General features: G+C 31.8%; 3 protein-coding genes across 3 annotated transcripts; 1 reads left to right on the top strand and 2 right to left on the bottom strand.

Moving 5' to 3' along the window:
• Window positions 1–24,071: 24,071 nt before the first annotated feature.
• LOC134692002 (uncharacterized) lies at window positions 24,072–40,669 on the bottom strand. Its single transcript, XM_063552340.1, has 9 exons — window positions 39,784–40,669; window positions 39,089–39,162; window positions 36,337–37,854; window positions 34,391–34,514; window positions 33,893–34,016; window positions 32,518–32,636; window positions 27,455–27,650; window positions 25,642–25,806; window positions 24,072–25,116 (listed from the first exon to the last, which is right to left on the bottom strand). Exons 1-9 carry the CDS (start codon window positions 40,039–40,041, stop codon window positions 24,872–24,874), a joined length of 2,823 nt encoding a protein of 940 aa, XP_063408410.1. The 5' UTR covers window positions 40,042–40,669; the 3' UTR covers window positions 24,072–24,871.
• Window positions 40,097–46,524, bottom strand: LOC134692419 (repetin-like). Its single transcript, XM_063552871.1, has 4 exons — window positions 46,367–46,524; window positions 44,696–44,766; window positions 40,171–42,524; window positions 40,097–40,120 (listed from the first exon to the last, which is right to left on the bottom strand). Exons 1-4 carry the CDS (start codon window positions 46,522–46,524, stop codon window positions 40,097–40,099), a joined length of 2,607 nt encoding a protein of 868 aa, XP_063408941.1.
• A 13,267-nt stretch (window positions 46,525–59,791) lies between these two features.
• Window positions 59,792–61,642, top strand: LOC134692418 (uncharacterized). Its single transcript, XM_063552870.1, has one exon. The coding sequence runs from the start codon at window positions 59,792–59,794 to the stop codon at window positions 61,640–61,642; it is 1,851 nt and encodes a 616-aa protein (XP_063408940.1).
• Window positions 61,643–72,089: the final 10,447 nt, after the last annotated feature.

Below are 72,089 nucleotides of genomic sequence, written 5' to 3'. Positions count from 1 at the left end.
TCAAAACCTTTAATTTGCTTTGTTGTTCTCTTGTGGTTTAAAAATGAATTTAGGTTTTCATTATCCTGTTTTGTATATCTCGTCTGCTATAATATGTATAATGGTACTACAAATTTGATATGCATTTTCATGTCGTGTGAATCATATGCTGTTTACCACAAAAACTAGATAATGAAATTTTTCTTTAATATGTAAAAATTCACGACAAATGGATCAAGTTCTTGACATTTTATATGCATGCGGCTTAAATGTATTTATATAACCGTTTATTACTAGAATGAATAGTCTAAATGCACAAATGGACGCCAAAATGTTAAAGCCATACTTGGATATTTAATGACTTGATATGTAGCTGAAGACAAATCATTCTCTTTAATCTTGTGAATATCAAGTACCATAATCTGGTTTAAGAACTAGAAAAATATTCAGGTTCTTAATTGTGGTGTTAATTTTAAATAATAAGACTTGCGTTATTGTTTGACACCATGTAAATACCTCAAACGGGGCAACAATAAGGGGGCGATACAAATATTGATACACTGGAAATAATATCTACAACGTATGGACATTTTAAAAATCCCCAAGCTGTCATCAATCAGATCAATATATTACAATGTTATTCTTGAATTAGATAATTCACAAACTGACCATGCACTTCTTTATTTTCAATAAAGCATTCGATATATTACAAAAGTACATTAGATACTTAAATAAACTTTTATATTTCAGTAATTTTAACGCCTGGTTGCCCTTTTAATCTAGTTTTGATATCATCAATGATTAGGCATATATATCAAAAAATTTTCACAGAACAGAAACATTAACAACTGAAATTCCCACTGTATAAAATACTTTCTGTCGATATACTCACTAGTGACATTAGTTGCTGCTTCACTTAGACAGCAGACGATAGACTGAAAAAGGAAGTCTTATATTCAGTAATCAATACGTTATTTCGAGAGCTTTTAAATAATTACCCTGAATCAAGAAAACTTTTATAATTAGCATCTGTCACATTTAAAACACAGAAGCGAATTTAGGAGGGCAAGGGTGTGCTTCATTTTTTTTGGTAGGGGGTCGTGTTGACAATATAGTGTATAGCTGAAGCCTGACTGGAGCGGGACCTCTTTTCCAGGCAGTGTCCCTGTTTATGTAAATAAACAAGAAAAGAAAACAATTGTAAACCACACAAACAATAGAAAACTACTACACAACAGTTTCCTGACTTAGGCCAGATGCATACAAATTATTTTTATTTTTCGCTACAAATATGTAATTTGTTTACATGACAAGTAGTTGACAATGTGTGAATTCAGATATACAGATTGAACCAATAGGAAGAAAAAAAAATTAGCATATCAAATAAATCAATTTGAAATTCTATATCTACAACATCTAAAAATTAAAATAAAACACCAAACCATTCAGTTATGTAACGAGATAAAATTAATGAAAGTATATTCTTATGTTACACTGAACGTTATAAAATTATTTGCGTTCCGAACTACTTTAAATTATATAACGAACTCATAGCATTTCAATTCATTTCTATAATGTATTATATACATAAACAAATATGTGTGTGTACATGTATGTACTTTTAATGCGCAGTAGAGCTTGCAGATTTTGAATTATCAAATTATCATCCATATTTGATCAAGATAGTCACCAAATGATGACTGCATCAAAGAAATACTGCATTTTTTTTTCGTCATTTAGTGTAATTTCGCAATAAAATCTAAAATGATATCTGTACCTATGCAAACAATCTTAAAAAATATAAAAAAAAATAAAAAAATAAAAAAATAAAAAAATGTAGTTATGTAATGAGATTTTCTAATGAATTTATTTTCTTCAGTTACATTAATATTACGTGCGGAAATTTTTTACGTTCCGAACTACTTGAATTTCCATAAAGAATTCATATCCATTTGTCTTTGTATTTCAATAATGCATTACATTCAGAAATAAACCTTTTATATAAGTAATTTTAATACGCAGTAGCCATTACAGTATAAGAAATATCAAATAATCATGCATATATTTGATGATCTTTGATCAAAAGGATCACAAAATATGCACTGGATAAAATCTGTATATACACATACAGTTTTTAAATTTAGTTTCTTGTGTATATTTCTGAGTTTAGTATGAAGTCAATTTTCATTGAACTCGTATACATTCTTTAAGGGGACGAGTGAAGCACGCCGCCGGGTGCGGGAGTTGTCCATTGCAATGAAAATTCATCGGTAGCTTTATACAGTTGTTTGCTCTTTGATCGGTTTGCTGTCTCTTTGACACATTCCCCTATCTATTCTCAATTGCATTTAATACAATATTTTAAGCTCAGAAAAGATTATAAAATCAAATACTTATACAAAATACTACTTTTTTTATTCAACCCTTTTCTTGTGTAATGCTTTTATATGGTTGTGTATGTGTAACATAACCTGAATATAACAATCCCAGGCTTGAGTTATTTTTCTGGTTTGTCATCAATATGGGCCGTCCCATCTATATATATATAACACTCACAAACGTGTCCTTTCCCCCCAAAACGTGTCCGATTCCCCCAACGTGTCTTTTCTCACTAAACATGTCAAACATGTACATTATTCCCCAAACGTGTCTGATTTTAAAAAAAAACAAACGTGTCCGATAATTGTTACTCGCCAAAACGTGTCCAATATTTAACGCCAGAACGTCACAGGTCTTTTAGCGCTAATACATCTCCTTAATAAAATCGATGATAACGTTAATGGCTATTCTTTGATGGGAACACAGGTAACACAGTTTTCATTTATTAGGTTTTATTAGTTAATTAAATGTACGTTTTTAATGAATATCATAATTCCGAATTCAATCAGTAATTGTAAATCAAGTTTTGACTGAAATTGCAAATTGTTCAGTTGCAAGTATTTCATACTCATTTAGAACGAACCTACAAATAATTATAGATTTGAAATAATCAGAAGCTTTGTACATTGTTTTGTAATTATAAACTCTGATAATTCTTTTCATATTTATCTGAATATTGCATGGCTGGCGTTGAGCTGCATTTTTTTCTCACTTTTGTTAATAGTTCTCCATCTAAATTTGGGTATTTCAAAAACTTATCAAATCATAAAATGTTTATCCATTCTTTTCCTAGCTTTTAAGCATCACTAAAGACACACGATCAAGAGACATAACGTCCAGTGCAAAATAGCTGTTCATGCATCGGTTTTAATTTTCTTTTTATTAATATGAATGCTACATGTATGTGATCAACACCGGTTATTCGTGATTACCGTAATTGCAAATTTAATTTGTACAATATATAAATTCGTTTTCTAGACAGTTGATAAAGTAGTGTCCAGGTACCGGTGCAAGTACTCTATGCATATTTAGAGCGAAATGGTTTTAGATTTGCTACATATAAATTAACTTTAGACTGTTGATGGCATATTTCCAGTTTCAAGTATTTCATGCACATTTAGAGAGAACATACATGTTTTAATGATTTTACTGCTCTTTATTGTTTAATTAACTTTAGACTGTTGATTGCATACTGTCTAGTTGCCAGTATTTCATGCATATTTAAAGACAACATAGCTTACAAGTTTTTAATTTGACGCCCCCCACCTTTACCCAGTTTTTCGGCCGGTTTTAAAAAAGAACTGACGTACCTTATCTATATTTTTAATGAAATGGTAAAATTAGTATACGTTAATGAAATAGCAATAACAAAATAACGCTTGATATGAACACGTTTTATAGGTTGGACACGTTTGGGTGTTAGTTGAGAAATGTAGACGTTTGGGTGTTCATACAATCACTTGCTTTGGCAATGTTTTTCACTAGACATGTTTTGCAGTTCAGTGACGTCAGTGTGGACACGTTTTGGGGAATCGGACACGTTTGAGGAGAAGGACACGTTTCTGAGTGTTACATATATATTCACTGGGTAATGACTGTCAAATGTACATTGAGAAATAGCGGAATTACGTAAAATGATGTAGGACAATTCCGAATGCATTTGGATAATACTTTATCTTAGTATATGTAGTTCTAAGTAAACTAATGTTATACCATATGCATTACTCTTGTCATTCACAACTCAAGATGTACCGTTATGTGCAGAATACTGTAAAACTCTTTCAAGTCAAAAGTAAAAATGATCATCATACCAAGATCATCAGCAACAGAGATTTTTGTCAAAACTTCCGTACTAGTTCACAGTGTTGGAGAGTGTCCATTGTCAAAGATTGACAATTGCATGGGAGATAAAACCAGGTTCTGAAGAAAAACTTGTTTGTTTAACTTTTTTTTCCCTCTTTTTAGTTATGGATTAGTCACATCGTTTTAAACAAGGAATGGTTTTATCTGCCCGATAATATGATACTTTCGTATATACTTTTTCAAAGATGTCAGCAGCTATATTTATTTGAAAGAATGTTTTTATCAAAACTAATACGTTTCTAAAGCACATAGTGTGTAAGTAAAAATGCATGATTTACTATCAGAGAATCAAACATATATGAGCCTTCTTGTAAAAAAGGACATAAAACAAAGAGAAAACAAATACGTGATTTTATTATTTTCATCCTAATTAACTGTCTTGTCTAAATTAACAAGACCGCATGTTTATGTCTCTCGTTATTTTTATTTAGTTTTTGCATTAATTGTTTTAAGTTCTCAATTTAAAATATGGCTTATTTATGGACTGCTAAATAGCTTACGCAAACAAAATGTTTAAAAAACCATGCCGGATAGTTTCCATCTAATGCCAATAACAAAATACAATTACGTGTGTCTCCTATTGGACTGGTAGTTTATTAACAAGTAGGTTAAACACTGTGATCAGATAATGATGTTTTAGAACCTTTTAATTGTGGGTTTTTTTAAATGATGCTACACATGTAAGTGATTAAAATTTATTTTGCAAGAATAAGAGAGAAGAAAATTTCTTTTATTGTTTTAAATTGAATACAAACAGATTGTGCACAATAAATGTGTTGTCGCATTTAAAAAAAAAAATCTGTAATTATAGGAAATGTTATTGAAAAATAACCCTATTAAGCAGAGCATTTATCTTGATTATTCGACCAGACATGACAACTATAAACATGTCATATTGGTTTGAAAATGATAAATAAAATGCAAGTTTATACAATAAGTTTGTCTGACAAAAAAGTGTATAAGTTAACGTGTATAATTAAGCAAACGGTATTTTAAAAATGAAATAAGAATTAATGCATGCACAGCAACAATCAAAAGGGAACAAGATTGGTGTATGAAATATGACAATCACATCAGGGATCAACATTGTTTTCACTTCAAACGCTATATCCAATGTTTTGTAATGTAAGCCTATCTTACTATGAATTTGACCTTTGAGTGAATGATATTATGCATTCAATATGATGGGTAAATAATCGACATTTTTTGAAACGCGGAATTGCTTCACGCGCGTGTGTGGTTACGATATCATAGATTTAGTGCAACTATTAATATATAAACTGATTTATTATTGTCTTCTACATTAGATATGTGTGTGCTCTTGCATGATAACAAGCACATGAAAAACTATACAACTATAATATAAGACTAGTATATTTGTGTTGTGAAAAGGAAATAATTGCTAATTTTAACATGGATTCCAATAGTAAGAAAACTATACACATGTTTGTATCAATTTCATCAGTAGAACAATCTTAATTAATAGTGTTTAAAAGATGTATGATTAAGCGTTGATAGTGTTAATTGGTAATCAAATATCAACGTACAATCAAACGCCAAGTTTTTTTTAGTTTAACCAAATAGCTGACAACATGCTCAACAACACAACGTTCTACATGTACCAACCGAATGAAGGCATACATAGTAAGCTCTGACACAAATGCAATTGTCTGAATATTCTTAGACGATATCATTTAGCGTGTAGGTCTATTGCAGTGGGAGATGGTGTTATACGCGATGTATAGTGTTTTTAATCATGATAAAACTGCATGGTGTTTTAGAAGTTTGGGGTTAAAATTTACCAATCAATCCATCCAAATATAAGTGAATCATGACGTAATTATACACACACATGTACAATGCAATGGGTCATTCCAGTTAATTTCTGACAGCAAGGGATGGATGGGGGATTCTCTTTTATAGTTATCAGAAAAACAGTTCTTGAAAAACTATCTATCAGATGTATAGTTTCCAAAGATGTGATTACTTTTACCTTGAAAACTGCACTGCTGCAAGACCCTTTGAAGTTTTTGTGTATATAATTGAATGTGTCAGATGAAAATAAAAACACATTACACCCCTAAGTTGTATAAATGTTACACCCCTCAGAAAGGACCATCCATCCCTATTTAGAAGTTATTAACTGGAATGGTCAAATAAACATAGGTATACTAATAAATAATTGAACCAACCTATGTTCTCCTTTGTCTTGTACCAATATGATTATAATTTGCACGTTTAAAAGTAAAAAAATCAAAAGCACACAATTTGTATTAGCCATGTTAACCAGAATGCCAGTTTATGATTGTACGACTTGTTTTTTCTTTCGTAATCCATAACATTTCAAGAATTATAATCATAATGGCAATTTCTTATTCTCAGTACCATTTCTTGAAAGTAAGGCATCAGTTTTCACTAGTTTTGAGGTTATTGAAACGGTCGATGGAATTCAATAACTAATGATATATAATGGTTATAGGTTGTCATTTATATTTATTTAATCGCATGCTTATGTATATTTAAAAAAATATATTAGTTGTGTGCATGCTTTGAAATCGCGAATCCAAAAGTACGTAAAATATTTTCTCTCATCTTATTAGGCTCTTAACAAGGTCTAAAATATTACAGTCATATCAATCAACAGAAGGCAAAACTACACAATGATTACAAAAAATAAAGAAAATCTTTCTTTAAAGTTGTTGGGGAGAAATTCTTTTATTTTATTACTTGGCACCATCATGACGAATGATTTAATCATGTATATCATTTTTAGTATATTGTAACCTTTTATTCTATCATATAGACATGATAAATGGAGCACATTAAAAATAAGCACATTCCTTACATATTATTCCAGTTCTAAATAAACCCAGGTCTAGATAATTTTACAAAGTGATACAAATTTGCCTATCTACGTAAAATAATTTTTATGAAGTACATCAAGTATTTTTTTTCTTTACAGTGAAAACATTTTTTCTACTTTTTTAACTTCGAACATATATGTTAAAATTAATGGGCGAAAATATCATTGTAAGATACTTGTTATATGTTGTCTAAGAACATAAAGATACTTTCCCTAGAGCATCTACTAGATGTATGGCCAGTAATTGCCGAAGTGCATTTATAGCTTTAGTTTACATCATAGACGCAATTGTCTACCTTTCTAAGGAGCAGCTTAAACATCTAATTTGAGTACAAAAATGTTGGTCAAGAACGAATCAGAAAATAAAGTGTCTAGTCGCAGATTTTATTCAGTAACATAATTATAATATTAATTCGTTTTGCCACGAAGGAGTATCTTTTCCAGACTTAAGCTAAAATCTTCAACTGATTTTACTCAAGGTTACAGCCTTACTATAACATGTAAAAGCAGCAAATATCTAAGAAATTGCCATGATTTAACAATAATTATAAAATTCTTGATTAGATTGAAAAAACCTCTAACAAGGAATGCACACTAGGAAATGCAACGTTTAGATAAATATGTTTATGTACTCTAAGGCAGGTATGGCTGGTATGCTGTTTCATAGAATCAAGTCTTCAATGGCGAGGGCTAAGTCATATCTGATGTATTTATAACGAGACCGAATATATATATATAACTTAGTTAGATTTATAATTTACCATAAGGTCAGGGCGCAAGTTCCATATCAGGAAATTCGCCTCCCAAAACATCAATATACTAATGATTTACTATTAGGTCCAAGTCATCTCTTTTGTCGTGACGTATAATTCGAAACATTTGATTACGATACGAAAGAACCAGTCGTCAATAACAGGAACACTCCTGTTCCAAAATTCTCATTGACGTGTCGACTGTTTTTAATAGTTGCAAAATTTTCCCTGCAAGTTTAATTTGTTTAAGTTTATGTCTTTCATCGGGAAAACGTTTTAACTCAATTTCATCAAATTGAATAACAAATTTCAAATTTCATAGTATAATAAATTGGTCATCCGATTCACCAGAGCGATATGAACGTATTATGGGAGTATTATTCAACGTGATATATATTGAAAACAGCATATTTGGAACATTGCACTGAATCGTATGTAATGCACTTATAACGCTTTATGCGATTACATGTATTAAAAGAACAGTTGCCGTTTGTTTGAAGGTTTTGACAGCAGTAAAGGAACAGCATCATGACGAAGAGAAATAAAAACAGGACATTGTGATGTTTCATATACAAGGAACGGAAATTTTGGGTATATTGCTTTCATACTGTTATACATGTTTTCTCTAAGGATGGATTGACATTTTTCTGTGTTATTTTTTAATTTTATTGGAAAACATTTCTGATTAAATAAATAGTTTGTGTTTTATGTACATTTAATCAAGAAGGCAATGTATTATGCATGTGTATTTTATTTCTCTAAGTACTGTTATACAGAGAAAAGGACAACACGTACTATTCGCGTACAGTGATTATCTGTTATTTTATTAATGCAGAGAGAAACATTTACTATGACATTAAGCTTACTCAAGTGTGCACCTGTTTTAGTCAGGAACCTGATGTTCAGTAGTTGTCGTTTGTTGATGTGGTTCATTAACGTTTTTCGTTTCTCATTTTTAATAAAGATTATACCGTTGTTTTCGTTTTTCGATAAAATGGTCGTACAGTTATCATTTTGTTGGCCCTTGTAGTGCCGTGAGTTCGAGCCAAGCAAAAATGTTGTAAACCGTACTTTAACCTATAATGGTTTACTTTTTACAAATTATAACTTGGGTGGAGAGTTGTCTCATTGGCACTCATATGACATCTTCTTATCTAATAACTAATGCCATAAGAATTATCATTTGCTGTTAATGTCCGTTCTTTACTGTGATTAACATCTTCTGTAATGTTTATTTGTATGTGTTTAATCGTCCGTTTTATCACATAGACGTCAATTTATCTTGTCCCAAGAAGTAATTTGGCTATCAACTGTTCTATTAAGATTCTATATGTTTAATTTTTAGCTGTAGACGATTATACAAAATGATAAATTTTCGACAAAAAAAGTTTTCTTGGGAATCGGAAGTCATTTATCAAAGTGAAATCAATTAATTTGAAAGGAATATCAGCATGAACAAGATAGTTTTTGTTTTTATGTACTAAGCAACATCAATTGACCTACATATATTGAAACCGAATCCAATTTAATTGGACTTTCGCCGATATTTGAAGAGAGAAAAACATTTTCAGACGGATATTGGTGATAAAATCCAGACACCATGAACAGAGATTGTTAATCGATTGCTCACATACTGTTAAATATGTTTGTCTCTAAAGATATATTGAAATTTCTGCCTTTTAAGGTAAAAAATAACCTGACAAAAAAAGCAACAAGTGCGTATACAAATGAAATAGGGTGGTACACGTTTAAAAGATACTGTATACAGCTACGGTTCTACATTTTGTAAAAGACTAACACATATACAATATAATATACACTTTAAAACTCGTGAAAAATCATTCATATTCTACAAAAGTTTATAAATTTAACAAAACAGAAATGCAATTTACACTAAAAAGCTAGAACTTATTTACCCTGAATTAATTTCACATCAGGGACATTCTCAAAAGTTTTTACTTTAATTCACAGTGTCATATTTTAGAAACGTCTAAAAACAAATTGAAGGAATGTATTAGAAGCACATTTTTGTTCACCAAAAAACCGATACGTGGAAAAAAGTAAAGCTATACATTGGCTTATCGATACACATCATTTCATGATCGTTATTGATGTACTTTGATTGTAATAAAACAAAAGAATGTTACACTTTCACTTTTATCACAAAATGCTTTACATAACAAAATGTAGTACTGTATTTGTTATGCAATTATGCACACACACAAATTTGAAAAAAGTTCACAGTATATAGTATAAAATATTTGATATACAAATTTAAGCTGAATTTTAATTTTTAAAGATATTTATTGTGTTAATGAACCACATACGACATATATCGTCCGTCCCTACTGCATTCACAATCTGCTATACACTTTTTCTTAAAAACAAAACAACTTGACACATAATTTATAGTGAAGGAAAAAGAATCAACGGATGTACATGTAACGGGATTCAATTTAGTATAAAAACAAAGTATAACTTAATCCTTTCCTGTCGGTTGATTGAGTCAAAAAATATATGATAGAGTGGAAAATGTACAACATATGCATATCCTTCAAGGGCACCTGATATAACCACCAGTTTTGGTGGGGTTCGTGTTGCTAAGTCCTCAGTTTTCTATGCTGTGTCTTTTGTACTATTGTTTGTCCGGTTGTCTTTTTATTTAAAGCCATTGGGTTGTCAGTTTATGTTCTGAGTTTGACTGTCTCTCTGGTGTCTTTTGTGTTCCTCTTATACAGTCCTTGGATGGTGTAAACTTCCCACTAACACCATACACCATTACACCATACACCTTGTACCATAACATCATACACGTTACACCTTTGCACCATACACCTTACACATTACACCATTCCCCATTCTATCTACACGATCCGAATTTACCCATAATGCAATTAAATTTCAAATATTAAGACTATTATAATGGTTTATGTTTACAATACGAAAAAATAAATTAAAAAAAAATTCGTTTTTAACCAATGAAATGTCGTACACCATCAACCACACCATGCTCGATCGCACGTTACACAATTAGACCATTCCTCAAACACCATTACACCATTCCCCTTACACCATACACCATAGCACTATACACCATAGCACCATACACCATAGCACCATACACCTTACACCATTACACCATATGCCATACACAATTACAGCATACACGTTTTTTGGGGAAGTTTACACCATCCAAGGGCTGTATGATCATAGAACTTCAAGGAGTGAAACATATTACGAAAGAGTGAAAAAAGGTAACGAAGAAAAACTTGGGATAAAGATCATATCAGAACTGACCTTAACTCAATAATACCACACACCACTAACTTTTAGGATGGTATCACTAGCATCTACTGCTACTAGTGATACCATGCACATGATACATTAATTTCAATAATCGCAGAAACTGAAAGCAAGCGAAGTATGCACAGAAAACATAATGTTATAATCATTATGACTATTTCAGAGCAGCTAAATATCAATATAGAAAACTTATCCTAAGACACAAAATTTACCATAAAGTCCAAACATAACAATCAGTCGTGTCTAACGGATACTAAAGAAAACATATAAGTATATATGTTATTCTACTTTGAGGTATATTAGTAATATTAGCGTTATGGAGAAACTCTAAAAGAGTGCTTGTATATATACAGCTTAGAGGGAAACGTCTGCAATGTCTGTAAAATATATTTAGGTCGGTATACTTACGTAAAGTATTCTTAATCTTTCTAATGCGCTCTACTGAGTTGTGTTTTGTTGGACAAATTAAGCTTAATGACATCATTCATTAGGACAGTTGTGACAAGTCACATTTTGTGACTCATTCAGCGGACTAATTGGCATACTTAAATGAAATATTTGCATTTGGAAGAGTAAGCATCAGGATATTGCGTAACAGGAAATAACGAAACGGAAATTAATGTGAAAGTAAATGAGTCGAAGACTTTATAAGATTAAGTTATAAATATCGAAGGGGAAATTTGATGTCATCAGTTGTAAGAGTTTTTGTTTTTATTGGTAACAGATATTGTCACAGAACTTTATAGGAAGACGTAAGCTAGTAATCTTTTCATCTGTGATCTAAAATTAATTCAGCATTTCAAAACTATTACATTACAATCCACGGTTTTAGACTATGTTTTGAATTAAGATTCGTTTACAGACTTGTTGAATCCGTTTAAGTTCAGATCTGAAATGATTGTTTAACAGAAAAAGCTAGTACATGTAACCACCTTATAAATAACGTCTTTGTAAGGGACAACTAAAACGCACGGTAATAGTATATGCATACCTATGAAACCATAGTGTTTTACAAACTTTTTTTTATTTTATTAACAAATTTTTATTCGATCTTTATGGTAGATTCACAAGGATTTACTGGAGTGAAGAAAATTATCCATTCCTTGACCGTCATTAAACAATAAGAAGGCGTCTTTTCATTGCAGTTTGTTATTAACTCTACGTGCTGTCTCATGTGTAAGTTGTTTGTATACTTTTTTATGTGTTACTTACGTCGGACTATCCCCGACATATGTTGTTATAAAATTCAAGAATTTGTTATTAAAAATGAATAAACTACTGAAGAATATCGTTAACAAAAATGTGAAAAAGGAACTAAAAATACACACAGATATTAATCGCAAGTAAATAGACAAAAGAAGCGTGCAGCGTAATTATTAAAAATATAATGGGTATTTCTCCCATAAAACCAGACGGCATATAAATGTAAAGAAAAGCAAATGTTCAAGTAACTATCTAAACAAAAAACATCGTCCTTGCTGTTTCATATCAATTAATGACATTGAAGTGTTTACATTAGATTCGTTGTTTGATTAATATTCAATACCTAATAACAATAGATCATATCGCCAAACCATTACATAGATAACCTTAAACGCATTTGACAAAACTTTTAAGAATTCAGGTCATCAATGCTCTACAACTTTGTACTAGTTAGGTTTTCTATCTATTTTAATCTGAGCGTCAACGATGAGTCGTGTGTAGAAATAAAGTGCGTTTGGTTTATTTAATTATAACCCTGGTACCTTTGATTACTATTTAAACATGTATTGCAAGAAATGAGTCGAAGACTTTAGATGATTAAGTTATAAATATCGAAGGGGAAATTTGATGTCATCAGTTGTAAGAGTTTTTGTTTTTTATTTGTAACAGATATTGCTACAGAACTTAAGCTTTATCATGTTTATAGGAAGACGTAAGCTAGTAATCTCTTCATCTGTGATCTAAATTTACTTCAGAATTTCAAAACTATTACATTACAAGCAACGGTTTTAGAATATGTTTTGAATTCAGATTCGTTTACAGACTTGTTGAATCCGTTGAAGTTCAGATTTGATAAATGGTTGTTTAACAGAAAAAGCTAGTACATGTAACCCCCTCATATAAAACATCAGTGTAAGGGACAACTAAAACGCACGGTCATATCATATGCATACTTATAAAACAATAGTGTTTTCCAAATTTTATTTATCTTAATAACAAAATGTTATTCGATCTTTATGGTAGTTACACAAGGATTTACTGGGGTGAAGAAAATTGTCCATTCCTTGGCCGTCATTAGACTATAAAAAAGCGTCTTTTCAGTGCTATTTGTTATTAAATCTACGTGCTGTCTCATGCGTAAGTTGTTTGTATATTTTTGTATGTGTTACTTACGTAGGACTTTCCCCTATATATGTTGTTATTAAAATTCAAGTTTTTTATTAAAAAAAATGAAAAAACTAATGAAGAATATATCGTTAACAGAAATGTGAAAAAGGAACTAAAAATACACACAGATATTAATCGCAAGTAAATAGACAAAAGAAGCGTGCAGCGTAATTATTAAAAATATAATGGATATTTCTTCCATAAAACCAGACGGCATATAAATGTAATGAAAAGCAAAAGGTCAAGTAATTATCTACACAAAACACATCGCCCTTGCTGTTTCATATCAAATAATGACATTGAAGTGTTTACATTAGAATCGTAATTTGATTAATAGTCATTACCTAATAACAATAGATCATATCGCCAAACTATTACATAGATGACCTTAAACGCATTTGACAAAACTTTTAAGAATTTAGGTCATCAATGCTCTACAACTTTGTATTAGTTAGGTTAGTTAGGTTTTCTAACTACTTTAATCTGAGTGTCAACGATGAGTCGTGTGTAGAAATAAACTGCGTTTGATTTATTAATTATAACCCTGGTACCTTTGATTACTATTTACACTTGCGCTAATGATACATTTTCTACTGTTTACTGCAACACAATGGCGTCTCCAACGAATGTTAAGTTTCTCATGAGGAATGTTATTGACTTTTTGTCATATATTCGGAACCTCTAGTTTTATCAATGAAGGCAATTAAGATATCTTATTAAATAAACTCATCATAGATACCAGGACTACATTTAGTTTGTACGCCGACGCGCGTTTCGTCTACAAAATACTCATCAGTGACGCTCGAATCCAAAAAAGATTACAAGGCCAAATGAAATACGAAGTTTAAGAGCATTGAGGACCAAAATTCCAAAAAATTTTGCCAAATACAGCTAAGGTAATCTATGTCTGAGGTAGAAAAGCCTTTGTTAACAGTAAATTTATAAATATAACCAAATCAATGGCAATTCAATTTTTCAAAATCTTATTTATCTAGAGTTAACAACATTTGGTGTAAGCATATGTGTAAGTATTTACCCGAATACCTGTTTAGCTGTCTAACTTGACAGAAGGGAGACAAGCTTTGAATTTGCTTTTTTTACTTCGTACTTGACTTTATAATAGTACTTAGATCTCAATTTGTCTGTAAATAATTCAAACTTGTAAATTCGTATGTGTACCCAAATGCCTCCGATTCAAAAGTGCTTTTGTAGGAGCAACGATGATAAGTCGATAACAAATTAAGGAATTAGACGAATTTCGATGCAGTAGTAACATCGAACTGATAATGATAATGCAGCAAACTAACATAATTGAATCTAGAATATTAAATACAAAATACCGGGACAATAATACTCCTATAGAAAGATGACATGAATAGCTTCATTAATCGTAAATAACAGACACCATTTATGAACTCTTCATATGATTGCTATGTCTATTTGTACTTTAACAGGATAAGGTCAATATTGTATAGCATCAAAGTGAAGGTGTCGGATTCAGAAAATATTTTCCGGTTACTTTCATTATATGATCCCTAAGGACATACAAGTCTCAAAGTTAATAACAACGTTGATGCAACCAACAGCTCTGGTTTGTCCGTCATCACAGTTTTGTCTTCATAATACAATTACAGGAACTTCAAACCTGAGAAGTGAATGATTAGAATTGTATTAACACACAGAACAGATAGTTAAGGGAATTCTTTACACTCTTACGGTCATACGACTCACTATCAATTACAAAAATATTCAAGTAACAGGATATGAAGGACAAAGCAACTGTATTTTTGGTTTTCCGTTGAAATCAACCATTTTATATTCGGAACATAGTGCTTATTCAAAATGCACCGTATAAATATTGCAATTAAGCGGACATGGTTGGCCTAGAGCTGTGATTATTATGCTATGCAAATAAATAGATAAATAATAAAGACAGGAAATTACGTTGGGATCATTCCTAAATTACACAGAAAATGATCGAAGAGAGAATGACAGGAAAGTTTCAATTAAGTAAACAAAATTATAGTTTTAGAAAATGCGCCAAGGCAATATGTATTTGGTAATTATAAGTTTGTTTTACCTATAGTCATGATGGATAATGATTTTTTTTTACAGAAGTTAACAAGAACTACATTGTAGAACAAACCATGATAGTAAATATCGGTAGATAATTATGAATTTAATTTGTAGCAATTCATCTTAAGATTTCCTCTTTCTAGTCACCTTTTTAGTTTTTCCTTTTCATATTGTGCATGGGCTTCTTTAATCCCACAGACGAATGTTACAAAACAGCAATGCGATAAACTCATATTAATTCAGGAATAGCTCTATAGATAATAGATATATTTGTTTGTACCAGGATTAAAATTGTTTGTGCCAGGAGCGCATTTTATCTGTAAATATTAAAAATAAAACTTAAAGAGCGGTCTTAACATTCCTTAAGATTTTGCCAATTACAACATGTACAAATTCGCTAATATATTTCTGGGATAGAAAATTATTCATGTTTCAGCTATGATAGTTTCTAGTCTTTTGTAGGCTTCAATGTTAGTATTGAATTAAGGCGTTCTTTCAAAGTATTAGTGTCTTATTTTGATGACTGATCATGAGTAAGTTTGATTTCTGTTTTATTGTTAACTTTTATCAAATTTGAAACCCAGTATTGACTTCAGGGGATTGCTAGGATTCATGTCATCTTGTAGATTTTGTGCTTTTAAACAAAGCTATGAAATCAGACACCATCTGTATAACATGACGAAATATCCATTTTTTAAGGTTGTAAAATAAACATAAAGTAATAAAATGTAAAAAAAAAAATCTATACTATTTAAGCGCTAAGAAATGGTATGTTGACAATAGCTTTAGGAGTGCAGCAATGATTCATTATTTATCAATTTCATATTTCTTCGATTTTATGTTGAACATAAATAAATTGTCATTTTCTAGGAATTCAAAAAAAACACCGTGTAAATTTCTTTCAACTGAAATTTCAAACAGAGATAATGTGGATTGTTGTATGTTAACAAATGAAAGATAGAAATACTTTATACTAGTAATGAAACCGCTGATATATGCTTATTATATTAACTACTTTAAAGTAACACATTGTTGTCAATAAAATGGAATTGTATGCGACTGTCATACAAATGATAGGTTGAGCCAGCTACAAAACAAGGTTTACTGTATTCTCCTTAGGATATATGTACCATGTCAGGAATACGACAGTTGGTATCCATTGGTTTGATTTAACAGTAATGTGTATTATCGTCCTTCCCTACGCCTATATCACCCTGCTCTGTCGCTCAGTAATTCACGTATCAAGACTTCAAAACGAGACCAGGCATTATCAGCGACGTCACAATGTGAGAGGAGAAGTTATCAGCGACGTCACAATGCGAGAGGAGAAGTTATCAAGCTTGCTTTCGTCAAGCGTAAAACTGTTTTAGGGAGAGAGAAAACGACAATTAATAGAACGATAAACAGATAATCGTGTTTTCTACGTATAGATATCGTAAAATATCAGCCGCTCGACACAATGTGAAACTTTTTAGCTCGTTCGCTACGCTCACTCGCCAAAAAGGTTCACATTGTGGCTCGCGGCTGATATTTTACGATATCAATGTGTAGAAAACCCGATAATCTATACGTATTTAACTTGGTTTTAGTATGGGTGCTATTTGTACATTGTTTTTTGAATATTTAAAATTGAAAATAGAATTTGGGAATGTGTCAAAGAGACAACATTTTGACCAAACAGCAGACAACAGCCGAAAGGCACCTATGGGTTTACAACGCAGCGAGAAAATACCGCATCCGAGGGTAGTTCTCAGCTGGCCTTTAAATAAAATTGTGACTGTTATCAAAAGTACATTTTACGAAAACTTACTTAAATACATTTTCTAAAAATCTCCTAATGTGATGCAATTTGACACTGAAGACAACAAAGTTCACAAACTGATTAAAATACTTTTATCAAACGATATTACTCGTGGTCTAGTGATAATAAAAGACGCATAATAAAGTTGATATGGGACGTTTAATCAGGTCACTATTTTTCTGCTTTGAATTGTTTGAAATTTGTCATTTTGGGTAATTTTACAACTGTCTGTGTGGTATGTGATTTAGTCATTGTTGAAGGCCGTACGGTGACCTATAGCTGTCACATCTTCATTTAAACGGTCTCAGGTAGATTTTCACTTTAAATTTCGTTTTTTTTACGACAGTTAAAAGAGGTCATGAAACGATTTCCTACGTATCATATCAGTCCTCTTAACTATGAAAATCATGCTTTAATGTTATTAAGTATTTCTTTTTTAATGACTTTCAACTAAATTTTGAATAACCAACCGACTGCTAGCAGCCGGTTGTATATTGCATATCGAGGATCGAATAACGAACCGACTGCTAACTTCACATACATGTAATATTGTGTGTTATTTGGTTTCTTGTATAAAGTTGTCTCATAGACAACCATGTGATGTTTTGTTCACATTAATATTGTCACAAAAAAAATGGTATTTTTTTATGTGAATTGTAAATATTTGGAAGACACCTAGACCAAAATATGTTAGATAAAAATCAAGTAGGCATATGCATTAAACAGTGAAATCGTCGGGCTTTTTGTAGCAATATAACCACTATTTCCCTGCTAAGCTAGTGCAGTTGGTTTTTATTTATTTTTTATTTCTGCTATATATTTTTTGTTCTTATACTGATTTTATTTTATGAAATAATTAAACCTTAATATCCTTTCTGTTCCATAAGAATAAATCTAGCCCGAATAATAATTCGAAAAGGAGAGAAAAATGGCTAACTGAAATAAAAATAAATACGAAATGTTATTATAAAACACACTACACAGAACACTAAAAAATTAATATCAATCAGCTAGGTTCAAAATTGATCATAATTATATACAGGACTTGTGCAGTCGTATTAGATTATTAGATTGTTTGAACGATGATACTATATCTACTTAAAGATATAGAATTGAAGTTTGACTGAAACAAGTGCATATTAAACATACAGAAAGGGGATGGCTAATATTATCTTTCATGGTAGGAGGAAAAGTATTTTCATATGGCTTCATCTTAGTTTATACTGCAAGCAAGTCTAAAGTAGGTAATAAGTTAAGTAAATTGTATCGTTGAAAGATATTTATCATTAAGATTTATTATGATCCATTTATGGACATTATGTTTTCTGGTCTGTGTGTCCATTCGTTCGTCCTTTCGTCTTACTACAGAGGACAGCTACAGTGTGCAAAAAAATAAGTTGTGGGGTTATGGAATGAAAAATCAGACATACTGGGGTTTGCATATTTTTTCTTATGAAAGGTCATTATGGGGTTGTTGCCATACCATATGGGGTTGTTGCCAGGCAACCATATGGGGTTGTTGCCATGCAACCATATGGGGTTGTTGCCATACCATATGGGGTTTGGTGTTGACTGATAATGGCAAAGCTTTTAATGTGTAAACCGTTCTAAATCAATGGACAATAACCGATTTTTACCTTTATTTTATTAACACTTATTAACAAGGTAAATAATTTTCAAAATAAACGCATATATTTTTAATATATTGACCCTGCAAATAAGATAGATATCCAATGGAAGAAGATTGGCCAAATAACTATCATGAAAGATATTGATGTTATGCTAACACAACTGCATACCAAATATTTAGTTACTAAAGTGGTTCTCCCTCAATTGATCTAATCGAGAACTAATTAAGTTTCAATAAACAAAGTACAGACAGAACCAACTTAGCTCCATAGAAAAGAATCATGTCTATACAACTGCAAGCCAAATAACGTTTGAGTATCAGAGGGCATCCGGAAAGATTTCTATTGTACAAAATGATTCTACCCTCTTTAAATACAGTATTTTATATATTATTATTATAGTCGTCAGATAAGTTGTCCCTCTTAAGCTGGTGTAATCGAAAACTTTGGCATGTCAAGTACTATAAGAGCAAACATTATAGCAATGGTTTTATTTTTGTGACTCGCATGTTAAAATTTCAATTCACCATTTCCTGAAATCATAATTTAATTTGATAATAAAGAAGAGGTATGATTGCCAATGAAACAAATATCCATCAGTTGAAATGAGATGCATATTAGAAATTAGTGGTCACTGTACGACCTTCAACAATGAGAAAAACCAATACCATATAAGCTATAAAAGGCCTCAACATGAGCAATGCAAGACGATTCAAACAAAAAACAAGAGTGGACACACTGAAATGTCTCGCCTGTTCTAGTGTTGATAATATAATTTATGTTGAAAGTATAAAAAGCATTGTTTCCCTTCCACAATTTTGTTCCATGCAAGACAAAATAACTGTCTCACTATGTAATGGCAAAATTTATAAAAATCCAAGAAAGATTAATAATAAATTCATGTTACTAATATCTGCAAAACTGAAAAAAAATAACAAAAAAAATCAATTCAAGACCTTCAAAACTATTGCTATGGCATCTGCCCATCTAATATCATTGACTATTGTATTGTTCCATAAAAATTAACCTTATCAGGAACAAAGATGCAAAATGATCTGTGGGATAATTCAATCTCCATAGAAATAAAACAAACTGGTGTTAATGCGATTATATACCACATATCAATGAACCACGACTGAGTGGAAGGAGCTACAATGTAAATGACATCCATGTAATCGTAATGCAACTGCATACCAAATATCTATGACTTATCATACATACATGGTTCCTGTTAAATTGAGCTTAGCAGAAAAATTGTTGATTACGAAAGAAAAGAAACACTATGTTTCTAATAGGACAATAAGAACCCTTTAGGTCTGAAATTGGCTGAAAATATCAAATTAAAATGTTCACTGAAATTTGTCTGGCTCTACAGCTTTTTATTCCATCAAATTTGTGAATAGGACAACTTTATTAACCGAAAATCTGTCTTGTCAGGTCACCCTCATTTTAATCATTTGTTGTTATACCTAATGTTATGTATTTTGAACCTAATTCAAAGGTCTTCTTTCTGATATGGTCAGGTTTCTTTGTTCCCCTATTGGGCCAGTACAGGGACAGTATTTAGACATGTATGTATACCCATTAAGTATGCATATAAGAAAAAATTGCAGAAATTACTTAATAAATCATGCATAAACTTTCTCAACTTTATTAACAACAGACATTATCACATGATACACATTATACAATACACAAACAAGAGTCTCCTAGGAGCCCGAAATTGCTCACCCTGCCTTCATCACTAATTTATCAAAAATTAACATTTCAAATCATTTTCCTTAAGAGCTTCTATGTTAACTTGCAACCATTTCTGAATTTCTGATGGAAACAAAATCTAAATACTTATACCAATAAAGACAATAGGGGAACCTAACCTGTAACCTAATAAGATTAGATGTAATAACCTTGGAATTTGAGAACAAGAGGCTCTCAAGAGCCTGAATCGCTCACCTTAATTTTTTTACTTAAATCTTTCATCAATGATTATTTGGCGTTAAAATTTAAATAAATGTTCTTCGAATCTGTCATATCTTCTTTAACAAAAAAAAATGCATTTTCCCCTATGCTCTATTTTAGCCATAGGGGCCATGTTTCTTGTCATACAAGGAAATAAAATATAAAATGTATGCTAGATATGTACTCTGAAACTCATTATGCCTAAGTTTGGCTGAAATGGATTAAGCAGTTTCAAAGGAGAAGATTTTTGAAGTAAGCCACCATGATTAATAAATTGTGAAAAATGTCTTTAAAGGGCAATAACTCCTTCAGGGGTCAATTGACAATTTTGTTCAATTGGACTTATTTGTAGATCTTACTTTGCTGTCTACAGTTTATCGTTATCTATAAAAATATTCAAGATAATAACCAAAAACTGCAAAATTTCATTAAAATCATCAAATCAGGGGCAATAACTGAAAAACCAGTTACCCCATTCGGCTGAAAATTTCAGGGCATGTAGACCTTGACCTAATTATAACTTTAACTTCTTGTCTGATTTGCTCTAAATGCTGGTGTTTTTGAGATACAAGCCAAAAACTGCATTTTACCCTGTGTTCTTTTTTTAGCCATGACAGCCATGTTTTTTTACCAAATAAAAAATAAAACACAAACTTTATTCTAGACACCTTAATGATCATTAAGTGTAAGTTTGATTGAATTTGGTTCAGTAGTTTCAGAGGAGAAGATTTTTTAAAGTTAGCAAATATGATGAACAAATTGTGTAAATTTGTCATTAAAGGACAATAACTCCTTAAGGGGTCAATTGACAATTTTGGTCATATTAACTTATTTGTAGATCTTACTTTGCTGATCATTTTTGCTGTTTACAGTTTATCTTTATCTATAATCATATTCAAGATAATGACCAAAAACTGCAAAATTTCCTTAAAATTACAAATTAAGTGGCAGCAACCCAACAATGGGTTGTTCGATTTATCTGAAAATTTTCAGGCTGATAGATCTTGACCTAATGAACAATTTTACCCCTTGTCAGATTTGCTCTAAATGCTTTAGTTTTTGAGATATAAGCCAAAACCTGCATTTTACCCCTATGTTCTATTTTTAGCCATGGCGGCCATGTTTTTTGACGAAATGGAAAATAAAACACAAACTTTAATCTAGATACCCTAAGGATCATTCAGCTAAAGTTTGGTTGGAATTGGTTCAGTAGTTTCAGAGAAGATCTTTGAAATAGTTTACGACGACGACGGACGCCAAGTGATGGCAAAAGCTCACATTTCCTTTTAGGAAAGGTGAGCTAAAAACACAATATTCATTCTATCAAATTTTCAATGAATTTTAACTTTTAATAACAATACAAAAATGCAATATTTTCTAAGTTCACTGTACCAACTGCATAAACTTCTTATGGATCTGAACATATATTGTGTTTAAGTAAAACTTCTCACACTGGGACCAGTTGTTCAAAGTGATCTATTTTTTTAAAATTAAATACTGTCTTGTACACAGAACAAGACTGAAAATGTGTACACAATTTCTTTAAACAATTAATGACAGTGCATTCTATAATTTGGTGTTGCAATGAAAACAAATTACACAGAAATAATTAGTGCAAATTTTAAACAACTGGTCCCTACTTGCTATAGAAATCATTAGATCATTTTTTATTTTGAGACAAGATATTATGTGGATTGTTACTGTGATGAAAATTGGCAATGTCACAGTGAATAAACATATTACAGGCAAACATATTTATTATTTTCATACCAAAATACTCAGATATTATAGTTTGAGACAAGTAAACTGGGAAATAAAAATAATCCCATACAGTATTTTAGACATTTAACACCATTAGGACAACAGGAGTAACTTATTTGTAACATTATAAGCTTGAACAAGTCACCTTAGAATTTCAAATAACCTCAATTATTTCAGTCAAATTTTCAAAGATTTTTTTTAGTTGTGGTATAAATCTAATTTTGACAAGTTTACCAAAAACAATAACTGTACCTCCTGTCTATTTGATCTATGGATCTGAAAATTAATTGTGGTAACTTCTCACACTAGGCCCAGTTGTTCAAAGGGAACCATTATTTTTCATAATTGAATACTTTCTTGTTTACAGGGTAATATTGAAAATGAGTACACATATCCATTCTATAGTTTTGTTTTTCAATTAAAAAAAATCAAAAATATGTCGGTACCATGAATGTCCAAATTGCAAATATTAGTTTCTCAAATTAGTAACAGTAGTTTCCATAAAGTTACTTTGGCATAAGGTCCTTGATAAAAGATGCAGTAATTTTACATCATGTGGCATCTGTCCCAAATGGATGAATAAATTTCACACATAAACAAGTTTGAAAAACATTTCTACTACCATAACTGTACACACTAATGCCCTGTCTTCAGCAATTACGTGTAGCAGATATTATAAAACAAAATATACATATAATGTCAATCTCAGTAGACAAGACAAAAAAAATACATGTATAATAAATCTTCACTTTATGACAAATTCTTTTGAGTTTTTTCTCAGAGTAGTAAAATAAACAATAATTTTAACTGTTGCCAAGTCTCACAAAAAAAAATGCCTGTACAAATTTAATCCCATAAAGCCCATCATCAAATAAAAATAAATCTATACATAAACACAAAAATAACTAAGAGTGCACATGCTGAAATGTTTGGTCTGCTAAACTGATTTAAGGATGATCAGAATTAGCTCCTATGTCTCAAAATAACAAGATTTTATTAAAAGACTATAAACTGATAGAATATAAATAACGGATCTTGAAAAGCATAAAAAATGAAATGTCTTTGTCCTTGTTTAGAGAAATAACCAAAAGGACATTTGTAGGGAAATTTAAGATTTTTCATGCATTTAACATTGTGAACCTTTTCTTAAAAACAAATAAAAAATAACAAGGATTGTATAAGATTTTCAAAAATGGCTTTTAAAACCAAATGTAATAAAATAAATCAAGAAGTGGCACTATATGGATAAAACTAGAGGATTCAAATATCAGACAAAAAGTCAAAACAAGTGTAGCGAAGATCTTTAACTGAATTATATATATAAAGTTTTCCTTCAAGTAAAACAGAAAATTTAATATTATCAATTATCCATGAAAATAAGGTTAATGTCAAGATCAACCCTGTCAGATAAGAGATGTATTCTTAACAATCATTCTATACACCTACTACAGTTGACCTATTGCTTAAAATACATGAGAAATGGATCTAGCAGGGATAAAACTTGGGAAATTCAAGCTGGTAGCACAGACAAAATTGTTCCTAATTGACGTTTGTATTTTTAACCAAATTTTATCAAAATTTAAGTAGCCCAGCACAAAATCTAGGGCCATGGGCGACTGGGCCCCTGCTAAGTTTTATTCCTCTCTAGTCATATTAACTCACTTAATCACTGATTCCTGAAATGTGGTAAAGGTCAGGTTAACCTAGTCTGACAGACACATATATTAAGCAATTAATTTATTACCAAATAGCTGTCCTATTACCAATTTTAACTCAGAATTTTTAAATTGTCATTAAACCATGAAAATGAGGTCAAGTTCACATGTACCAAATATGGATTATCCAGCTCGAAAAACCTTCTAAAATATGAAGCTTTATTCAAAGAGATTTTCTTGTTGCTTCCAGGTTTACAATATTGTTTAAATAAACAGTAAATGTATTCATAATTATATCTTAGGAATTTTATTTCCTTCTCAGACAAAATTACAAAATTTCATATTAAAATATGCAACCAACAAATAATAAAAAAAACAGCCTTACCTACCCTATGTCAGCGATAAAAAAGACAAGTTTATTAACCTCAGGTGAGCCAATATTTACTTTTATTTATATTTGTCCTGTAAAATAATTTTCAATATTAACCATTATCAACGGTTTTGAGTTTTTGAATCATATTGCTGACTTTCTTCTTGATGTTATCACGCTTTCTTTTGTGGATAAGACCACCATTTTTTTTGCTAATTGAAATTTTTTTTTCAATTTCGGCTTGTTTTGGACATTTCAGTTTTTTAAGATTAACTGAAAACAGGTCCTCTAGTTCCTGGACATCATCCTCTGACCATTTTTGGCGTTGAACTTTGTCTTTTCTAGATTTCTTTTTATCTGAAAGTATGAATATGAATTCCATAAAAGTATTACTTTAACATTCAATTGACTATCACCTGATTTGTTTTCTATGTAGAGCATGATACGGTTAAGAGAACCAAATACGTTCACAAGTTATATAAGCATCTATAAAAACTGGGCTACAAAATTTTCCTTATATTTGAAAAGACAAACAAAAATCAATAGGCTTATTAAGTTAATAGGAAATTTTAATTTGGAGAGTTATTATATAATTTAACTTTTGGTTTAAACATATTGTGAGCTTTTGATTGCTTAATTTTCTAACCCCCCAAAAAGGCCATTTGTTTTTCAATATTGATACATTCAAGGGAAAGAAGATCTACTCAATTCACCTTTCTAAAACAGTTACACAAAATTATTAAACTATAGGTTTAACCATAAAGCGTATAATACAGAATTTTCTGACAAACACAATGAATAACATCCTTTGAAATCAGATAACAAATAAGGGTTTTACATAAAATTATCAATCAGTTCATATGAAAACTTTTACATTCATACCAGGTCTATGTTCTTGAATTGGAATGCTGAAATCAGCATCAACTTCATCGTCATGCAATTCTGGAATAAAGTCCTCTGCTATATTATCAATTCCTGTGTTTGGTGTATCTATATCTGCATCATCTTCACTTACTGCTGATATGTCTTTTTTTTGCGGTACAATATCTGCAGAAAAAAAGTTTCATTATTATCATTTCCATTGGTACAGCATTGATATGACATTACAGCTTTTCAAAATTGATGGCCAAAATATTGGGTGTAATGAACACATACTTGCTCACATTTTGACAGAATTGATGTACTGACCATTTTACCTATTACATAAATGTCACAAGTTTTTTGAGATTGGCACTTTTCAATCTTAAAAGATCAGACCATATACATATAGATTCTACCACTGATTTGATATTTATCCATTCAAGACATTTAAATTTTCTGTCGAGAGTGGATAAATATTATATTACACGAGATTTGGTGGTGGAATCTGTTTCTCTAATGATTTTTGCAGACAATCTTAATTCTTCTTTTCGAACGACTTGCAAACAGATGTTTTCTTTCTACGTGAAGTCATGAGGCATGGTCACCTTTTTTCATAACGTCACAATAGGAATTTCAGAGAAAAACAAGAAAATTTGACGTCATAAACAAATTTAACCAATGAAGAACTGAGATCAAACGAACCACACATTGATTAAATAAAAATAATCAACAGGCCAGGATCGATATAAATTAAGTAAGAATTAGAGGAGATGATATATTTAAAAAATTTCAGCAACAAAACATTATTACTTTTTCAAACATAGTTTTTAGAATATACTTCTAAATATCACTTCAAGCCACTGCAAAATTTGAAACCTTTGTAATAACCGTACATGTACTTTTTTTCGTGTGTACTTATCACAAACTTGGTATTGCTGATGAATTTGCGATTACTTTATTTCACAGAATTTCCAAAAGTGATTTATATGGTAACTGTATAAATTGTGTACTTATTATCACAAACTTGGTAACTGTATAAATTCATGTTCCCATGTATCTATTTTCGGGAAAATATACCTACCGCAAAATCTGTGAAAATAAATACACCGTGAAAATAAGTACAAATACAGTAAATGAGAGGTGAATAATCAAAATAATATTATCTTAATTTTCTTTAACACTAACTCTTGTTTAGAATATCAAAATAGACGGCTAAATTTAGAAACTTATTTTACAGGAGCACCCAAGATTAACGGATAACCCCTGTTTCTGGGTGAGATTTCTGTTCCTCAATCTTTATTTTTTTATCAGTGTTTTGTGGAACTTTTGGCCTTTTCGTTGTTTTACATTTTTTGCAATTGCTAGGTCAGTTTTTATTCAACTTGTGAGTTTTGAATGACCCATTGGTGTCTTTTGCCCTCTATTTTACAAAATGAATAAAGTTGGTTCACTCTCATTCTTAAAATGAATAAAAGTTATCAATTTCAACGTCACACTATTTGCTGCATTACTGAAATCTTGCCCATATACATATAACGTCCATCTTTAATCTTAAAGACCAGACAAATCCAAGTGTCTACATATACAATCTTAATTTCTAGCACTTGTATCTAATTATAGTAAGAATCAGGAGATGGGTTTCTTTGATGCATTAAAAAGGCCTTGTGTCAGACTTTTCATTATTTTATTTCAAATGATTTACAGCGATACATGAATGTTGATATTCTTATGGAAATTTACTAAATACAGATATATTGACAGTCATTTTGACAGTAGTGAGGGAACTTACTCCCTTTGGTCTACTAAAATTGCATAGAGTTTATCTGAAAATTACCTTCTAGTTGAATATCCTCCAATTTTTTGCCAACAAAATCTTTCACCATACCAAAGTCTTGGATTAACAAAAGTTTTGATACATGAACCCTTTCTATTAAATCACTTGTTTGCCTATAATGGACCCTATGGACATCCATAGTATGTCCTAGGTGATCTAGGATCCATTGACGTTGGTTTTCTGTTATGTCCAATGACTGAAACAAAACAGAAATATATTTTAACACACACCTTTACATTTCTCTACAATCATGACAATGCAGACATCAGAATTTGGCCGAAATTTGCCAGTGGCCCTCAACTTAATATTGTCTATTTTAAACTAATATTGTTTGCATTATTAGTGTCCAAGCACAATTTTTCCACTTAGCAAGTTTTCTTTATACATTTAAGATCTTGTGGCAGTATTTTGCCACATTTACATTTTGTTTTTGATGAGGTATTGATGGAGAGAATTGAAACTTAAACTTTAATCTTTCAAAGAATTGGCCAAATATAGTATAAAAGGTATCCAAAATATTATCATAAATAAGCTAAGATTACAACTTAAATTAAAATAGGATTCAAACATTTTAAAGAAAATTATTAAAATAAGATTTGGTTCTGTTTTCATGGTTTTGTCAATATAAGCTTAAAATGTATTATTAGTTGGCAAGTTGCTAATTCAACTCATTTAAATCATATTTGTGCAACCTTAAAATTAACCCCTGTTTACACATGTGCTTAACGTGTTCAGTTATTAAAAAAAAAAGAATTGTCAACATTTAAAAAGTGAAACAAGGGTGCTGCCATTAAAAACCATTTCATCAACTGATTTGACCCATAAAAATGTATTTGTATACATGTAAAACATTGATTTACAACTTTTAATCTATCACACCTAGAAAATCGGTATTACACATTAGTATGTGCTTGTCTGTTTATTTGTATTTACATTTATATCAGGTCGTAAGATTGTTGGCAGTCATGCATTGCTATTTTTTCTTTTTGGACTTTACGTAATTTGGATATATTTCTAGCATGTTATAAATCAAATATGAGAATTTTAGTCAAATTGGTGATCATTGTTAAAATTTTTATGATGTGTGCAAATTTTATGAAACTAGGCAAGTAACCATGATATACTACTTGTCCGAAACTTAAAACCACATGTCAAAAATTTGTTCTTGCTTAAGAAAGGAGCATGGTTGAAAAGGTCACACTATGACCCCTATTTCTGAAGTTTCCATCAAATTCCAAGAAAAACATGCAAATTTTAAAATTTGTTATTTTCAAATCAGTAAGAAAAACCGGGGGAAAAAATCAAACTAGTTCAGTTTTGCATCGATATATCCATCAAAATGAAAAACTTTCCATTTTAGAATAATAAACTTTTTATTTATGGCCAAAGAGGGCCCTTAAACATACAATCATTCAAATACAATTCCAAATATAATGAAATGTAGCTGATTTCTGAAAGTGTTGCTCCATGGACTGTGCTCTTTTATTTTTTTACCCACAAAAACTTAAAAAAACATGGAAAAGGATGATAAATAAATATATTAGGTTTAAAGTTTATTTATACAGTTACAGTATGTGGCCAAAAGTTTCGTCACTTGTTATTTTGCACTATATATTCATACAAAACTACAATTTTTCAAAAAAATATTGTTGGGTCATTTGCGGTTGGAATTTAATAAACTTGGCACCAAAAGAAGCGGAACTGCACATGCATATTTGTTTATTTAGTTATAATTTTGTTAACAAACTTGCTATATATTACCTAAATAAAATTATTAAAAAATATAACACATGTTCATATCAAGAGAAAAGAAATGCAATTAACAGCAATATCATTACCAAATAACTTTTTGTGCCAAGTTCATTAAAATCTAACAATGAATGCCTTCAAAATATTTTTTTGAAAAAATGCGTTTATATATATATGAAATATATAGCAAAAAAGAAAAGTGACGAATACTTTTGACCACATACTGTATTTTTTATTTTCCCTAATTTCATTTTTGTTCAATGTTTTAAAATTGATGAGATTAAGGTAAACTAAAATATATATTGTGTCCTGGATAGTTTTCTTACAACTGCTACTAAGGTCTTATCCGACTGATTCAACTGAATAAATAATCTGATTGGCAAATATTTTTTAAATGTCTATAGTTAGAAAGGGAAAATACTTAAAGTGTGTAAATTTGTTAATAATGTCAGGGCTGATTGACATGATTTATTTATAAAAAGAGAATTTACTGAAATCAGATCTTTATATTTTAACTTTTATTTTTTCATGCCCATCAGACAAGTACACTGAAGCTTTTACTCGCCAGATGATGATATTTGCTAGTCCCGAGCAATTGGACAGCCCTTAATGTCAAACCAAACCCTGCATTCATCCAGGGTTTTAATTGGCTGTCCCAATTTGGAAAAAAGCTTAATTGTGTGGATGGAAACATATGAGTTTGACTACTACCATCTTCATGTTTATTATTTTTTTTAAAGTTTCCTTTGTCCCTGATCAGACAGCTCAGATTTTATCTTGATCTAGTCACATGTTATGATTCTGACAGAAAATCAATAATTAGCTGATAGCATTATTTGGGCGTATTGCTTTTGCGCCAATTCTTAAGATTCGTAGTATTTCATTTGCGCCACAATGTTGTATTTCATTTGCGCCAAAATATAAATATTTCTTTTGCGCCAATTTACAGGGAAATTATTTGAAAAGTTAAAATTACAGGCATGACAGGTAAATTATAAAATGAAAATTGAAATATAAATTGAATTTTGAATGTGAGGCTGGTATATTTTTTTTAAAAATAATATCCCCTGGTTAATTATTATGTGAGTGTATTTTCATTCTTATACAAAACTAAGTCAGTTTGTTAAATATTTGTGGGATGTTCATATGTTTTATTTGAAAAATGGATATCATACAGTCGAAAAGGAATAGAGGAAAAAAATAGTTACTATTATATTTGATGACCACACATAGCTGTCGTTTGGAGATTGGAGAAAGAAATAAAATGCTATCTTTTAGAAAAATATGGAATGTACCTTGGATGCGAATTTTCCCCGTCTAGATTATATAAGGACAGTTGCAAGCCTATAAATTTTGAGCTAGATCAGACCTGTTATTTTTACTTTGAAAATTGAGTTTTTATTGTGGTTTTAAGCTTTAAAGGAACGGACCATTTTTTATAGTGCTTTGATTAATATGAATAATATTTAACATTTTGCAAACCCCTTTTATCATAATTTAAACCAGTGTTTATTGCCTTGCTTTTTATGAAGATGTTTTAATATTTTGCAAATACGTTTAAAAATATTAATGAAACTGAATTGTGATGAATTAATGCAATACAAATCTTATTCGATTCTACTTAGTCTATGTTTCATATATTTAATATATTAATATTTACCTGTAAAATTGGTGCAAATGAGAGATTTTATTTTGGCGCAAATGAAATGTCAATTGGCGCAAAAGCAAAACACCTCATTATTTAGCTATCAGCAACAATTGACTAATAAATAAGCTGTTGTATTCTATAATGAAATTGTGTGGTAAAATGGTGTCACTTGTCACCTTAGAATATAGCAAAGCACACTCGCCTAATGAAATGGTAGGATTTGATTTGAGTTGTGAAGCATGAATGTTATTCGTGTTCTAAGAAAGGGATTGTCCTATTGTTTGGGTCTATACTAAATTCAAAATAAAAAAAATCTATAAATGGGTTACAACTGCCCGAAGCACATTTGTCAGATTGATAGGATTAAATTTTAAAAAATTCGTAAGGGTTCCGCGGAACCCAGTGTCTCGCCTACATTTGCTGTAACTCCCAGGCTAAAAAAAATGAGGAAAACAATCAATAAAAATATTCCTCTTGATAGTATCTTTTGATTGTAAGAAGCTTCTGTCCAAGTTTGGTAAAAATTTCAGGATAGTTTATGAATCGAATAAATGTTTTAAAAAATGCAGACTGTATGTAATGTTAACTGGAAGAAAAACTAAGTCCATTTATAAGTAAAATACAGATACACAGGTACCAACTGTTAACAAAATTTCCTTTCTAGATACTAGCTTTTGATCATAAACAAGCTTCTGTTCAAATTTGGTACAAATTTAAAATAGTATAAGAAAGTCATTAAATTTTTTTAAAATTTAACCACAGAGTGAATGTGTTGTTTCCTGGCAGAAAAACTAAGTTCATTTAAAAGTATAATACGGGAAAAAAAAAAAATTTTTTTTTACAAAATTTACTACTGGATACTATTTTATGATCATAAACAAGCTTCTGTCCAAGTTTGGTACAAACCCAGGATAGTTAAAGAAAGTTATTAAAATTTTAAAAACTTTAACCACAGAGTGAATGTAATGTTTCCCCGCAGAAAAACTAAGTCCATTTATAAGTAAAAAACAGAAAAAATGGAATTTTATTTTTTGCGATCTTTACTTCTTGATACTATCTTATGATCATAAACAAGCTTCTGTCCAAGTTTGGTAGAAATCCAGTATAGTTTAAGAAAGATATTCAAATTTTAAAAACTTTAACCACAGAGTGAATGTAATGTTTCCCCGCAGACAAACGAAGTCCATTTATAAATAAAAAACAGAAAAAATGGAATTTTATTTTTACAAAATTTACTTCTGGATACTATCTTATGATCATAAACAAGCTTCTGTCCAAGTTTGGTAGAAATCCAGTATAGTTTAAAGAAACATATTCAAATTTTAAAAACTTTAACCACAGAGTGAATGTAATGTTTCCCCGCAGAAAAACTAAGTCCATTTATAAATAAAATGCAGAAAAAATGGAATTTTATTTTTACAAAATTTACTTCTGGATACTATCTTATGATCACAAACAAGCTTCTGTCCAAGTTTGGTAGAAATCCAGTATTGTTTAAGAAAGTTATTAAATTTTCAAAAACTTTAACCACAGAGTGAATATTTGTTGACGCCGCCGCCGACGCCGACGGAATGTAGGATCGCTTAGTCTCGCTTTTTCGACTAAAGTCGAAGGCTCGACAAAAAGAAACTAAATAATCAATTTTTTTATAATCATGTTTTAATACCTGCATCATTGTTGCCATATACTTCCTCATGTTAGACGTTTTAACAAGGTTTGGCAACTTTAATCCTGCTTCCTTTTTTACAGCACCAATGGCATCATAGCCCCTAAAAACACCTGCATCTGCAAAAAAGCTGTATTCAATAGCAAATAATTCCAATATTAATGGTAACAATTTTTGTTTCATTATTCAATATCAACCAAAATGGTTTAAATTATCATCCATGGAGATCCCTGAATTGCTTCAAGCTATTCAGTTTAGGAGTTGTCCAAATTTTGCTGGAAGAGTCTAAAAAACAGGACAAAATACCAAAAACTTTTTTTATTAAAAAAATTTCAAGATATTATATTGTGGGTGGAATAGACAACAATTTTTCAATTTCGTTAATCTATACATATTTTGAAAGGATGGTTTTGATATTGATAATGCAATAAAATATTATTTTTCAATAATGTAAATATTTCTTACAACTGTGAAATTCTTTTTTTAATGGTTTACTGTGACCTCAACTTGACATTTTCAGGTATTTAATAGCAACATACATGTATTTTTAATATACATGTACATGATCTGTTTGTGTACATGTATTCATTTGGGCAGTATAATGTCCAATTGTTGGTACATTGTATAACAAGGTTTAATGGCTTGATAATTGTTAACTTTAACACCTCTGTGTACCCACTCAGAATTTTATGAATTATGTTGATATTTATAAAATCTGTCAGTTGAACTATTTTCATTATAAATAATTAGTTACTAGTAACATTGATGATTTTATGGGTGAAAAATGATTTTCAATTATGTTAACATCACAATTATGACCGAATCACATGCTCATTGGCTTCTAGGATGACTTTTGTGTATTTGATAGTACATGATAAATGATAGACCGCCCCTTATCAATCAGACTTTGCCCAAATTTGAATAGCAATAACAACAGGAGTAATACAGATGCACATTGTGGATTATCCCTGGTAGTGTTTGTAACTAGGCAATAATTTCCTTTATCGATTTAATTTAAAGACTTTTCATAATGGATTTAAATTTAACCATTCAGTTAATCCTTTCTCCTTTCCAGACGCAAATGTTGAAAAACAGTAAAGAAAAAAAATATCTTACAAGACATGAAAAATAAATATACATTTCGGCTTACTAAAAATATTTCCATAATGTTTAATATAAGTCCCAAACATTATTGCTCAGTTGTTATGCCATCCTCGGGATTGTCCATTTCATTACACTACTTTGCGTAAATTTGCTTGACAGGACTGTACATATGTATATACACAAATTAGAAACAAACAATTATTAAGCAGGTATTGTTTATTATGAAATAAACAAAATATGCTACTTGGTGCAACATAAATAGTATACTTACTGGAATTAGCAAACAAATATTTCGAAGGAGGTATTCCAACTTTGAGTCTAATAGAGTCATTTGACAGGTATTCCAACACATTTACAGCATCCTTGGGGATAATAACCGGAACCGCCTTGCCACCCTTTATAATAAGAAGACAAGACTTCACCACAAAATAATATTTTTTTTTCCTATTTAATCAAATGGTATTGATCTGATGAGTTAAGCCCTTTTCAACTGATTTTAATAGTTTGTTCTGATATCTTACTGTTACACCACTGTCCCAAGTTGGGAGTCTGTAACTCAGTGGTTGTTATTTGTTGCTGTATAACATATTTGTTTTTCGTTTATTGTTTTGTACATAAATCAAGTTGTTAGTAAAATATTAGTTTTTTTAAATTATTTTACATTTGTGATTTTGTTCATAGCTTACTTTGCTGTATAGTGTCTCATTAGCAATCATACCAATGTATCTTCTTATTTTTATATATGATTAATTTTGTTTTAACAGCATACCTTCCCTCGAATCATTACCACCTCCTGCGTGTTAAGAAGCTCCTTTTCAAACTCTGTGAGCTCATGGCTCATTTGCAAAGCCACTTCATCTGGGGTACTTTTTCTCCTCCTGTAATCCGATAAACTGAAATTTAAGAACAATTTCTATTAGCTGGATATTCAGTTGTATAAAGTTACCAACTAGGCATTTGTAAGTTTTAAGACCTATATTATATTAGGCTATTACATTGTACATGTTGTAAGCAGGAAATATTTGGAAGAAAGTTATATATTTCATAGATAGTCCAGGCTATGAAAACCTTAAAATATTTATATCAGTTCTACCTACATGTATCTACCAAAAATTAAGGGGACAAGCCCAAACATCAGGGATTGAAACATTTAAACTCCAGCTATTTTTTCTACTCTGAATGGTAGTGACAGAAATTTGATAATGAAATCATAAAATAATTTTACTAAATGAAGTCCCAGTAGACAATGGTAGAGTATTAAGAAAATCCATACATTTACAATAGAACAGGAATGCACAGGCTAAAATGTCTCGCCTTTTTAACTTATCATTGAATTTATATTGAAAGTCTGTAACATGAAGGTTTTACAATAAGTATCACATAAACATAACATTATCATTAACTAAATATAGTTGACCTTTAACTTATAGTACTTGAAAAAACTGAACGAAACACAAAAACTTAACATTGACCATGTTGACCAATGTACAATGAAAATGAGGTCAAGGTCAGATAATACCTGCCAGACAGACATGTATACCTTACAATCATTCCATATGCCAAATATAGTTGACCTACTGCTGAAAAACAGATCAAAATACAAAAACTTAACATTAGCCAATGAACCATGAAAATGAGGTCAAGGTCTGATGAAACCTGCCCAACAGACATGTTATTAGATTACAGTCATTCCAAACACCGCATATAGAATAAGTTATCCTACTGTTTATAGTATTTGAGAAATGGACCTAATTATGTAACTTTAACCTTGATCACTGATCCATGAAATTAGGTGGAGGCGTTGCAAAGAACTCATACACCAAATATTACTCATAAAAAGTGAGAAATTCCCATTACAAAAAAAAATTTTGTTCAAGCAGTTGCTGAACCATGAAAATGAGGTCAAGGACTTTGTAAATATTACAGGCCAAAACTTTGTAACATAAGGTATCTGCAGACAAGATATGAAGCATCCAGGTCTTCTACCTTCTGTAATATGCTTTATATAAATACATGTAGTTTATGACACCACTGGATAGTTATACCTGTCTTGCATACTGCGTCGGGGGCAAGACAAAAATGATGAATTATTTCTATTTAGATTGTCTAATCAAAAAACTTATGCCTACCTTCTAGGAGCACCCTAGGTTTTGTTGTATTTTTTCTGATGTTTAAAGTGCTTGTCATACATGTGTCATAGGTAACTGTCTGTTGAATTGTTTTACTTTAATAACTTTTTTTTTTAAATAAATCAGGCCATTTTCTTTTTAGAATGGATCAACATTTTGTTTTCATATGGATTTTTGGCAGACTACAAGGTACATGTGCATAGGTTAGTTTAACTCATTGTTGAAGGTCATATGGTTATAAATATAATCTGTTGTTTTCATCCATATGCCATTTGGTCTTTATTGGATAGTCGTCTCACATTGGCAATAAACCACATCTCCTTATCTTATTTATTTCTATGGTTACAGCTGTTCAAGTAATAGATTTTACGGAGAGGAGGGAGCTAGATGGCACTTTTTATTATTTAACCCTGTAATGCATTAAATTTTTATTTCATTATTTCCTATAACTGTCCTATTCCTATTTTACCAGGCTATCTTTCTAAAATAATTGGACTGATCAAATTTTATAAGAAAAGCCTTTGAACAGACCCCTTCCCATTTTACAACCAATTTTGGAATAGTCTGAACTATATTATATACTCACTTTAAAGCTTGAACTTCATGACATCTTCTTCTATTATACAATGTAATCCTAGCTAAAGCAAGAACAGCAGCCTTTCTAAATATCTTGTATGCAACATCCTGCAAGTCCAATTTATTAAGCTCTTCCACCATAAAAGAAACCATTTTTTGAATGTCTTCAGGTAGAGGAAGTTGCTTAATAATATTAAAATTTCTTTCTGCTAGAACCATTCTTGCTAGTTTTGTCACTTTCAAGCTCCAACTCATATTCACTAGTGTTAAAAAGTTTTCTGCTTGGGATTTCTTTAGATCATCACCTTCCACTAAAGCTTCACCAAGTTTTGCAGAAGCCATACGTTTTATGTCATATCCAAGTTTTATTGCATTGCTTGGGCTATTCAAATCTTCTTCATCATTTACAACTTGTTTACTACAAATCAATGCAGCTTTGGCAAAATATTCATAATATTTTGCTTCTATGAACTGCTCCATTGAATGTTCCTTCAAACCTGTGATGCTTCTTAAAGAAGTCAGAAGCTTGGCTGCCAATCTCATCACAGAAGATGTATAGTATTTCCTCATTATACGATTGCCCATGTTAGACAGCATCCATTGATTTCCTAATGATATAATTAGTTTGTCATTTTTTGCAACCTTTGAGACTTCATCTATGGTCATTATACTAAAAACCTCTCTGACTAAAGCAGGACTAGCCTCATCTGAAATTCTTCTAGATATTATCTGAGACTGGGTTATCAAACTAGCCTTACTTTGTTTCGTTCTACTATAATTACCAGGACAATTTGATTGATGCCTTTGAAAATTTGATATTAAAAACCACCCAAGACATGATGGACACGCTCCATACTTTTCAATGTCAAAAGATCCGGACGTTAAAATTCTACGGGCCAATATGATTTCTCCGGTTTTACTTTGATTGACTTTCATGTTATGTTGATGACATCCTTTTAATCTTAACAGATCAATCATTCTTTTTCTATCTTTCATAATTTTCTTTTTTTCCTCAGAACTACTGTTTGAAAGATCTAGTTTTATAATTTCTTTAACTTCTTGTTCTTCCATATGTTTAGTAGACAATATATGGTGGGAAAAATTAGTCTGCATTATGCCACAAAATGGACAGGGGTGGTGGGAATTATATACCCTCTCTGTTTTCTTCATTTTACCCGTTTTAGTAAATTCATTTTTTTTCACACCCGTAATGTATAGTTCCTTGTGTTTAACATCTCTTATAATGATATCTTCATCTATTAAGTCGTCATCTTCAGAATCCTCAGAACTCAACTCAATTTTGCCAACTGAGCACTGCAGCTTTGGGAGTACAGGATATTGTTCACTTGTCTCACTGTTGTTATCACTGTTGTTATCACTGTTGTTATCACTGTTGTTATCACTGTTGTTATCACTGTTGTTATCAATATCATAAACCAACTCACATGTCTCATTACTGACTTTCGTTCTTTTGATACTACATGTACCTTCAGCTGGAGGATCAACTTCCATATCAGAATCTGTGTACCTTCAAAACAAATTAAGTGTTATAAAAAAAAATGTGAATATAAATTTCATACAATACTGGACTTTTAAAATTTTGTCACTCAAAATACAGACTGGAATATACTATTTCGCAAGAATTTTTCATATGACTGGTTGAATGGCCTTTTAATAATAATTTACTCAAATCAAACATGTTTAAATCCCTTATCTATCCTGTGTGCCATCATGGTCATATATATATATGTGAAATTTCCAGGCTTATGGTGTAAAATGTCGTAATCAGAAAAATATCAATGTTAAGTTTCGTCGCGTGATCTGTCACCAGTTAATGAATGTACAATTCTTTCATGCGGTAAATGCTTTTTTTTAAACTGTAATAGTAAATTTGATTATATTGAGATATATACAAATATTATCAAGTCAGGGATTTCGTTTATACCATAAATTACTAAAACTTTTACTAAATTCTGTCATAGATACAAAAATTTGATTAGTAAATTTGGTTGTACCTGTAGAAAACTAACTAAAAACTTTTAATGTGTACCACTTTTGATAAGTATTTAGTATTGCGATAAATTTTCACTTCCGCCATCTTACTCTGAACAACAAAATCATTATATGACTTCCACAGATATATAGACAATACATTTTCACCTCTAAATCTGTACTCCAAACAACAAAATTATTATAAATTTAAGCTTGTTGGAGGTGGTTCATACATGTTTTTTCATTTCTCTTTTTTTATATAGATGAGACCATTGGTTTTCCTGTTTGAATTGTTTTACACTGGTCATTTTGGGAGCCTTCATAGCTTGCTCTTCGGTGCGAGCCAAGGATCCATGTTGAAGGTTGTACTTTGACCTATAATTGTTAACTTAAAATATACTGTTACTTGGATGGAAAGTTGTCTCATTGGCACTCATACCACATCTTCTTATTTATATGAAAAAAGTAGATTTTTTGCGTAAAAATTAATAATTTATGATAAAATAAAGTTTAGAATCAAATTCTTATTTACACCATTTATCTTTTAGATTTCTTTGCATTGATCTGAATTAGAAATAATTCACAAAAAGGCCTAAAAACATTGTGGTAATTTTTCAATGCCTTAGTTTCCAGATCGCTAAAGGGGTTAACTGATTCGAAAAATAAAGATAATTTAAAGTGTTTCACTGCCTTGTTGTTTAGATCCACAAAAAAAATCGTTTGACATTTAAATTCGTTCACACATGTGTATATATTTATGCATAATGTACCTAATTCTCTTCCATCTTCTCTTTTTACATTTTTTCCCATCATCTACATCCATGACATCATGTCCAATGATTTCCTACAAAGCAGAGTCTGTAAATAATATGTCAAAAAAAAAAAGTCATCAAACTGATATGTACTGATAGTAATGCAACTTGATAGAAAACATCATTGATCTATCACAAAAAGTTCATATTAAACCGACTTGAAATTTTAATCAAAGACATTACAGATTAAAACTTGTGCTTTCCTGCAAGTTCTAGGAAATATCAAAATTTGAAAGAATGACGAAGTTTCTATGTCTGGATGAATGAGAAAAGTCCACAAACAAGTCAATCACGTCAATACACGATGGTAATAGAAGGGAGCACCATTACAATATGTGTATAATTTTGTATAAATTTTAAGGGATTTAAGTTGAAAAAACTTAGTTTACACAAAATCTTGAATGTCTATGTTTACAGTCTTGAAAAAAGGAGGGGAGGGATCCTGTTATAGTTCCAAAAGCATGATAATGACAGGTGCACAATTCCAATATATGTACAATATTTTTGAAATATAAGGATAAAGATGGAAAACTAATGATGGGGAAGTTTACTGTATGGCTTATAACTCAAGTTTGTTTAATTTCATACTTGTAGTCATTAAGTTTCATTAGAGGAACCATAACTGCATAAACATTTTTGATCTTATATTTTACCTGTATCTCATCCTTTGGAAAATTCAAAGTATCATCTGCCAAAGTTTCTGTTTCTATCACAGCTTCTGCCTCATAAACCACTTCATGATTATCATCTGTTGGTCCTTTGGTTTCACCTTTAAACATTGATATTTGTTTGATTTCTGTAAACTTAAAAATACCATGTTCTTGTTCCTCAATAAAAACAACAGTAGAAGAAGGAGTATCAGATTCTTCATCTTCTGTCTGCTTTGTCCACTGCTGGGCTAAATTTTGCATTTCTCCAAGAGAAAAGGTATATACATTTCCCCCTTTAGGAAGCTCAGTGTTGTGTTCAGATCTCTGTTCTTGAATATCCCTAACATGTGTATCTTCTCCACTTGTTATAGGAAGCTCAGTGTTGTGTACAGATCTCTGTTCTTGAATATCCCTAACATGTGTATCTTCTCCAACTGTTATAGGAAGCTCAGTGTTGTGTACAGATCTCTGTTCTTGAATATCCCTAACATGTGTATCTTCTCCAACTGTTATAGGAAGCTCAGTGTTGTGTACAGATCTCTGTTCTTGAATATCCCTAACATGTGTATCTTCTCCACTTGTTATAGGAAGCTCAGTGTTGTGTTCAGATCTCTGTTCTTGAATATCCCTAACATGTGTATCTTCTCCAACTGTTATAGGAAGCTCAGTGTTGTGTACAGATCTCTGTTCTTGAATATCCCTAACATGTGTATCTTCTCCAACTGTTATAGGAAGCTCAGTGTTGTGTACAGATCTCTGTTCTTGAATATCCCTAACATGTGTATCTTCTCCACTTGTTATAGGAAGCTCAGTGTTGTGTACAGATCTCTGTTCTTGAATATCCCTAACATGTGTATCTTCTCCAACTGTTATAGGAAGCTCAGTGTTGTGTACAGATCTCTGTTCTTGAATATCCCTAACATGTGTATCTTCTCCACTTGTTATAGGAAGCTCAGTGTTGTGTACAGATCTCTGTTCTTGAATATCCCTAACATGTGTATCTTCTCCACTTGTTATAGGAAGCTCAGTGTTGTGTACAGATCTCTGTTCTTGAATATCCCTAACATGTGTATCTTCTCCACTTGTTATAGGAAGCTCAGTGTTGTGTACAGATCTCTGTTCTTGAATATCCCTTGTATCTTCTCCACTTGTTATAGGAAGCTCAGTGTTGTGTACAGATCTCTGTTCTTGAATATCCCTAACATGTGTATCTTCTCCAACTGTTATAGGAAGCTCAGTGTTGTGTACAGATCTCTGTTCTTGAATATCCCTAACATGTGTATCTTCTCCACTTGTTATAGGAAGCTCAGTGTTGTGTTCAGATCTCTGTTCTTGAATATCCCTTGTATCTTCTCCACTTGTTATAGGAGGCTCAGTGTTGTGTACAGATCTCTGTTCTTGAATATCCCTAACATGTGTATCTTCTCCATTTGTTATAGGAAGCTCAGTGTTGTGTACAGATCTCTGTTCTTGAATATCCCTAACATGTGTATCTTCTCCACTTGTTATAGGAAGCTCAGTGTTGTGTTCAGATCTCTGTTCTTGAATATCCCTTGTATCTTCTCCACTTGTTATAGGAAGCTCAGTGTTGTGTACAGATCTCTGTTCTTGAATATCCCTAACATGTGTATCTTCTCCAACTGTTATAGGAAGCTCAGTGTTGTGTACAGATCTCTGTTCTTGAATATCCCTAACATGTGTATCTTCTCCACTTGTTATAGGAAGCTCAGTGTTGTGTACAGATCTCTGTTCTTGAATATCCCTAACATGTGTATCTTCTCCACTTGTTATAGGAAGCTCAGTGTTGTGTACAGATCTCTGTTCTTGAATATCCCTAACATGTGTATCTTCTCCACTTGTTATAGGAAGCTCAGTGTTGTGTACAGATCTCTGTTCTTGAATATCCCTAACATGTGTATCTTCTCCAACTGTTATAGGAAGCTCAGTGTTGTGTACAGATCTCTGTTCTTGAATATCCCTAACATGTGTATCTTCTCCAACTGTTATAGGAAGCTCAGTGTTGTGTACAGATCTCTGTTCTTGAATATCCCTAACATGTGTATCTTCTCCATTTGTTATAGGAAGCTCAGTGTTGTGTTCAGATCTCTGTTCTTGAATATCCCTAACATGTGTATCTTCTCCAACTGTTATAGGAAGCTCAGTGTTGTGTACAGATCTCTGTTCTTGAATATCCCTAACATGTGTATCTTCTCCAACTGTTATAGGAAGCTCAGTGTTGTGTACAGATCTCTGTTCTTGAATATCCCTAACATGTGTATCTTCTCCAACTGTTATAGGAAGCTCAGTGTTGTGTACAGATCTCTGTTCTTGAATATCCCTTGTATCTTCTCCACTTGTTATAGGAAGCTCAGTGTTGTGTACAGATCTCTGTTCTTGAATATCCCTAACATGTGTATCTTCTCCACTTGTTATAGGAAGCTCAGTGTTGTGTACAGATCTCTGTTCTTGAATATCCCTAACATGTGTATCTTCTCCAACTGTTATAGGAAGCTCAGTGTTGTGTACAGATCTCTGTTCTTGAATATCCCTAACATGTGTATCTTCTCCACTTGTTATAGGAAGCTCAGTGTTGTGTACAGATCTCTGTTCTTGAATATCCCTAACATGTGTATCTTCTCCAACTGTTATAGGAAGCTCAGTGCTAATTTCATGCTTTTTATTGCAGGCCCAATTTATATCTGTGATAAAATCAAAAGTGCTTTTTGGTCTTTTTTTCAATGCACCTGCAAAAGAAAGCAATGTATATGACATGTTTATAAATACGAAGTTGTGGTATGAGTGCCAATGAGAAAACTCTATGTATGAAAAGTTAACAATTATAGGTTAAAGTACAGCCTTCAATACGGAGTCTAGGCTCAAACCAAACAGCCCCTAAATGACTAGTTTTAACAATTCAAACCTGAAAAACATTGAAAATATCTACTCTTCCCATGAAATTTTTTCACAATAATAAGTATTATAGTATTGAAACTATTTTGTATACTCTCTTTTACAAGAGTGGAGACACTGAAATGTGTCGCTGTTCTTGTGTTCATAATAGAATCAAATTCAAAACAGCTTGGACTAGGCCATATCTTGGCACGCCCATTTCATCAATTGACTTGGTCAGATTAGGTGAGCGGTTGTCTGTAACGCCCACTTATCACGTTGTAGACTTTTAACTGGGGGTCGCCAAAGGTTTTAACGCCTAAATCAAATACTAGTACAGGAATAAACCTTGTTGTTTGATTTATATTTGGTACTATAGTCCCAGTTTATATTGAATAATTAAACATTCTCTAATTGGGGCTTTAGTTATATTTCGAAAAACATTTTTCGCCCGTTCGATCCTTGTAAGCAAAGTATGGAAACAGTTGCTGTATTATAATCATTTTTAACAAATAAAATGCTCAGCTGGACACAGCTTGATACAACACTGGGGTGTTGAACCCTTAGGTAGCAATAAACAGTTAGCACTTGATGATAAAATTGAGCCTCTAAGTGCTGAACCATGTACATGTATTTTGAAATGGATATATGCAATCTTACATCAATGCCCCAACATGTATATATATTCAGAATGCTATTTCCCAACAGATTTCAAATCATGCAATAAAAGGTTAAAAATAAATTACATAAGTTCAGTACCCTTGGAAACATTTGGTGTTTGTTTTGTTTTTTCTTCTTCAAAATTTGCTGTCGCAACAACTCGTTTGGGCGTAAAAAAATATATATACTAGAATTTCAATGAACCTCAGACATACATGTTTTCAAGCAAAAAGTTTAGACCTTTAAGAAAATGAAATAAAAATTGGGGGTCAATCACCTCTTTTTCCCGCAATTGAACTTTCAAGTTCGTGTCAAATTCTCACCCCTCAAAAACTGTCAACAAATGCGGATATAATTTCAGTCATTGCTGGACTAGACATGTGTGTACATGAATATGAACCCGAAATTTACACTTCTACTGAACAAAATATGGCTCAATCTCTTCCCTGGAACCATACCTTTCCATTAAAACCACTTTCATAGCAATATATAACAGCCTTCTTAATTTTTAAGTTCTTTTACCCCAGTATTTTATTTTATAAAAAAAATCCACCGTGGCCATAATGCGAAACTAACTGTGCTAACTGTTTATTGCTACCTTATTAGTTGAGGCAAGTGTGAAAACTACTTTCAAACTTGATACAGCTCTGAATTTGGATTGTGATTAAATATTTGACACAGAATCGGTTTCTGACACAGAATGAATATTGTCAAAGAACTGAAAATTTTGAAATATGACTTTTACCTATTACGGTCTAAAGTAATATCCAAAATTTAATTTCTAAATACTTGGTGAGTGGTGAGATTTAGTATTTCCAAGTATATCAAGAATTTAATTATTTTTTTTAATTTATTGATGGACAAAATTTTTAAAAGGGTTCGCTTAATAATAATTTTTTCTTATAAAGAAGTCTTAATTGAAAACATATATATAATTTTCATTGAACATTTGAGGTTAAGGACAACAGAAAAATGTGCCATGCAAGAAGGAAACCAGCATCTGTATCAAAATATCTAATATCCACTACTAAGTCTTCTTCCTTCTAAAATATAATGCATAATACAAAAAGTTAACACTGTACAACTGGATAAGATTCTTATGTCTTGTAAAGTAAGACAAAAATTATCACACAAGGACAGAAATAAGCACTTATAAGCACTGAGGCTATGGAGGCCATTGACAAATATTTGAATTTTTTTCCTGGAATTCTTTTGAATGTTCCAAATATTATGATATTGTTTTGGAAATGTTTTCCACAATTTTGCTTTAGTGTTTTTACAATAATTGCAAGTCTTATTTCTATCCCTGTAACATGCAAATTCAATAGAAACAAAATATCAACTTCTTTTGAACAATAATAATTACTAATTCCTGTGTTTTTCCACTGACTCATGTCCCCAGGGAATGGACAGACATCCTCTAAGTTTACTATAAAACTGTAAATATGAATATATTCTGTCAAATTTGTATATAAATTTAAAATCTCTCACTATATATATATAATTCCATTAGATGTATGTTTTATTATAATACGTTATTCTGATTGGCAAACTGCAATCTCGCGTTATTTCTTAATCACCTTCATTACACAATAAAATTCATCATTCATTATAACATGAGGTCCCACAATTAAGTGCATAGGTAAATTAAATAAAAATTGTCCCTCTTAATCATTACCTCCAGCTCCAAAAACCAGCAAATAGAACCGATGTCCTATTCCATTATTCCATGCAATCATGTTTTCATGATCCTAACTTCATTGGGGTGTAAAAGCTTTGATCGTGCACACATTTTTAGAATGAAGCGCTTTCACGCTTCATACAAAATGTACTTTGGTCAACGCTTTTATACCCCAATGAACTTACAAAAAGAGGCATTCAATTCTTAAAATATGTATGGCACTTAAAACCAAGAGTTTTATGAATATTCCTCTCAATCAAGGTTGGGCCCTCAATACTCCATGACTGGTCAATTGAACATTTCAAGATGAATTTCACTATAATGATTGTATTAATATTAATGAAATGAAAGAACAGAGTTCCAATATTCCCAGCATATAAAAGTGCAAAGACTAGAAACTAAATTTCATTTTGGGTTCTTTTTGTTTTAAACTTCTTATAAATATCTTAGTCTTACATGAAATATAGGCAAGAGATCACTAATTAGTATCCTGTATATTTTCTTTTTCCAAGGAGCACAACTTAAGGTGAGAAAACTAAAATAGTCTATATATATACTGCTAGTCAAATGTTCGGACTCCTTGTTTTTTACCCCTACGATACAGTGTAAAATATTTTGCTCTGTAACAGATCATTTCCAATATTTAAGCAGAATCTAGATTTCTTTTCTTATGATTTGAGACCTAAATAATACCAATGCAAATATAAGGTAAAAGTCTGAGTCAGCCTGTTCTGTTTTTTTTTTTTTTTTAAATCAAATACTTCATAAAGGACTTCCATAACCTATCAATATTTTAACTTGTTTTGTTCCTTTATAAATGCTCTTTTTACTTATATCAATTTAGAATTATAGATTTTTTTTAAATTTCATGCTAGTACATCCTTTAGACCAAAAAATCTGCTTAAATTTTTATAACTGATGATTACATTGGATCAACATATTTTTTAAAAAGATTTAAATATTAAAATGAAATCCATGAGGGTCTGCCATTGATAACAACAGCACCATGCCTTTTACATCCTGATCATCTATCATGTCTATTCATGCTATTGTTGTCATTTAAAATACCTCATTTCACCAGTGACTGTACCATTGATCAACAAGATTTTTGTTTTAGCAGGTGACTAACTTGAATAACACACCTAGCAGTCTGCACAGTTAGCCACTAGTCCAATGCCCCCGACTAGTAAAATTTTATTCTGACTAGTAAGTTTTTGCAAAACTTTGTTAGGACCAATAAGAAAAATGTCAGAATATTGGTCTTCAGACTAGTAGTTGAAAAAGTTTTTGGTGCAGACTGGCATAGTGGATGTTTTAACAAAGATGTTGTACCATATTCATGATATTGGTGCTTACCATGAATTGTCTGAGTGACAAAACACCTCCACTTTCCCGTCGCTAGATCTAATAATCTCGCCGGGCCACTTCATTTTCTTAGGTATTCCTGCCAATGATGTCCAGACAAGGCAACCAGGCATGAAGATGTCCTTCTTATTCTTTTTCTTTCTTCCCATTTTGGTTTTAATCTGTTAATACATAAGAAATAAAGGAGAGTCAGACATTTTTTTGTTGTTGAACCGAATAATCCATACCATATATTTAAAGATATAGCATATATATATATATGTACATGTAGCTAAGTATTATTGTGGCCTTCTTTGCACCTTTTGCATTCAGTTGATTCAGATAGGAAGACTTCTGACAACAGTTTTCAAAGACAGACAATGTTCCAAGTTTTGACAGTTTTTAGGTGTCATACCAACAAATCATAGTACATGTCATCACATCTGGTTGCATACAAAAATAGGTAAAAAAAAAATATTCCCTTGAACGTGATACCAATATACGACCAAAAAATTAAAATTTTTGAGGTCGTATAAAAAACAATTTATAATTCTGGGGTTACTTGTCTGTGATTGTGAGGTTTTTATCTAATTCATCATATTAAATAATAATCTATATTTCTGGGGTTACTTGTCTGTGATTGTGAGGTTTATATCTAATTCATCATATTAAACAACAATCTATATTTCTGGGGTTACTTGTCTGTGATTGTGAGGTTTATATCTAATTCATCATATTAAATAATAATCTATATTTCTGGGGTTACTTGTCTGTGATTGTGAGGTTTATATCTAATTCATCATATTAAACAACAATCTATATTTCTGGGGTTACTTGTCTGTGATTGTGAGGTTTATATCTAATTCATCATATTAAATAATAATCTATATTTCTGGGGTTACTTGTCTGTGATTGTGAGGTTTATATCTAATTCATCATATTAAATAATAATCTATATTTCTGGGGTTACTTGTCTGTGATTGTGAGGTTTATATCTAATTCATCATATTAAATAATAATCTATATTTCTTGGGACACTTGTCTAAGATTGTGAGGTTAATACATGTATCTAATTTCAAAATCTTATCCTGGAGACTTTTTATCATAAAAAAATTGTAATGGGTTCTGTGAGAAATCAAATGGCATTATATTTTAACTGTTAGAGAAAATGTGCTTCACAGAGCGCAGCATGATATGACCGCAGAGGTCCAATCCTGAACAGTTTGGGCAAAAATGGACACAACATTCAAGCTTGATACAGGTCTGAATTTGGATTTTTATTAAATATTTGACACATTATAGGTTTCTGTCACAGAATAAATGTAGTCAAAGAACGTGAAATTGGTTAAATAATTTGAATTTATTTTCAATTGCAGATTTCGTTCTGTTGTGCAATACTTGTACCGATTATCAGGTTATCTGCATGTTGATATCGTAAAATATCAGCTGCGAGACATAATATGAAGCTTTTTGTCGAGTGAGCGTAGCGAACGAGATCAAAAAGCCTTCATATAATGTCAAGCAGCTGATATTTTACAATATCAATATGCAGATAATCTGATAATCGATTTATCGGGCTATATTTGTGCGTTTCAGAAGTGTTTTCTTTGTTTCACCAGCACACAAAAGATGACTTGATAAGTTCGGGTCAAAGTTATTAACGTCGGTTAAAATATTATGACGTCGCTGATATGTCCGGGTCAACGTATTTGACGTCACAAAGACATGATACGGAATAATATTAAGTGATATAGACAGTGAGTGGGACGACCGATAAAGTGAATCTATTTGTAGACTATATACAAAGAAATAGCAAAATAAATTTTTGAGAAAAACCTAAAAATAATAAAATGCGGTTTTATGTGCAAAAACAATTGGAATGGACATCGTTCAGTGTAAGGAATTTGTACAACTTTGTTAAAATTTTCAAACTTTTGCCATTTTGGGTTTAAATATTATGATGTCAGATGGGTCAAAAGTTTCAGGGATCCGGGCTGAAAACTTTAAGAGGAGTTGATTACACAAACTATGTACCCATTTTTGCCACCAGCCCGCTCAATTATTAAGTGTTTTTTACTGAAGCATTTTATAAAAAAGTGCTTCTATGAAGAAGAGAAATTTAAAAGCAAACAATATGGTGTTCCCCTCCCCTACACTAACATTCACCATACATTTTGTCTCTGCCCATGACAATGACAACAAATGAGCTATTAATAAAATTAACAAAACAAGCATCTGGAATATGCATTACGAACAAGTATGTATACCTAGATAGAACTGATAGTCATTTAATTACCTTCCTTTCTTAAATGTTACTTAAGGTTAGATGATAGTAGTAGGCAAGAATGCCCAAATCTGAACAAATCCTTCTAGCAGCACAAAGTTGCATTTCACTTCCAAAAATCATGAAATATTTGCCTTGACAGTACATGTTATAAAAGTCAAATCCACATGAGACACAATAATTGTACAATTTGAAAAATTCATCATCAAAAATTAAAACTAAAATTCCAGAAGGAAATTCCCAGCAAAGCTGTGCCATTTTCATCTGATTAAGAATCCTTTCTCCATTTTGACTGTTGAAATATGGGACACTGGATAAAATACATGTGGTCTTTGTCCAAACTTTATGGGGCATAAATTTTTACTGGGTTCTGGCTTATGCAAGAATTCTTTTCCTTCCACTGCAACAACTGTACCTTAAATTCTTCTGAGGCATTCAAATTGTAATCCATATAAGCGACAAAAGAATAAACAAACTCTCAACTCTTCACTTGTGTAGAAAATTAATATAGGAAACCCCAAAAAATTATACATCTCATGGACATCAATGTCAAAATCAGAGCAAAAACTTATTGCTTGAGAATATTCATAGTCACCAAAAAAAATTATAATTCCAAATGGCAAATTTTCTTCATGAATAAAGCTGTCCATTTCAGAAGCAAAATTAAAAGGAAAGCACTGTATTCCACATGTATGTTAATTCCAAAAAGAGGCTACATGGTCGTCATGGCAAAGTAACCCCACAAACTTAGGACAAAAACCTTTAAAGATCTGAATTTTAGCTTTAAAAAAATACTTTCTTGAAAAGTTTTATTTTTTCCTAACCTCCTCTGACCCAAATTTTCCGAAGTAGCTATCCTGGAATAAATTAATAAAGATGTCTTAAGTATGAACATGAAAGCTCACAATTGATGGACACCCAACCCCATAAAACATGGATACTCTAATCAGCTACATTTCTGTGCAAAACTTTTTACAGCTAAAAGCCTAAATATTGACAATCTCAAGTGTCTCAAATTATTGCTAAAATTTCACACCTCTTGACGAAAAAAATATTTCTAGACTCTAGAGAATATTGAGTTCTCACTAGATGATTGGTCGAGATTTATTGGGATTTTGGAAAGAGTAAACCAACAATATTTAATTTAGACTCCGTTATAAAACAAGACAGAGCCTCCATTGCAGAGAAACATTTCAATAGGCTCAATTTCAAAATTGAATTAATAAGAATTGATTTAGCACACTATAACATGTCTCCCCTTCCATCTCTATGGAAGCACCTTGATTCTCAAAGAGGTGTATGCTTTAATAATGAAGGACACATGGTTGTTACTAATTTCAACAACCATCGGTTACTTGTTATACACCCTGACTTTCAAACAGCAAGATTCCTAAGAAAAATGCATAAAAAAATCAGTCATTTGACATTTTAGGATGTCAATTCGGTGAAGAATTAATACTCGAGAACTCGTTGGTTTTACCAAGTCATACTCCAGTACTCGCTCGGTTAAATATAGATCTATAAAATTATACATGTACACATTTTACGCTTAGGCGGTTGTGTGTAATGGCCGTTAGATCCCATAATTGGTTATGTATGACCAGCATTGCAGCAATTAAAAGCTAATTAAATTACTATATATATAGTAATTAAGTTAACAATAATTATCTTATAAAAAATTTAATAAATAAAAATTGAACATCAATGATTACAAAATTAGACTGGATTATCAAGAATAACAATAACATTCCTTAATCTAAATAAAACACAATTTACAAAGGTAGACGAGTATGCAGAACAAAATATTAATATATTGCCAAAAAGTTTACATAAAGTATTCCAATTATAGGAAGATAACTCTGCAAATGGGAGATAATTCATGCTTAAAGCATTATTGATTTGATACAGGGAATTATTGATTATACATAGGTTTTAACACAACATGACACATCTCAGATCAAAACATGTCTCTTCTCAAAGGCTTCAGTATAAATGGGAAATGTTTGAAATACCAAGGCCATATCTCAGAATAGAGTCATATCAAGTTTGTACATTGCTAAATTTCCTGTTTGTCATGTTTGCTCTTTCACTTAGATATGACAGTATTGATCTAAAGTCACTGTTAATCAGTCCAGAACTTAAGCAGACTCTTGTGTTATTTTGTTTGTTTGTTATAAAAAAACAGACACAGCCTAAGAAGAAAACAATAAAAAGGATGCAAAAACAAACCTTTCATATGGGTATAACCATAGTATAAAAAAAACACCATAAAAAATCGACGCAGCGCGTCACAAAAGTCCACACGTTTATCCAACTTGTCACACGCTACCATGGTGATATCCAAAAATCCTGGGGAGAACACTGTGTCATATTAAATAACAATCTATATTTCTGGGGTTACTTGTCTGTGATTGTGAGGTTTATATCTTATTCATCATACATGTATTAAATAACAATCTAATTATTTCTGGGGTTACTTGTCTATGATTGTGAGGTTTATATCTAATTCATCATATTAAATAACAATCTATATTTCTGGGGTTACTTGTCTATGATTGTGAAGTTAATATCTAATTCATCATACATGTATTAAATAACAATCTAATTATTTCTGGGGTTACTTGTCTATGATTGTGAGGTTTATATCTAATTCATCATATTAAATAATAATCTATATTTTTGGGGTTATTTGTCTCACAGTGATTGTGAGGTTTATATCTAATTCATCATACTAAATAATAATCTATATTTCTAGGGTTTCTTGTCTATGATTGTGAAGTTTATATCTAATTCGTCATATTAAATAACAATCTAATTATTTCTGGGGTTACTTGTCTATGATTGTGAGGTTTATATCTAATTCATCATATTAAATAATAACCTATATTTCTGGGGTTACTTGTCTAAGATTGTGAGGTTAATATCTAATTACAAAATCTTATCCTGGAGACCTAATTCCAAATCTTATCCTGGAAACTTTTTATCATAAAAAATTGTATAGAGTTCTGTGAGAAATCAAACGGTATATCTTAATTGTTAAAGAAAACTAATTTTCTCATTTTAAATGTTTTAATTTGACACTCCCTACATAACTTGCTGCTTGCTACATGACATGTAAGTGGGATGGGTTTTGTTCATTGTTGAAGGTAGTACTACAGAGACCTATAGTTGCTAACCTTCTATGTCCTTTGGTCTTTGGTGGAAGAGTAATTTTCAAAATTGTGATGTGAAGGGCAAATGAAAGGCTTTTGTCCTATTTCCACTATATATACTTGAAGGTATCTATCTACTGATGAAAATAAGTGACGAAAGAGCAAATTTATACAACAGGTATAAATTAGTATCAAAGCAAGGACTATCATCATATTTTAGAAACAAATAAACATCATGTACATTTAATGAAAATAGCCATCCCATCTTGTCATCAAATTGCTGGTCCTTCTTATAAACACAGATGCTATGATACCTATATGCAACAATATAAGTAATATAATACACAAAAGGATACATATCAAAAAGAGAAGTAGATGTAAAACATCCATTTTTTGTCTGCAGGTCAAAGTGAGGTCTGCCAACTGACCACATGGTTGAGAACCTCTTAGCGAATTAGTCACCTTTTAACCCCATAATATCAGGACTTTTATACTGTCCACGAACATAAAAATCTTGAGAAGTAACGCTCCTGTACAATGTACAATGTAGTGTACACCACAAGGGCATTAGCCCGAGAAGATGTATCTAATTTGCACCCCAAGATATTATTATCTATAATTCATGAGGATGGTCGTTCAGCGAGTTTAATGTCGGGGTACCCAATCGCACTGTTCTGAGGGTGGTTTCTGACATTTGCTGAGAAACTGTTGCAACAACATAGTTGATTTTTATGTTCTAACAAGAAGACTTCATGTGATTTTGGAGGGGAACCCAAATTTCCTAGTTAGTGAAAAGTCCCAACGAGACATCAGTGCACAAAATTATGTTCACTAAATTATTTGTCCAATACATGAACATGCACTAAACTAAGACATTTGTAACATATTTTAACTTTTTATATTGAACCGGTAACGTGTAATTTACAAACAAAATAATGCGTTCGTTGATTTTATATGGAAACCATCTTTGCTTATTAAAGTCCGAGAAAACCTTCCGATGTTCTCAGACACGTTAATATTGACAAACAATTGACAAAAGCGTGCTCAAAAATCACATGCTTTATTAGTGTGACAATTGAGCTGTGTTGATTTATCTACTTTCACTTTCAATTTTACTTGCGCAGCTACGGCTTTCACATTGTTTAGGAGAGAAATCATGCATACGGAAAAGCATTCAGTGAATCTCGGAACAATTACTCACTGGAAGTAAATAATTCAGAAGCTGTACATTTCATGAAGTTTTACATTGAAACATAAGAGTTTTCACAAAAACAAGTATATGAATAAAAGTTTTATACTATAAACTTACAATTTAGTGAAAAAAAAACATGTTCAACTTTTTTTTCTACAACTCGTTTCATATGACTTTAAAGCTTCAAAATGATTCTCTCATTTGCACAAGAAAAAATTTCATCAGCATTTACAATGACAAAATAAAATGGGGTGGGCGATCTGGGTACACTGGGCGATTTGGGTACCATGACGTTCCCTTATATTGTATGGAAAAGCATGTGCACTTAGGTATCCAATTACATAACAACATTCTGATGTAAATATAAATGAAATATATTTTAAAAAACTACAATTTCTCAGGAAGTACATTATTTGTAATAGCTTAAAAAAGAATTTTTACTTTCATTTTGTTTTTCATCCTCGGTATTGACCATTTTACTTACAAATACACCAATGAGACACTGTTGATATAAATATAATACTTACATATTCATAAGCAAGCGTAAATGGTCACAGGAATCCCATGAAAATCACAGAACTTGATGATGTCATCAAGCACACAATTATTTTTTACTTCAAACCCAAATTCCTCCATGAAACCTCGTCCTAAATGCAACTTACAAGGTATGTCATTATAAAGAATGTATGACATAGTAAATTTGAAGTCAAATTTAGATACTTGTGAGGAGAAGATTATAAGATACATTTTAGGTACAAATGTACTTCATATGAAACACTTGAAATTTTTCCATGCCTCCATTTAATGATTGACAAGAGCACATTGCCTGTTTCACAAGGAAAGACAACTAACCTTATAATGAATGGTCTATTTGCCAATTACTGACTTCGATTCTGTTCTTTCAAATTTCAACTTTAAGGGAAGTAATTCAATCAAAAAGTAGATCACGCGGCACCGGACATGATGCCTGATTTACTGAACAAACCTTTATAAAAACGGCATCTTGTAATATGAAATCTAATTATATATTTTAAACAAAACAAATTTACAGATAAAATGTCCCTATCATTTCAACAAGTTACACCAAAGATGAAGTTTTGAAACCGTACAGGTCAAGAGAAAATGATTTTTACATTTGGTTAGTTAACGTTAGAAATTGCAGAATTCGTCCAGGGCTAGAGTTGCTCCCCTTTGCATGAAGTGTAAAATTCAAAGTCAAAATTGGGAATTCTGTGCTGATTGGCAAGTGGCCTATTGATATTATACAGTCAGACACCCAGTTGAAATCAAACAAAAGAAATGGAATCTTGACTGCAGAAAGTAAAAATGGTCACCTAGAAAAAACAGGGTCGGTTGATACCAATTTTTTTTTTTTGAAAATCCAATAAAAAAATTAGGGTATGGGCTAAAAAACAGGGTCGGTCTGGTTACCTGAAACACAGATTTTTTTTCTCAGCCTGAGATAAAAGCAGCCAAGCTGTGAAAATACAGTTCCCTTTATTGTTTTACAATCTTACATTCATTGTTTAAACTCATATCAAGCCGACTTCTTTTATTTTATTTTTATTAATAATCCATCAAAAGCAATCACCAGCTGGCAATCACTGAGATCAAAGACATTAAAAATATACCTAATCAGTATTCCAAAATGCAAACGAACCTAGGGCCAACAGAAGCCATGGGCGAACGAACCCACCGCGAACGGACCTAGGGCCAACATGTTACTAGAGCGAACAAACCCGTTACCACCCAAAATCCCACGTTGAGACCAACCCCCCACCCCCCACACACACTTGTCTTCAAGGGTCCAAGTTGAAGTTCATAAACATAAAAAATCAAATCTCTGCGCTCCCTCATTTTTTTAAAGACTGGTCGCTTCGAAAGCACTCTGTTTGTTTTAAGGTTCATCTTTACACTTTGTCAAAAATGGCTGTGTTTTCACCATGAAATTACATCTGAGTACAGACAAAACTGTATAATTTAAAGTTTTAAAGCCTGGCAGCACCTAGATATACAAAAGTTACGTTAATTTTTTGTTTTAGAAAAACTGAAACTATTGTGGATTTTGCTAAACATTTTCTTTCCTTACCACAGGTATCCTAAATGATTACAATTTAATGTTAAAACTTTGAGATTGTCGATTGTACATTGGTAAAACGGTCCTACTAAAAGGGCCTGGGAAACAGAAAAAGCGCCCGGGAAAAGAAAATAATATTATTTTATAACAGTAAATGTTTTCCTGAATAATAAAAAAAAAAAAATATTGCTTATTTTGTCCTTAATATAAATGGGGATATGTACGATTCTACATCTAAAGTGTGTAGATATGTTGATGCAATTTTACATTTTAGGTTTCAAAATTGTAAATGATTATATATATATAAGTAAATATAAATAAGAGTATATAGAAGAATCATGAACGATATGGTCCCCGATTAAAACGTATTATTTTCGTTTTTATTAAAAAAAAAAAAAAAAAATGCTGATGCTGATATACATGTGTGTGTAACTTTTATCGTTCTTAAATCATGTGTAACTCTTTTTATTTTTTTAAAATTAATCATTATCTGTGAAATTAAAGTTGTTTTTGCATTTTTCATTTTGATATCGTTTTTAAAAAACATATATATGTCTTTTGATGTCGAACATTTTATAAATCTTTAGCATAAACTGTTTTCAATTATTATCTGTCTTTCGAAATAGTATTCATAAATTATTGTTAAAATTAAAACATTCATACTTGTTTTTGTGCTTTATTACAAGTGTCTATTATCTGAATTTGCAAAATACTTGTATAAATTAAAAATGAAGAAATGTGCATAACTTATTTCATTGACACAAAGTTGCCTCATGGGGGGGGGGGGGGGGGGGGGGGGGGGGCACTTGCTATATAATTAGTGGTAGGGATGAGCCACTGGAATAGGTCACTTTTTCATGCTCTATGATATATGAAAAGGGTGAGAAATTCAGATTAAATATATCACTTGCTTGATTATATCATAAGTATCTGTATTTATTCTTGATGCTGTTAAACCACAGTCGTAAATGCAGCAGTTATTTGTCAAACCAATTAAACTCTATTTATTCTGATGTGGTATTTCCACTGATGCCAGTGATAGATGCAATAAATCCAACTATTTTGACATTTGCACCTAATTAACATTCAAGGGTTTGTACACATAAAACATGATAACAATTATTTAAAGAAATTCCATTGTGACAGCGTCCTTTAAGAGGGAACGGCAATGAAACTTTTTATCAGTTTTTAATTAATTTTCAAATATGTTAAAATTAGTGAAGGTGTTACACTCTGGGGTGATATTACATTTATCTGACCATAAGATGTAATACCATCTTTGATCTGACCAAACATCTTTTAAATGAAAATTGTATTTTGGAATCGAAATATCTTCATAATGAAAGATAAGGCAGTAAGAAAAGTGTTTAAATTGAGGAATTTATTGGAAAAGAAGGTGATATTATTGCGACTATTTTGCTTCGTAAAAAGAACGTGATGATGAGCGGGAAAAATATTGAAATATATCTATAGGTCTGTTTTTTGTTAATTAATATATGAAAAGGTATATATTTTTGATTAACAAAATATATGAAAAGGGTGGGGTACTTGATGTCTCAGCTGCTCACCCCATCCAAAATAAATTTGAAGTGGCCCCCCCGGGCCTCATGCCAATACAATATCTATATATATTTCCCTGTGCCCCTTTTCTTTACTGTGGGCGGTATTTTTTCTTCCCCAGGCGCTTATTTTTCTTCCCCTGACGCTTTTTCTTTTCCCCGGGCGCTATTTCTTCACCCGGGCGCTTTTTAGTAGGACCCCAACAAAGTAAGTGGACTGTATCATTTAAATCTCAGGTGATTTTTTATTTTTCCATCTTCTGTGGCAAGGAAAGAAAATGTTCAGCAAAATTCATAAAAGTTTTAAACATTTTAAATCACAAAATGGATGTATGAAATATATATCTAGGTGCTGCCAGGCTTTAAAACTTTTTAAAATGGACAGTTTTCTCTGTACTCAGAGGTAATTTTATGATGTTAACACAGCCATTTTTGACAAAGTGTAAAGATGAACCTTAAGATGATACTATTCGTAACTTGCGATCAACTTGGTACTAATGGTAGTCCTTTACGATGCCTTAGTGAAACACACGTAACGGGAACGTAGCGCGCAGTGACCAAGATAAAAGGTTAGCGAGTGCAGGGATTTAATTTAAGTATATTGCATTGTATTGTATTGTAAATTATCTTCTTGGATGGATATTAAGGAAACCCGGCAAAAAGTGGTAATTCGCAAAAAGAAACTGCCAAAGGCAAAGTCTACAAAATCTCAAGTTGTTATCTAATATATTATCTACAGGCCTAACGAAACATAAACAAAAGAATTTTAAATGGATCTCACCTTTCGTCTTGTCTTTTATCTGTTACCATGCCATGATGATGATGACGACTTCTCTCAGACTCATGTATCCGGCCATTTTATATTTGAACTGGTTCCTTTATATTTCGTCTGAACAGAGCAGATTTAAGGGAACCAGTTTTACGCGCATGCGTGTAGCTAATTAACTTCGCGCGGTAAAGACAACTCCACTTACTGTGTTTAGTCCATTACAATACTTATACGTGGACGTCTATCATTGGACAACACATTGTGGGGTCAAAATAAAATTTATGGACAATAACCTTAGAAGGATTAAAAAATGAATTTCAGACGATATATTGTGGGGTTAACCTCACTATACAGATAAACCCCACAACTCCATGTTCTACATACAAATAACCCCATAACACCCTTCTCCTAAAAACGGACTGACAGTCCGTCCGTCCGTTCGTCCCGCTTCAGGTTAACGTTTTTAGTCGAGGTAGTTTTTGATGGATTGAAGTCCAATCAACTCAAAACTGTGTACACGTGTTCCTTATGACATGCTCTTTCTAATTTTAATGATACATAAGAGATCCCCCCCCCCCCATTTTCATGGTCCATTGAACATAGAAAATGAAAAAAGTCCAACAATAGGTCATCATTGCAGCGAGAAAATCCCGCATCCGGAAACGTGCTTTTGTACGTTTTTGTAATATTAAGTTATAGTTTTTACATAAAGAAAAGTAAATAAAATATAGTACTGCAAAGTAGCCATACCCAACTATATCAGTCCTATTCAAGACCGATAACTCTGTCGAGAGATAATATGGGGTATCGATATTGTTAAAACCAGACCAATCGTATTATAAGTCTCTGTTGGAATGTATACAATAACTCCTTTTTTTTTTACACAATTTAAACTTTATATCGATTCATTGCCTGGATTTATGTTTAAATATTGAATTAAAAAATAAATTACAACAAAATCAGATTAATTCAATGATCGAAATTCATTTAAATTAAAATTTGAATCAGAATATTTCTTTGAAATAATTATAGAAACATATAAATATTAGAATGCCTTTTAAGCAAAAAATAGTTTTTTAAAGAAATTTTTATCATATTCATATTTTCCTAAAGTTTATATATAACATACTTCTTCTGATTTGACACGGGAAGGAGAAGATATTTATTTGTACATTTATGAAAACTTGTATATCACAAAATTTAAACTCTGGTAATACATGTATACACACTGACAGGATGTTGAATGTCACCTGGTTGCTTTTGGTTTGCACGTCTACCTGACAATATATTATGATGTAACATTATAACCCAAGTAAGATTTCACCTGTTCGGTCAAGGAATGAAATTTTAAAGGTATAGAATATTTATCTATTATAAAAGGTCATAGTTATTTTTCTCTTAGGATGAAAACATTTTTTTTTTGTTCTAAAAGGAATGTATAAATATATTTCTAAAGAAAGATAAAATATACAGAAAACTTGAAAAACACCTTTAAAAAAAAAGAGAGATTTTTTTTATTATAGATTTTGCAAACTATTTTCTGGTAACAGTATCTCCTGGATGCATATCTGTCAAAATAAATGTTCCCGAGTCACACTAAAAATTTAAAAAAAAAATTAAGAAATTTTGAAATCAATGATATCGAAATATCACTAAAGGAAAATAACAGAAACATCAGAGATTGAAGTCTTATTATAGAAATCATTGATTTGATGCAACATTTTCATATGATACATCAGCCGCCATTTTGAAAAATCTCGGAAAATTCCCTTTTTTAATTCGATGTTTGACCGAATTTGCCCTGAAATTAAACTGTTTTAAGTAGTATTCCTTGCTAGCTATATGTTTGAATATACTTAATCGATTTGCAAAGTTTGTGTTTTATTTACAGAATTTCTTTATTTCTTGTAAAAGTAGACATGGGTATCGGTAATTTAGCATTGCGTTAACGGAGAAATGACGAGAAAAAGTGCATGTTTTACGATTCCGATTTGACCGAATTAAATCAAAAATTAAACTGATAGGACCAACATTGTTTGATGGAAATATGTTTGAATATCAAGGATTGATTTGCAAAAGTAAGAAAACGGATCAGGTTTATGAGAAAATTGAACTTTATTGAAGCATATATGCATTGTATATGGGGAAATATAATACAAAATGGCGGCTATTATACGTCACAAAAGTCACGTGATGTCTAACTTAGTTGGATATGACCACATTTCGAATCTAACAATAACAATATATATATACTCAATGATGCATGTATTTTAATTTCAGGTGATTCCTTGACATTTCTATTCACCAATAGTCTGGTCCTCTCCCCTGCAACATACGGGTATCTCAGAGCAAAACAGATAAAAGACAGAAATCCATTATAAATGCACAATATTCCTTAATTAAGATGACAGACTACAAATTGTGTGACAGCTGTATAACATTTGGTGAGGAAATTAACGCAGGCACGTGGTGCTCAAAATGTTCCGAATGGATATGTGAATCTTGCTCAAAATACCACAAACGCTTCTTCCCTGATCATAATCTAGTTACAAAAGACTTCTTCCATGATCATAATCTAGTTACAAAGGAAGAATCATATGAACGAATTCGAAGTACATGCACACCACGGTTTCAAGTGCTAGGATATTGTGATATTCATCCAACAGAAGAGATTGTTAAGTTTTGCCGTAATCATGATCAGGTTTTGTGTGAAACGTGCATAAAAGTGTCTCATGAAAAGTGTGACGCCGCAATCATGCCCATTCACGAAGCGGCAGAAGGTGTCAAGCAAAGTACTGCCTGTGAAGACCTGGTGAGAAGAATAGATAATATTTTAAGCGTTACTTTTAAGATAAAGGAATCTTGCATAAATACTGGAAAATCTATAAAGGAACAAAAAGAACTTATAGATAATGAAATAGAAAAGATAAAAAAATCTTGTACTGATCTTCTTGATCATTTAGAGAGAACTGTCAAAAATGAGCTTAATAAAAAATATGAAAAAGGAAGGAATTTGTTAGAGCAAAAAGAGGTTAAAATTACAGAAATCAGTAATTCAATGAACGTATTGAAAGATGAATTGTTAACAGAGAAGCAAAATTCCACGGACTCCGAACTATTTCAAGCTGTAAAAGGTTTTGATTGCTTTACAAATGAACAAGAGTCTAGAGTCAGAGATATATATGAAAATTCGACGGACATCAACCTAACATTCGAAAAGTCCAACGTCATTGACGACAGTAAAAGAATATTGCAGTCTTTTGGAAAAATAATTTACAATGAAAAGAAAAGAAAAAACAATGTCAAGCTCGAAAAGTTTGCACAAAGTCAAATAGCCAAGCGTTATAGTCGTGTATCTAAAAGTTCTAGAAAACAAAATCACGGGACACAAAGAAATCAGGAGGTTAAGAAAGAAAAGACGGAATTTTTGGCAAATGTTAATTGTACATACATGTGTTATTTCAAAACAACACATATAGAAGATCAGACCGAAGTACAAAACTGTTGTTTTATAAACTTACCTAGAACACAAGCATTATCTAGAAAACAAGCATGTCTTCTTTTGTCATGCTACATTGATAAATGTTTATATATATGCAAAAGAGACGGTTTTCTTCTCGATAGAATACTACTGGAGTATAAGCCAACTGGTGTTACTGCGTTGAATGAAGACTCTGCACTAGTGATGCTAGGCTACGAAGGTATACAAATCATAGATCTTTCAACTCTATTATTGTCAACGCGAGTAAAGTTTGCGGGTGTTGGTAAAAAAATTACAAGCTCGAATGAAAACGTATGGATTGATCAAAATTTTGGAATCAGTAAGATAGACATAGCCAACGGAAAAACTATGAAGGAAATACCTCTAGAATTTAGTATAGAAGAAATGTGTCTGTCACCCAGTGGTGAAATTTACCTTTCGGAATGCCTCGGTCACAACATATATCGAGTAACATCTCAAGGAGATGTACTTTTATTTTATGAACACCCTGACCTGAAACATGCAGTAGGTATTACAGTTGATAACAATTACGATGTGTACGTGGCGGGAAAAATGTCGCATAACATCCACAAGATATCTAACTCTGGTTTGTCAAGCAGAATTATATTGAGTGGAAAGGATGGTATATCTCAACCAACGGGTCTTTCATACAACAAACAAACAAATGAGCTTATGATTATTAACGAGGGAAACACTTCTATTATTATTTATGAAATCGATTCCAAAAAAATCGATTCCCATCCCCTTTCTTGAGTATCCGTCGGTCTCGAGTATTATGGTAAAAAAGAATCGTATATATGTGCTTTGTAAAAGTCACTGCATTTTCTTTGATTGTCATTATTTTCATACGTTACGTATGTACATGTATCTGATTATCCCAAAACACTATAAACATAATACCGTTTTTCAGTTTTCACGGGACACTCTACACTTACGTTAACAGCAAGCTAACTATTTTTCGTTCCCTATTGTTATTTGTTGGATGGTGTTCCTTTTGGCACATTCTTAAAAATAAGACCCGTGTCTGGTGTGACGTTTTTTTATTTCAATGAACATAATATATATATTTTACTGAAAAATTAGTCAGTGTTTGTGCTACCATAAACTACTTATTAATAAAACCTTTTCTTAATTCTTCCATATATAAGTATTTGATCAGGAAGTTTGTTTGTACCTGTGGAAAACTTGTGTTTAACAGAAATCACTACCTAGTTCAGATGCTATCCGAATAAACTTATTGTCCTTTAAATAAACTTATTCTAAAAGGTTACCAAATCGACACTTTAATTAGTATTGCGTATGATCTCAGGAAATCAAATTCGACAAAATATTCTTATGACTATATTCACATGATTTATTGTATTAGTTGCGATTGGCTTTGAACTAGTCAGTAGCTGAGAGTAGTCTCCGATTTGTACTAAATGACTTTAAGAATGTTAAAGTACCCTGCCACGTCCACTCTATCTTTTTTGTTAGATATATTTCTATCTGCTTGTGGCTGTCCCATGCCTTGAACCTGTAATTCAGTGGTTGCTGTGTGTTGCTGTAAATCATATTTGTTTTATTTCATTATTTTGTACACGCATACATAAATCTGGTCATTAGTGTTCTTGTATGACCTTTTTTTATTTCTAGGCTTTTTTATATGGTTGACTTTGCAGTATGGGTAGACTTATCGTAAATGGCCGTACATTGACCTAAAGTTGTTTGTTTCTGTGTTATTGGTCTCTTGTGGAAAGATGTCTCATTGGCAATCATACCACATCTTCTTCTCGATAGAATACTACTGGAGTATAAGCCAGCTGGTGTTACTGCGTTGAATGAATACTCTGCACTAGTGATGCTAGGCTACGAAGGTATACAAATCATAGATCTTTCAACTCTATTATTGTCAACGCGAGTAAAGTTTGCGGGTGTTGGTAAAAAAATTACAAGCTCGAATGAAAATGTATGGATTGATCAAAATTTTGGAATCAGTAAGATAGACATAGCCAACGGAAAAACTATGAAGGAAATACCTCTAGAATTTAGTATAGAAGAAATGTGTCTGTCACCCAGTGGTGAAATTTACCTTTCGGAATGCCTCGGTCACAACATATATCGAGTAACATCTCAAGGAGATGTACTTTTATTTTTATGAACACCCTGAGCTGAAAAATGCAGTAGGTATTACAGTTGATAACAATTACGATGTGTACGTGGCGGGAAAAATGTCGCATAACATCCACAAGATATCTAACTCTGGTTTGTCAAGCAGAATTATATTGAGTGGAAAGGATGGTATATCTCAACCAACGGGTCTTTCATACAACAAACAAACAAATGAGCTTATGATTATTAACGAGGGAAACACTTCTATTATTATTTATGAAATCGATTCCAAAAAAAATCGATTCCCATCCCCTTTCGTGAGTATCCGTCGGTCTCGAGTATTATGGTAAAAAAGAATCGTATATATGTGCTTTGTAAAAGTCACTGCATTTTCTTTGATTGTCATTATTTTCATACGTTACGTATGTACACGTATCTGATTATCCCAAAACACTATAAACATAATACCGTTTTTCAGTTTTCACGGGACACTCTACACTTACGTTAACAGCAAGCTAATTATTTTTCGTTCCCTATTGTTATTTGTTGGATGGTGTTCCTTTTGGCACATTCTTAAAAATAAGACCCGTGTCTGGTGTGACGTTTTTTATTTCAATGAACATAATATATATATATTACTGAAAAATTAGTCAGTGTTTGCGCTACCATAAACTACTTATTTATAAAACCTTTTCTTAATTCTTCCATATATAAGTATTTGATCAGGAAGTTTGTTTGTACCTGTGGAAAACTTGTGTTTAACAGAAATCACTACCTAGTTCAGATGCTATCCGAATAAACTTATTGTCCTTTAAATAAACTTATTCTAAAAGGTTACCAAATCGACACTTTAATTAGTATTGCGTATGATCTCAGGAAATCAAATTCGACAAAATATTCTTATGACTATATTCACATGATTTATTGTATTAGTTGCGATTGGCTTTGAACTAGTCAGTAGCTGAGAGTAGTCTCCGATTTGTACTAAATGACTTTAAGAATGTTAAAGTACCCTGCCACGTCCACTCTATCTTTTTGTTAGATATATTTCTATCTGCTTGTGGCTGTCCCATGCCTTGAACCTGTAATTCAGTGGTTGCTGTGTGTTGCTGTAAATCATATTTGTTTTATTTCATTATTTTGTACACGCATACATAAATCTGGTCATTAGTGTTCTTGTATGACCTTTTTTTATTTCTAGGCTTTTTTATATGGTTGACTTTGCAGTATGGGTAGACTTATCGTAAATGGCCGTACATTGACCTAAAGTTGTTTGTTTCTGTGTTATTGGTCTCTTGTGGAAAGATGTCTCATTGGCAATCATACCACATCTTCTTCTCGATAGACAACTACTGGAGTATAAGCCAACTGGTGTTACTGCGTTGAATGAAGACTCTGCACTAGTGATGCTAGGCTACGAAGGTATACAAATCATAGATCTTTCAACTCTATTATTGTCAACGCGAGTAAAGTTTGCGGGTGTTGGTAAAAAAATTACAAGCTCGAATGAAAATGTATGGATTGATCAAAATTTTGGAATCAGTAAGATAGACATAGCCAACGGAAAAACTATGAAGGAAATACCTCTAGAATTTAGTATAGAAGAAATGTGTCTGTCACCCAGTGGTGAAATTTACCTTTCGGAATGCCTCGGTCACAACATATATCGAGTAACATCTCAAGGAGATGTACTTTTATTTTTATGAACACCCTGAGCTGAAAAATGCAGTAGGTATTACAGTTGATAACAATTACGATGTGTACGTGGCGGGAAAAATGTCGCATAACATCCACAAGATATCTAACTCTGGTTTGTCAAGCAGAATTATATTGAGTGGAAAGGATGGTATATCTCAACCAACGGGTCTTTCATACAACAAACAAACAAATGAGCTTATGATTATTAACGAGGGAAACACTTCTATTATTATTTATGAAATCGATTCCAAAAAATTCGATTCCCATCCCCTTTCGTGAGTATCCGTCGGTCTCGAGTATTATGGTAAAAAAGAATCGTATATATGTGCTTTGTAAAAGTCACTGCATTTTCTTTGATTGTCATTATTTTCATACGTTACGTATGTACACGTATCTGATTATCCCAAAACACTATAAACATAATACCGTTTTTCAGTTTTCACGGGACACTCTACACTTACGTTAACAGCAAGCTAACTATTTTTCGTTCCCTATTGTTATTTGTTGGATGGTGTTCCTTTTGGCACATTCTTAAAAATAAGACCCGTGTCTGGTGTGACGTTTTTTATTTCAATGAACATAATATATATATATTACTGAAAAATTAGTCAGTGTTTGCGCTACCATAAACTACTTTTTAATAAAACCTTTTCTTAATTCTTCCATATATAAGTATTTGATCAGGAAGTTTGTTTGTACCTGTGGAAAACTTGTGTTTAACAGAAATCACTACCTAGTTCAGATGCTATCCGAATAAACTTATTGTCCTTTAAATAAACTTATTCTAAAAGGTTACCAAATCGACACTTTAATTAGTATTGCGTATGATCTCAGGAAATCAAATTCGACAAAATATTCTTATGACTATATTCACATGATTTATTGTATTAGTTGCGATTGGCTTTGAACTAGTCAGTAGCTGAGAGTAGTCTCCGATTTGTACTAAATGACTTTAAGAATGTTAAAGTACCCTGCCACGTCCACTCTATCTTTTTGTTAGATATATTTCTATCTGCTTGTGGCTGTCCCATGCCTTGAACCTGTAATTCAGTGGTTGCTGTGTGTTGCTGTAAATCATATTTGTTTTATTTCATTATTTTGTACACGCATACTTAAATCTGGTCATTAGTGTTCTTGTATGACCTTTTTTTATTTCTAGGCTTTTTTATATGGTTGACTTTGCAGTATGGGTAGACTTATCGTAAATGGCCGTACATTGACCTAAAGTTGTTTGTTTCTGTGTTATTGGTCTCTTGTGGAAAGATGTCTCATTGGCAATCATACCACATCTTATTCTCATAATTGTAGCTTACTGACACACTATTTATGCTTTTAAATATGTCATTCTATTGTCAAATTATTATTTAAAATAAACTTGTGTCAGTATCAAAACACTTTTTATATGACAGACAAGTAGGATTATAAAAGACAGTTTGTACGTTCCTTGTAAGACACCAAGAGTTATTTAAAAAAAAGAGGGGCTAAAGATACCAGAGTGAGAGTCAAACTCGAAAATCGAAAATTGAGAATATCAAACTAACAACGCCATGGCTAATAAATAAAAAGACAAATAGACAAATAATAGTAAATAAATTTGAGCTTTTTAAAAGCTGAGTACGTCTGCCTCGCTCTATCATAATGTGTGGATGTGTTTGTTGATTTAGTATTGGGGAATGTGGTATTTTTAGATATTGATTGGCATAAATTGGATCTACTTTAAGAGTGTACGCTATACACCTATGCTTTTAAAAATAATGTTCATTTTACTTGTTGAAAGCATTTACAAATACACATGACTCTGGATGTGTGCTTCTCTTGAGGTGTGGTTAAAATACAGATTATGCATTTTTGTAAGATTGTATGGGAACATTGTTCAGCAAAACAAATGATGCATATTGCAGAATAACAAAGCACATAAACACGCTTTTATAAATGATATTTCAATATTTTCAGTGTGCAATATATACATAGTAAAACGAACATGAATTACTGAAAGATGATCGTAACTGTAGTAAAGTATTTGCATAGTTAATTTTCCGAAATTTAATTTGTTTATCCTGAGACGAGGAAGTCTGTTATTCTTTATTTCATCATAAAACAACCAATCAGTGATAAGTAATTATTTCAAAATGACATTTATGTCGACTGAAACTAAACGCTCCACACTGTGAAACAAAAACACATAACATAGAAAACTAAAGACTAAGCAACACGAACCACACCACACATTTGGGGTGATATCAGGCGCTCTGGCAGGGTAAACAGATCATTTTCGACATCTGACACCCGTCGTGTTGCTCATGTTATTACAACCCCGGTATATAGTGAATTAGGTAGGTGACACAAATGGTGAAAAGTGAAGTGGATTAATTATGACAGCATTAAAGAAAAGTCATCGGGATCACAGAATAAAGAATAAGAGGCTCTTAAGAGCCTGTGTCGCTCACCATCGTCTATGTGAATATTAAACAAAGGAAACAGATGGATTCCTGACAAAATTGTGTTTTGGTGATGGTGGTGTGTTTATACATCTTACTTTACTGAACATTCTTGGTGCTTACAATTATCTCTATCTATGATGAACTTGGCACAGTAGTTTCAGGGGGAAATGTTAGTAAAATTTAACAAATTTTATAAGAATTGTTATAAATTGACTATAAAGGAAAATAACTCTTTAAGGGGATCAATTAACCATTTCGGTCTTGTTGACCTATTTGTTAATCTTACTTTGCTGAAAATTATTGCTGTTTACAGTTTATCTCTATGTATCATAATATTCATGATAATAATCAGAAACGGCAAAATGTCCTTAAAATTACCAATTCAGGGGCAGCAACCCAACAACAGTTGTCCGATTTATCTGAAAATTCCAGGGCAGATAGATCTTGACCTGATAAACAATTTTTTTCCACTAGTCAGATTTGTTCTAAATGCTTTGGTTTTTGAGTTATAAGCTAAAAACTGCACTGCTATGTTCTATTTTTAGCCGTGGCGGCCATCTTGGTTGGATGGTCGGGTCACTTGACATATTTTTTAAACAAAATACCCCAAAAATGGTTGTGGCCAAGTTTTGATTAATTTGGCCCTGTAGTTTCAGAGGAGCAGATTTTTGTAAAAGATTACTAAGATTTACGAAAAATTGTTAAACATTGACTATAAAGGGCTATAACTCCTAAAGGTGTCAACTGACCATTTCGGTAATGTTGACTTATTTGTAAATCTTTCTTTGTTGAACATTATTGTTGTTTACAGTTTATCTTTATCTATAATAATATTCAAGGTAATTATAACCAAAAACAGCAAAATTTCCTTAAAATTACCAATTGAGGTGCAGCAACCAACAACGGGCCGTCCGATTCATCTGCAAATTTCAGGGTAGATAGATCTTGACCTGATAACCATTTTACCAATGTCAGATTTGCTCTAAATGCTTTGGTTATTGAGTAATAAGCCAAAAACTGCATTTTATACCTATGTTTTATTTTTAGCCATGGCGGCCATCTTGGTTAGATGGTCGGGTCACTGGACATATTTTTTTAAACAAAATACCCAAAGATGATAGTGGCTAAGTTTGGTTTAATTTGGCCCAGTAGTTTCAGAGGAGAAGATTTTTGTAAAAGATAGCTAAGATTTACGAAAAATGGTTAAAAATTTACTATATAGGGCATTTACTCTTGAAGGGGTCAACTGGCAATTTCGGTTATGTGACTTACATGTATTTGTAACTCTTACTTTGCTGAACACTATTGCTGTTTACAGTTTTTGTCTATCTACAATGTATAATAATATTCAAGATAATAAGCAAAAACAGTTAAATTTCCAAAAAATTACCAATTCAGGGACAGCAACCAAACAGCAAGTTGTCCGATTCATCTGAAAATTTCAGGGCAGATAGCTATAGATCTTGACCTGATACACAATTTTACTCCCGTAAGATTTGCTCTAAATGCTTTGGTTTTTGAGTTATAAACCAAATACTGAATTTTACCCCTATGTTCTATTTTTAGCACTGGCGGCCATCTTGGTTGGTTGGCCGGATCACCGCACATATTTTTTAAACTAGATACTCCAATGATGATTGTGGCCCAGTTTGGTTTAATTTGGCCAAGTATTTTCAGAAGAGAAGATTTTTATATAAGTTAACGACGACGGACGACGGACGACAGACGACGGACGCAAAGTGATAGGTAAAGTAGCTGAAAACTTTTATCGAAATACAATATTTCATAGTACAACCATCAATATGCGGCAAACTATAGGCTTCTAACTTCGGACACGCCCAACACAAATTCGCTTGGGTTAAATACCTTTGCCATTGTAGGTTTCTCACAAGATCTTTATTTATTTTGTATGATTCATGTAAACGGCAAATCCACCACTCATAACTTAGAGAGAGTTTAAGTTTCCGGATAAACTCAATTATAGAGTTCTTATATTTGCGCCAGACGCGCTTTTCGTCTGCAAAAGACTCATCAGTGACGCTCGAATAAATTATGAAAAATAAAAAAGGTAAAATGAAGTAGAAGGTCCTGTTATTAAACCGCAAGTTCATTTTTAACGACGAAATACTTACCCTACATTAGAAAGAGTGTTTAAATAATTGAAAGACCCGTTGTTATTCCACTCACTCACGGAAAAAAACCCTCTTCTTAACTATTCTAGAGACTTTAAGAATCTAAAAAAATGATGTTTTTGATGGAACCCTTGCTCCTAACGTAGGCAGATTTAAAGTTTCTGTAAATACCAGTTATTATTCCACAAGGTTAATTTCACAGTAAACGCCTATTCCTAGAATGAGTCTCCCGAACATTCTAAAATAAAAACAGTCATTGTACTTTCAGATTAAGTTTTGTTGTGTTGTTTTGTTTCTTGTCTTTAAAGTTTGGGTTGTTCCGTATTATGTTTTATTAACTTTTGAAAGTCTGTGCGTTGGTTTTTTTTCCTGTTGATATGCATATGTTGTTGTCAGTTTGTTTTCAATTTTAAAGATTGTAAATAGATATATAAAAAGATGAGTGCAAATGAGACAACTCTCTTTCCAAGTCACACTTTGAAAAATTAAAGTATTATTGGTCAAAGTGCGGTCTTCAACACGGAGTGTTGGCTCACATTGAACATTAAGCTATAAAGGGCCCCAAAATGACTAATGTAAAACCATTCAAACGGGAAATCCAACGGTCTAATGTATAAACAATACAAGAATGCGTCCATAGTACACGGTTGTCCCGATCGCACTACAATCATGAACGGACTGACAAACGGACGAACGAACAGACGCACAAACTAGAAACATAATGCCCACAATGACAAGAAACGAGAATAACGTATTGTCACGTACTCGGTGTAGAGACTTCTTGGTATCATACCAGAGTTTATCAATGGATATTGGAAGATGCATTGTTTCTTAGCTTTCTATCTTTTAAACTTCTTATGTTGGTCTCTATCACACACTAGCAATGTGTGGGACGTGTTGTTGTATGCACAGACCGTATTATATTACTTTGCTGAATTGTACCAATGCACTACTATCATGTGCACCGCTATCACTAGCACTATCTGGCTTGTTAAGCCTGTGCACTGCCTTACCAGTGCACGTTGTTACCCATGCACTATTACCGCACAGTCGCCTAGATGCACCTATTATCCGGTGCGTCTATACAACTTTAATACTCCTGCAACCTTATTCAGGTCCGCAGATAGATTCTTATTTAGAATCTATTAAATCTGTTATAAAGTGTAAATAATTACCTTTTTCCTTCTTGAAGGTGTCTGGCTTATCCACCAGGCAACCCTTGTTCTGACAGTGCGTCAGCGTATATATTAAGGTATTGGACGATACCATTTACTTTGGACGATACCATATGTTTTATTCATATGCGTGTTTATAGAATTTTTTATACCTTACCCTTGATTACTGATTCTAAAAATTATAAATTTCCATAGCAATGTAAACAAAACAGTAGCAAAAGTAGACAACCGTTCAATTTTTAAACTAATAGCTTCATAAAAGTAGTAATAAGTTGAACCCTAATAAAATAAAACTGGTGAACCATGTTCATCACATTATGAACCACATAATCCAACGACAACTACTGAACGTGTATGTCCATTTGATATATTTCGCCTCTTGTTTTTAACAAAAAGATATCAAATTTGACTACAGAAATCAGTTTTTTTCTGCATTGCATGATTCATAACAGTCTTATGGTTTGACCTCGTGGTATTATAAAATTCTCGAGGAGGAATAATAAAATTTTAATGAATTTATGCTTCAATACTTTCGTGTTATAGAAAATATTTAAAGTGCAGAAAATTACTTTTACCATGCATGCAGTATTTCTAAAACGATTGGATTACGAACTGATGTCTTGAAAAGGTTAATGTATGAAAATAAGAAAGTAACGAAACGGTAAATACGTTACAACAGAAGGTCGGTGAAGAATAACGAAATTAATGGTAACATGAATCGGTTATTTGTACTTCAGGTGATAATAATTTTGTCTGCGGAACTACTAAATCAAATAACAATGTAAACAAATTACTAAAATCACAAAAAACATCCATTGCAAGGATTTTTAGAGCATAAAGTGTGGCGCTGTCCTTACATTAGGTCTCACTCTGACTGGGTGAGACTGAGAATTTATACATTCCAAACAACCATCTTGAGACAACTCAACACTGATTTTCTGCCAGACAGGTCAAGTCCAGCCCATTATATTTCCGTACCAAAGTTAACTATTAGAATGTAGTTCTATCAGTATTACATTGATTTGTTCATAGTGACGAGTATCATGAACTACCCTTTAATATCAGAACACAGATTTAATATGTTTAGGAAGAGGGGCTCCATGAAAAATTTGACAAATGATTTAACACCATCATATGCTTACTTCAGGTAATTACCGGAAATCGCTCCAATTTTACTGAAACATATTTGCTCAAATCGTTATTTAGTGGTTTAGTTGCACAAAAGTCAACGTTGGGCAGGCATTTTTATCTTTATTACCTGTTCGAGTTATCGATACAAAAAGAAGGGAACAATTATGATTACTATTACCACTAAATCGGCAACTGCTCACGAACAATCAAAGGATGGGCACCTACAGGTTACTATACTGTCTTGAACAATGAGCACAAGGAACATCATTTTATTTTGTCATTAGTTAAAAACGGCAGTACCAATCGTATTATAGTTTGCATTATTTTTTACACACATCAGATTTGTGTTTTTAAAAAATCCAGTTTTTTTTTATAGAAAACTTCGTGAGATTCTTTCACGTTGTATCAATATTGTCTACAGTGTTGCAATATAATACATTATAACCAAATGGAACCTGGACACATTCTGTACAGGAGCCTGTAATATAGTGGTTTTAGTTTATTAATGCACAATGTCATCTAAATCGTATTT

This window comes from Mytilus trossulus, chromosome 12 (assembly GCF_036588685.1).
Source record: "Mytilus trossulus isolate FHL-02 chromosome 12, PNRI_Mtr1.1.1.hap1, whole genome shotgun sequence".
In the NCBI taxonomy this organism is placed as follows: Eukaryota; Metazoa; Mollusca; class Bivalvia; order Mytilida; family Mytilidae; genus Mytilus; species Mytilus trossulus.
This window is presented reverse-complemented; position numbering and strand designations above follow the sequence as displayed.

Excerpts from the sequence above, each read along its gene's own strand:
- LOC134692002 (XM_063552340.1), bottom strand. The coding sequence starts at position 40,041 with ATGCAAAATTTAGCCCAGCAGTGGACAAAGCAGACAGAAGATGAAGAA. Across the intron at positions 39,163-39,783 it reads TTCCAAAGGATGAGATACAG|GAAATCATTGGACATGATGT; the intron begins GTAAAATATAAG and ends TCTGCTTTGTAG. Across the intron at positions 37,855-39,088 it reads AGAAGATGGAAGAGAATTAG|GTACACAGATTCTGATATGG; the intron begins GTACATTATGCA and ends TTTGTTTTGAAG.
- LOC134692419 (XM_063552871.1), bottom strand. The coding sequence starts at position 46,524 with ATGGGAAGAAAGAAAAAGAATAAGAAGGACATCTTCATGCCTGGTTGC. Across the intron at positions 44,767-46,366 it reads TGTCACTCAGACAATTCATG|TTTTATAGTAAACTTAGAGG; the intron begins GTAAGCACCAAT and ends TCATATTTACAG. Across the intron at positions 42,525-44,695 it reads GTGGAAAAACACAGGAATTA|GTGCATTGAAAAAAAGACCA; the intron begins GTAATTATTATT and ends TTTCTTTTGCAG.
- LOC134692418 (XM_063552870.1), top strand. The coding sequence starts at position 59,792 with ATGACAGACTACAAATTGTGTGACAGCTGTATAACATTTGGTGAGGAA.